This window comes from Elaeis guineensis, chromosome 5 (assembly GCF_000442705.2).
Source record: "Elaeis guineensis isolate ETL-2024a chromosome 5, EG11, whole genome shotgun sequence".
NCBI classification, from domain to species: Eukaryota; Viridiplantae; Streptophyta; class Magnoliopsida; order Arecales; family Arecaceae; genus Elaeis; species Elaeis guineensis.
In genome coordinates this window covers 107,758,666-107,827,194 of record NC_025997.2, presented here as the reverse complement: position 1 = coordinate 107,827,194, position 68,529 = coordinate 107,758,666, and the positions used below count along the sequence as shown (strand labels likewise).

At 35.2% G+C, this 68,529-nt stretch overlaps 1 protein-coding gene across 1 annotated transcript; it reads left to right on the top strand.

Moving 5' to 3' along the window:
- Positions 1-32,321: 32,321 nt before the first annotated feature.
- On the top strand, positions 32,322-51,910 carry LOC105045408 (eukaryotic translation initiation factor 3 subunit A). The gene is made up of 14 exons (XM_010923676.3): positions 32,322-32,519; positions 35,844-35,943; positions 36,345-36,826; positions 43,869-44,084; positions 44,175-44,543; positions 44,658-44,687; positions 45,923-46,150; positions 46,252-46,413; positions 47,769-47,990; positions 48,088-48,294; positions 48,937-49,143; positions 49,238-49,318; positions 50,798-50,999; positions 51,259-51,910. Exons 2-14 carry the CDS (start codon positions 35,898-35,900, stop codon positions 51,708-51,710), a joined length of 2,904 nt encoding a protein of 967 aa, XP_010921978.1. The 5' UTR covers positions 32,322-32,519; positions 35,844-35,897; the 3' UTR covers positions 51,711-51,910.
- Positions 51,911-68,529: the final 16,619 nt, after the last annotated feature.

Sequence of the window (68,529 nt, the reverse complement as noted above, 5' to 3'; positions counted from 1 at the left end):
ATTCTCCCAAAGAAATTTGTAAAGAAATCAAAATATAAGAAGATATTTTCAGTTTAAAAAAATAAAAAATTAAAACTCTTTTGAGCACGAAAAAGAGGCTGAATGATTGGCTCTTTTGAAGCTTGAACTCTTTTTTTTGAAGCTTGAGAGGATGTTGAAGATGATGTGAAAGATTGCTATTGAATGTCCTTTGATTTGATTCTCAAATTTCTCTCTTTTCTCTTTTTTTTTGGATGTTCAATAGAGCTCTCATAAATTTTACGATTTTTCTCTCTTGATCCACTAGCTTTCTTTTTCTTTTGATTCTTCATTTTTAATAGGCTTCCTTATGGCTGGAGTGAGAGTTTGGACCATTGGAGAGCTTGAACAAGCTGTTGGAGTGAAAAAATAGCCATTAGAGATGTTGCAAAAAACTAGTCGTTATGCTGTCCCCATGCATGGAGTCGACTCCTTTTTCCTTGGAGTCGACTCCTGTCGCTTACGAGTTGACTCAAATTTCTAACGAGTCAGCTTGACCATAGGGTTTGAAAAATAGTTCTCTATCTACTGAGACTGAGTCGGCTCGTCCAACATAGGAGTCGACTCGTCTCCATATTAGTTCTATTCTAATGTGCCAGAGTCGACTCCTTTCTCTCTAGGGGTGACTCCACTAAGTCTAAACTTAAATTTTTTTTCTTTTGAAGGTCTTGACTTAGTGAATTTTGTGGAAATCTTTTTCAAAGATTATTTCTTCAATTTTAACACCTGAAAAGATCTATATTTATTCTTGAAATAAATAGTTAGATTCATAATTACTCAAAGTTTGACGATCATCAAAATCAATCATGAGGTCAACAATCTCTCCCTTTTTATTGATAGCAAAATTTTGAGTATATGTGCAAAAATAAGAATAATGTATTTCAATTAATTTTGCCAATGTATATTATAAAGTAATAAGATTAAACACATGAATGCGTACTTTATAAATGTTCTCAATTAATCTTTTGGTTCATTGCACATAATCAGTCCATTGTACATATTTTATATGCTCAGATCAAAATAATATTTCAATTCAAATCAATGAGTATTAAGGTTTCATTTTAAGCATCAATTGATTGAATGTTAAGTATCAATTCATTGAGTTTCTTAAGTATTGATCCTTTAAGTATATACTCAACATCACTAATCTCCTCCTTTTTGACAACATCAAAAAGCTCAAGAAAAAGATCAAAAAATATCATCAAAATCAATTTAAATGTAAGAATGTATCAAATTCAAAATGCATCAAATTCAGAAAATGTATCAAAACTTATCTCTTTTTTAATTCAAAATATGTTCAAAATATTGCTTTCTTTTCATAAATTAGCTTGAATTCAAATACCAAAAAGCTCTCTCCTTTTTTGAATAAATTTGACTTTATAATCAGATTTTTAATTCCAAGTATCAATTGCTTTTGAGCTTCCAAAAGAAATGGAGCTTTCCAAAATATTTGAATTGTGAAATCAAGCAAAATATTTACTTCAATATTCATTCTTTCCTTTTCATAATAAAAATAAGTCAATTAAGTTCAGAAAAGATATGTGTCGAGAATGTATCGAGAAATCAATGATAATATCAAAGCAAATGAAAGTTGCTCTTTTAAATTCCTTTCTTGAGTAAAAATTGCTTCAATACAAATAATTCATAAAGATTTTGCAATGCACATCAAAAATTCAGTGTCATATTCGAATTTATAAATATGTCCCAAAATTGAATTTAAAAATTCATTTTTTGGAGTAGAAATATGCTTCAAATTCATTTTAACTCCAACTAATTGTCTAAAACAAGATAGAGTAATCAAATCATGCAAATCCTTAAAAGCACATGAAGGTTCAAATTAAGAAGATTATAAAGTGACTGATAAGAATTTAAGATCAAAATTTAATTTTTTTTAACATAAATTAATTTGAATTTTCAATCAAAGCTAAACAAACATCTCTTCTTTTCAAATTAAAGTGTCTTGTTTTCAAAACTCACCCTATCATTTTCAAATTCAAATCAAAATATTTTTGAGCTAGAGTATTTAGGGATTTGACATCAAGATAGGTCATCTTGAGATAGGTCATGTAAAATTCAAATCATCTTCTTCTTAAAAAATGTCACTCAAATAGGTCCAAAGAGGCATGAAATATTTAATTTTTGTTCTCAAATTACTTTAAGAATATGGCTATGTGAGTCAAGTTTTAAGACTAAATGATCAATTCTATTTACCCCAAAAGATTGAAACAGTAATTTACAAGGCAAAAGCAAGGATATCAAGCAAGAAAAGCATTTTGCAAAATTATTTACCAAATAGATCTAAATACAAATTAATTGCCAGATCCTACATGCAAAGTTCATCAACAAGTTTCTTTTAGAGATTCAAAGTGATTTTCAAAAAAAATGAGTCGATAGAGTAAATTGATTAAGACAAGTAAAGCATAGATAGTCATTAATAATTTCATAATGATTTCTCTTTTAGTATTCTAAGAACATTTTCTCCTCCTATTTTTCATAACAAATGCTAGAAAATGTGTTCTTATGTCTCTCTCCCTTTCTTTTTCAAATTGTGCATATTTAAGTTTAACATATTTCTCTTCCTTTATTTTACGAGTCAAGACATTCTCAATCAAAAAGCATACTTTCTTCTTAAATGTTTTCTCCCCCTTACTTTTGCAAACAAAGCAATTTTAAAATTAAGCATAATTTAGAAGGGTAAGCATCAATAGCAATCAATATTGCATTCATTCAAGTAGAGACTAAATTTTCAAAAATTCTCCTTTTCATTACTTTCTAAAGATGTTTACAATGATAATAAACATCTAAAAGTTCAAAAAGTATAGCATACACATATAACAAAAATAGAATGCTAGAGAAAACTAAGGCTCTACAATGCAAGTCCTAGCATCCTAAAGATAAGGTTAGAGGCTCTAGGAGGACAGTCCAGGCTTAGAAGGGGATTGTGATTTGACAGCTCCGGATGGCTGACCCGTTGTCAGCTCTCACCATGGAGATCATCTGCACTATCTTGTCTTTCTCCTATCTCAAATGAGTGATCAGTCGTTTGACCTCTGTACTGACAGTACTGATAACTCTAGAAGTGATCCTTTAGATCAATACAACCTCATCCAGTCAGAATGATGGTCTGTCTGAGCTCTCTAGACGATCAGCCTCTACCTGAGCTATCAATGCTAGCTACTGGCTCCTCCATCTGAATATCTACCATAGGAACTACTACTGGAGCCTCATCCTCATTTGAGTTCTCATCCTATGCCTCTCCTTGACGAACCCAATAAGCACCATCTCTCTGAAATCTCATGTGAAGAAGTGAGTGCTCGCTGTAGATGTCAATATGCATATGAACTCTGATGGTCTCTCCTTCAAGGTCTACCCCATGCTCTTGGAATAAAAGTGTCAGTGCCATCCCATAAAATAGTGAAGCTCTCAATCTGTCTGCAACATCCTCCATGTATTTGATCATCAAGGCTAATAGATTTAAAGGTATCTCTTTGATCATATGATACATGAAATAGATATCTCGATCGAACACAAAATCAAATCTACCAATCTTTGGGAAGAAAATCATATTGGTGATATGATGTAGGAGGCGCATCTCGGTACTTAATTGACTAGCACTCACCACCTCTAATTCATTTTCAATCACTCTTCCCAAAATGTGTCTAAGGCCAATCGATCTTCATTCCAATTTATTTGCTCTACTCCGCTCAGTTCTCATTTTCAAAGCTCTTGCAAGATGCACTGCATTCAACATAATTTGAATCCCCCTTAACTTCAGTTTCAATCACTCTATGTCCAGATTTTAAATTTGCATAGAATTCCCTAACTAGGTTGGGATAGGTTAGAACATTGAGAGAGCATAAAAATTCCCAACCCATATTCTTAATATTCTATCCAAAATCAAAGCCCTCTGCTTCTAAAAACTCAAAATCCATGTTTCTCCCTACACACACAACCCTAGATGAAGAAATGGACCATGAAGGCGTTACCCGTAGAGGAGAGGGAGCTGAAGGAGGTGGAGATGGTGCTGCAGTAGGCTGAGAAGGCTACCCTAGATCATTTCTTTGCTTGCTTCAGCATTCACGAACAGGAGGAGGAGATGGAGACGGGTTAGGGCTCGAGGGTATTGTGCGGGAATGCCTCCTCCTTTGGGCTACTAGCTTCATAGGAGCCATGGAGACCAAAACCATGGAAATCAGGGATGAATCGAGGGGAAATGACTCAGATTGCAGAGGAGAAAGGTCTTGGAGGGGTTTTTGGGTCAAACAAAATGAAAAGAAAGGATAAACAGAGCCATGGGTCCCCTGTTGAAAAACCCTTTCATGACATAGGGGTCGACTCATCTCAAATTCGAGTTGACTCCTCACAAAACAGTTCCAAATCAAAGAAATTTGATCAAATTTAATGAAAATAAATTTGCAATCAAGTTGAGGGTCAAGATTCACATTAAAAAAAATTAGAAGATCAAGAATTAATCAATTTGGGGTTTTATCATTAAACAACTCAAATCAAGGGTAATCAAAGAAATGGAATCTAGATATAGGCTCTATGTATTTTGGTCCAACTATGAAATTTCAAATCCTTAGGGCTAAACTTAATATGCAGTACAAATCAATACATCATACACATGATCTTTTATGATTAAAGTGTCTTATCTTCAAGTACTTAGATCATACAAAATTTAGGAGAATTTTAGTAGTTAGGCATCTAATGGAGAAATGTCAAAAATTAGTTTATTCATCATTTTTGGCAATCAAATAGATTCATATACAATTAAATTCATTTTTATTTAAGTTTTTTTTAAGTACATAACAACACATGAGGAGTTAAGTGAGCATGCCAAATCTTGAAGAGAGTATATGCTTATATCAACTACACATGATTCATAGAAGAAAGCATGTGAATTTTGAATTTAATGTAAAATCAATATGTCCAAATATTCAAATCATGGATCATAAACATTGCAAGTACTAATAAATCATCAAAATCAATTAATTAATCAGAATATATTCAGCAAATGATGATGGCATGATGAAAAAAAATTTAGATTTTATCAAACATTATCACCTATCCAACTTCATTCCCGAGGCATCTATTTATAAGATTTTTTTTTTATTCCATTGGATCCTTGTTACACCTGTAAAAATTATTTACTAATTTTTGGTACCCAAGTCATCTTAGATCCATGGGGTTAGAGCATATGATTCTTTTTGGAACCTAAATTTGTTTGATTAATATTTGGTCAATTCTTTTGGTATTGTATTTTAAAATTTTATGGCCAACTTTGTTACATTTAAAATAAATAATGTGATGATTTTCATATGAAGCTTTTGTAATCATATTTTTAATTAGTTGCTATTTTCTTAAAGAATTAGAAATGATTTTAGCTTTATTGAAAATAGCTTTTTTGTTATTTAATATTGATTGAAGATTTTAAAAACTAAAGATAAATTTTTTTGATATAGATTTTAAAATTTCAGTGTCTTTTCTAAGATTTATATTTTCATCCTTAAGAGATTTTTTAGATTTCAAAAAATAAATTCAATCAATATTTTATTCTTTTCTTCAGCCAAAAATATATTTGAACTTTTGAGTTCCTTATTTTTCGGCCTTAACTTTTTATATTCCTCCATTAAGTCATTAAAAGCTTCATATAATTCATCAAAAAAAAATTCAGAAGAGTTTTCAAAATATACCTCACTATCATTAGCCATGAGGCATAGATTTTCAATTTTCTATTCTTCATCAAAACTTGATATGTCACTATTTTCTCAAATCCCAACCATTACTCTTTTTGGGGTGTTTTTTGAGTAAGGGACTGGCTTGTAGTATCCCCTCTTGTTGCAATTATAGCATATGACACTCTTTTCTTTTTCTTCTTTATTTTTTTTTCTTCATACTTCTTTTCATAAGGAATTTCTTAAATTTTCTTGTAAGTAGTGCCATGTCCTCATCATCTTCACTCTCTTCTTCATCTTCTTCTTCCTCCGACTCATCGCTTTACTCATAATGTGTAGTGGATTTGAAGGTGATGGTCTTTATCTTCTTTGACTCTTCCTCTTTCTCTCTTTGAGCCATGTTCAACTCATGAGTCATGAGTGAATGTATGAACTCTTCTGAGAACAGTTTGGTGAGATTTTTTCGCTTCTTGTATGGCTGTCACTTTGACTTCCCATATCTTCAGCAAACTTCTCATGACCTTGCAAATAAGTTCATGGTTAGTGTATGTTTTGTCAAGATCATTTAAAGCATTAATTATATCCATAAATCTTGAGAACATATCAAAAATAGATTGATATGATTTTATTTTGAATATTTAATATTTGTGAACAAACAAACAAATTTTAGATTCTTTAACTTATCTTGTTTCCTCATGAGTTACTTCTAATTTATCCCAATTTTTTTTAGCGGATATGCAAGTTGATATTCTATTAAATTCATACACATCTAAGGAATAATAAAGTACATTGATAGCTTTTGCATTTAATTGAGCCATCTTTTTATCATTCTCATCTCAATCTTTTTCTAGCTTAGGAAGAGACTTTCCATTTACATTAATAGTGGGTGTGTGTGATCTTCTAGTTATGATTCTCCACATATCATAATCTAGAGTTTATATAAAAATTTTTATTTTTATTTTCAAAAAGAATAGTTTGTTCCATCAAAAAGTGGTGGCCTAGAAGTGGATTGTCCTTCAGCAAATAAAAGACCACTTGGGGTTCTCATGATCTTTGGCTCTTGATCGTTAGATCAATAACTAATATTAGAGCCCCTGCTCTGATACCACTTATTGTCTAGAGGTAGCAACCTAAGAGGGGAGGTGAATTAGGTTCTTATAAAATTTTAATCAAATTTGAAATCTTAACAAGTATGTGCAATTAATTGAGCTAACTTAAGTATTGATGAAGTGTATGCAATTTAGCAGCGGAAATAGGATATGAAGATTGCTATTTAAAAACTATAACTATATAAAATAAGTATTGAATATAAGAAAGATAAACAAAAAAAATATAATACAAACATATAGGATTTTATAGTGGTTCGGTGGAATCTGCACCTATATCCACTCTCCAAGTTCTTCTTGAAAATTTCACTATAATCCCTTTGATTACAGTGTGTTCATTTTTTTGGACTCATAAACAAATCCAGTTGATTTTTTGAGATCACCAACCAAAACCTACAATATCCAATTCCGAACTTGGATAGGCCTTTATCCCAAGTTTCTTTCCTCCAAAAAAACTTGTAAAAAAATCAAAATTCAAAAAGATACTTTTAGTTTAAAAGAAAATAAAAAATTGAAACTCTTTTGAGCACGAAAAAGAGGCTGAATGACTGGCTCTTTTGAAGCTTGAACTCCCTTGTTTGAAGCTTGAGAGGATGCTGGAGATGATGTGGAAGATTACTCTTGAACATCCTCTGATTTGATGCTCAAATTCCTCTTTTTTCTCTTTTTTTGGATGTTCAATGGAACTCTCATAAATTTTAAGATTTTTCTCTCTTGATCCATTAGCTTCCTCTTTCTTTTGATTCTCCATCTTTTAAGAGGCTTCACAATGGCTGGAGAGGGAGTTTGGACCATTGGAGGGCTTGAACTAGCCATTGGGATGAAAAAATAGCCATTGAAGATATTGCAGAAAACTAGCCATTATGTAGTCCCCACGCTTGGAGTCGACTCCTTTTCCCTTGGAGTAGACTCCTATCGCCTACGAGTTGATTCGAATTTTTGATGAGTTGGCTTACCACAGAATTTGAAAAATAATTCTCTGTCTACTGAGATCAAGTCGGCTCATCCAACATAGGAGTTGACTCACCTCCATGCAAATTCTGTTCCAACATACTAAAGTCGATTTCTGTCTCCCTGGGATCAATTCTGCCAAGTCTAAACTTGAATTTTTCTTCTTTTGAAGATCTTGACTTAGTAAATTTTATAGAGATCTTTTTTAAAGATTATTTCTTCAATTTTAATACCTGAAAAAGATCTATATTCATTTTTAAAATACATGATTAGATTTATAATTACTTAAAATTTGACGATCATCAAAATCAATCATGGGGTCAACAATCAAGGAGGAGTGAAATCCCTCCTCCTTCTCCTCTATTTAAAGGGACAATATCCCTTGTGAAACACCCACTGTCGGCCATCAGGTCATCATCAGAAATCACCTGTAAAGTTTCTTTTTTCCTTCTTTTCTTCTTCACAAAAGCTTGTCTTGGGGTTCGTCGAAAATCATAGACAAAAAGCCATCGAAAAGCTAGGTAAGAACCTGAAACTTTTAGATTGATATTTTTCCTAAATCTTCCAACCATCAAAGTTTGATTTCCGACTGGGAAGCACCAGATTTCTATTGGGACAAACCAATCTTATTTTCTCTATTTTTTGTTAAGTTTCTTTGAGTTAATGGTGCCGTTCATCGCTGTCGATCGCCGGTGGGATGCCACCTATGGTGTCACCATGGCCTCAGCTGTCGTCGGTTAGAGCCATGGTCAGTGGCAGGTTCACTGTCTGGAGAAGGAATAGGGGGACATGAGTCCCTTATTCCATTAAAGAGAGGAGAAGAGAGGGGCATGGGTCCCCTCTCCCATGAAGAATAAATAAAAAAAAGAAAGAAGAAAGAATGAATGAAGAAAAGAAGAAAAAAAGAAAAGAGAGAGATTATCTCGCTTCCCTCCTCTCTCTCTCCCCCTTCTCTCTTTCTAGACTTCCACTTTCTCTTTAAAAAGTCTAATTTTCTCTCTCTAAAAAATAGCACTCTCTCTTTTTAAAAATATCTCTTTTTGGATTATGTCTCTTCTGAGATTATTTTGAATTTAAAAAAAACCATCTAATAGGCCTTTGATAAATCCCAATGAAGAGATCTTGTCCGTTGACTGTCAGACAGTTTGTCAATCTTCATCTTGATCTGATCGAATATCATAAGATTTCATCATCAATTACATCATAGCATCCTATCTTGATCCTTGATTTATAATAGATCAATTTGATGCTCTAGATTAGACCGACTAGATGGATACTACCGCATAACCAATCTCATAAGCATTTAGGATTTTTATTTTCAAAATAATCATAATTAAACTTTAATAAAAGTATGATTTTAGATATTAGATTTTTAAAAGATAAATTTTTGAAGTTATATGGATTTATTGGAGAGCATGTGAGGCAAGTAATGATCTATTTTTTCTAGATTTTTTATTTATATAATATTATTTTAAATATCAAACAAATTGTTATGGATTTATATATGATTTATCAATCTCATGAAAATATATTTTGATTAGAAATTGATATGGAATTGTCGTAACTATTTACTGATCATATGTGCATATTTGGATTTAATTATAAAATATGTTACTCTGTGAAAAGAATTTTGATACGAATCATTTTTGGACTCTTAGCCTGGCTATGTTCTAAGTCCTGCCAATTGGGAGTTATGTATTGGCACTCTAAGCTTATGATTTTATTTTTTGTCTGACTATAGGATACAAATATGGTATTCTGATCTGACCATAGGATATAAGTATGATACTTCGGTCCAACCATAGGATATAAATGGGTATTCTGGCCCAATCATAAGATATGTGTGGTATTCTGACCCTATCATAGGATATAAGTATGGTATTCTAATCTAGCCACAGGATATAAGTGTGGTCATAGTGAAAGACTGATGAGTTAAGTAAAATTTATTTTAAATTAAATTTTTAGATTGATTAATTTTTAAAATTTGATATATAATTATGTATATGAATATTTGAAAGATATTGATATTACTGATTTCATATTTTGAAAATGAATTTGATTATATTTATGCATTGATCAATGATAAACTGTGTTTTGATATTTGCAACTCATATTATCATATAAATTATCTAGTCAAGATAATCATTGCTTACTAGACTGTCTAACTCATTACTCTTATTTTACTATTTTTACAAATTTAGAGATTTAGCTTGGCTCAGAGATTTGATATGGGAGAAAAAACTAGAGGTAGATATTGATATTTTGATTTAGATTAGGATTTCTTGCAATTTGACGTAAGATCATAAAATTTTATATTATAAAATATTTGATTAGTTATTTGAATAAAGTTGACTATAAATTATTTAAATTTTATTTTATTATTACTTTATGATATCATAATGAGATGTCTTACATGCTTATGAAGAGAGTTTTTCAAAAGTATACGGTGGTTGCTGCGACCTCCGGCTCACGATCGAAGGTATGATAATTAATATGATATCAGAATAATTAATATGGTATTAGAATATAAGTGGATAAATTATGACACATAAAATTAGACATGAGTGTAGGTGGATAGATATTAGGAACATTGGGATGATAACTTATATTGTTTGTGACATAACTTAGAAACTTAGATTTGATATAAGTGCATTGATAAATTTAAATCAGAATGTGTAGGAAAGTATAGTAGTCTAAATTATTTTTAAGCTAATTAAAGAAGAATTTGGATTGGAAGATCTCATGAAAAAGATTTGATTTTAAAATTAGAATGATGATTATGATTTAAAGTAAAAATAATCCTAGATTTTTTGAGACTCAAGAAAAGAAACTTTTGAGGATGAATTTTTTTTTTAGGAGGAGAGAATGTAATACCCCAACTCCAACCATGCGCATTTTAAAATAGATTTCAAAAAAAAAGAAAATAAAAAAATAGAGAAGACTCCCATAGGAGTCTTCTTTTCCGTCCAACTCTGAATTGGAGTTGGAATCCATCATTAAGGAGTCAAACTCCTCCCCCTTTCCCTCTATTTAAAGGGACAGTGTCCCTTGTGAAACATCCACCATTGGCCGTCAGGTCGTCATCGGAGATTGCCCATAAAGTCCCTCTTTCCCTTCGTTTCTTTTTCATGGAAGCTTGTCTTGGGGTCCGTCAGAAATCACAGCCAAAAGCCACTAGAAAGCTAGGTAAGAACCTGAAACTTTTAGATTAATCATTTTCCTAAATATTCTAACCATCAAAGCTTGATTTCTGACTGGGAAGCATCGGATTTCTATTGGGACAAACCAATCTTATTTCCTCTATGTTTTGTAGAGCTTCTTTGAGTTATCGATGCCGATCACTGGTGGGATGCCACCTGTGGTGTCGCCATAGCCCCAGCTATCATCGGCCAGAGCCACAATCGGTTGTGGGTTCGCTGTCTAGAGAAGAAATAGGGGGACATGAGTCCCTTGTCCATTAAACAGAGGAGAAGAGAGGGATGTGGATCCCATCTCCCATGAAGAAAAAAAAATAAAAAAAAAGAAGAGAGAAGAAAAGAAGAAAAAAAAGAAAAGAGAGAGATTCTCTCTCTTTCTCCCTTCTCTCTTTATAGACTTTCACTTTCTCTCTCTAAAAAGTCTAACTTTCTCTCTAATTTTTCTCTAAAAAAATAATATTTTCTCTCACTAAAAGTGTCTCTTTTTGGATTATGTCTATTCTAAGATTTTTTACATTTTAGAAAGATCATATAATAGGCCTTTAATAGATCCTCATGAGGAGATCTTACTTGTTGACTGTCGAACAGTTTGCCAGTCTCCACCTTGATCTGATAGAACATCATGAGATTTTATCATCAATTGCATCACAGCATCTTACCTTGATCCTTGATTTATAGTAGATCTATTTGATGCTCTTGATTAGACCGACTCGATATCGAGTGCTACCACGTAGCTAGTCTTATAAGGATTTAAGATTTTTATTTTAAAAATAATCATGATAAAATTTAATAAAAATATAATTTTGGATATTAGATTTTAAAAGATAAATTTTTGAAGTTTTGTGGATTTATTGGAGCACATGTGAGATAAGATCTACCTTCTCTAGATTTTTTATTTATATAATATTATTTTAAATATCAAACAAATTGTTGTGGATTTATATATGATTTATCAATCTCATGAAAATATGTTTTGATTGAAAATTGATATGGAATTGTCATAACTGTTTACTAATCATATGTGTATATTTCGATTTGATTATGAAATATGTGTTACTCTATGAAAAGAATTTTGATATGAATCGATTTTAGACTCTCAACTTAGCTATGTTCTGAATCCTACCAATTGGAGGTTATGCATTGGCACTCTGAACTCATGATTTTATTTTCGATCCGACCACAGGATATAAGTATGGTACTCCAACCTAACCACGGTATAAGTGTGGTATTCTGATCCGACCATAGGGTATAAGTATGGTATTCTAGCACCACCACAGGATATAAGTATGATATTCTGATCTAGCCACAGGATATAAATATGGTCATAGTGAAAGACTAATGAGTTAAATAAAATTTATTTTAAATCAAATTTTTGAATATAATTGGTTTTCGAAATTTAATATATAATTATGTATATAAATATTTGAAAGATATTAACATTACTGAGTTCATATTTTGAAAATGAATTTGATTATATTTACGTATTGATTAATAATAAACTGTGTTTTGATATTTGTAACTCATATTATCACATGAATTATCTAGTTAAGATAATCATTGCTTACTCGGTTGTCTAGCTCATTATTCTTATTTTACTATTTTTATAGATTTAGAGATTTAGCTTGACTTAATGATTTGATATGGGAGAACAAACTAGAGACAGATATTGATATTTTATTTTAGATTAAGATTTTTTGAAATTTGATATAAGATCATGAAATTTTATTTTGTAAAATATTTGATTTAATTATTTGAATAAAGTTGAACATAAATTATTTAAATTTTGTTCCACTATTACTTTATGATGTCGTGATGAGATGCCTTGCATGCTTATGGAGAGAATTCTTTATAAGTATACAGTAGTTACCATGACATCCAGCTCGCGATCTCAGATCGAAGGTGTGATAGTAACATATAATACTTTCATTAACTAATGAATCTATATCTATACCAATCTTCATCTTTGATAACTTCTTCATTTAAATTGGAAATACGAACATCAAAAAATTTTAGAGAGTATTATTGAATTGAGAATGTTCCTAACCAAATATGAATCATAATGATTGAAAAAATAAATGATAATATTTGAAATTAAATTACCTCCAGCATAATTTTTTATCTTTACTCTATTATTTTGAATCCATATCCCAAATAAAATTCAACGACATTCTTTTTGAATTGAAATCGGAATAAAAGTCCGGAGCACAAAAATATATAAAAGTCTTTATTATAGAATACAAACATACAACAACATAAATGCATCAAGGCCATAATAAAGTATTCAATAAAGATAAAAAGAAAATAAAGTACTTGCAATAATCTCTTTTCATAGGAACAAGATATGAAAAGTCATTTTACTTTAGTTTTTCTAATGTCAGTCCAACCCTAAATCGACCTCTAGTTAGACCAACAATATATCCAAATTGGATTCAAAAAAATAAACAAACTTCATATTTCAATCCAACCTTGGTCATTGATTTTTTGAGCCCAATTTGTGGGATAACACTAAACTAATTTAGCCCAATATGTCTTGATCAAATCCAAGTCCATAAGCAGATTATTTATTATTAAATCTTAAAATCAATTAGTAAATATAATCCATAATTTTAAATTTATTTTTCTATTATCAAATTTTTAAACCAAATATGTATGTATGTGTGTGTCTTGGATGTTGTTTGGACCATATATAATAAATTAAATATTTCTATATATTTCAGTATAAAATCCTAAATTTAATCATAAAAAATCATTTTTTTAATGAATTAGGATCATCTAATTAATACAATCTATTTTTTTTAATTTTGCAATATTTTTTCATAATAAATTAAGATATTTTACATATTTGTATATAAATTCTTAAAAAATTTATTTAAAAAATTATATTAAAATACAACACATTGACCTAAAAGTGCAATGGGTCAATCTAGCATCTGATGCTATAATGGGCTTAGTGATGGCAGTCAGATAATTTTTTTTGAATATTTATTTTATTTTAAATCCTAATAAGACTTGTTAAATAATATCCTATAAAATTTAGGATGAATTTGAAATTTAAAATTAAAATTTATTTCTTAGAAATCCATTTATCAAAGTGAATGAGAAGATTTGACCCGATAATATTCGGTTGTTCCAAGTGTTGGGGCAAATCAACCCCTGACTCTAACTCTACATCGATCGAATGAACATATTACTCTGACTCATAATTGATTGACCGACCGACAATCGACTATTATCGACTAACAACAAATGACTTGATCAACCTCCGACTGAAAATCATCGACGTATCCGAGTTACCGATCGATGCTCATTCAAACCTCTAAGACTATCGAATTATCAGTATCATCGATATATAGTCGGCTTATCTACTCAACATATCCAAACCGTTATGAATAGTTATCGACTACGTGTCACGGTCATTAGTGAGAATAAACGATTCACTAATTCTACAATTATGGTCCGATAATTTAGCATCATAAAAAGCAAGACCACATGCTCAACGGTTACATCAGAATCATTTATAAAAGGAGAGGTAAGTGAGCAGCATGAGTAAGATAATTCTGGGCTAAGACTCTGCTACATTTCACATTCTTATCTGCTGTTCACCAACTCCCTCTCTGACTTAAGCATTGGAGGGTCTCCATCGGATACAACTCTGGTCTATGAGAACTTTATCTTGCAGGTGCTCTTCATCGACGACAAGCGATAGAGAGTTGATCGCAACAGATTGACGTGCCAAGTAAGAGAAACGACCGTGAATGCCTTCTGTTTCTCCTTCTTCGAGCTCTTCAGGGGGTTCTACCCTCGAAGTTTCTCAGCAACGTCAGCTTGACGACTATGAATGCAAGTTTCAAAAAATTGATCGTCAGCTTGTCTGACTTCAAGTGAAAGATCAAAAGTCATCCAATGACTACAACTTCCACACTGCCCAACCTCTTTCTCGGTGCATCTTGAATGAATCAATTTTCTTTCAGTTCAAGATGCCACAGATGGAGTCATTCGATGGCTCCACCGACCCGATCAATCACTTGAAGAGCTATAAGGCTCTCATGATGATCCAGAAGGCAACCAATGCCCTCTTATGCATTGGCTTCCCAACAATCCTTCGAAAGACTGCTCGAGCCTGGTATTCCGGGCTTCAGTCGGAAAGTATTAATTCCTTCGAGCAGCTTGAGCATTCTTTTGTGGCCCACTTCAGCACTAGTCGAAGGTCGCCACGAACGTCCGATAGTCTCTTCTCAATCAAGCAAGGTGAGACAGAGATGCTAAGAAATTTTATAGCTCGCTTCAATACAGTCATGCTTGAGGTCAGGGACCTCAATGAAGATATAGCTATATCAGCCATGAAAAGATGTCTGAAGGGATCCAGATTTACTTACTCTCTCGACAAAACTCTCTCCTAGACCTATGCTGAACTTCTAAAGCATGTGTACAAGTATATTTGTGTGGATGAAGCTGCTTCTGACTGACGTCAAACAGATGAAAAAGGTCAGAAGAAGAAATAAAAGAAAAGTGAAGCTCCAATCGAATCAAGTAGGCTGATCACTGTCGTAGGTAGTCAAGAATAAAAACCAACCCAAACTATATAGATAGGATGAGTCGGGATCATTTTCATAGGGATTTAGGATGATTATCTTTTTTTTAAGAAAAAATAAAAAAAATTGATTGTAAAAGGATTAAAAAAATAGAATAGTAAAAATTAAATTAAAAGTATAAATTAATTTATGAAAGAAAATAAGTCAGAGAGATAATTTAAAAATTTCGAATCCATCCTGTAAATTAGATTTATTTATTTTTTTTATATTACAATATTAATTCTTGTGATTAGGATATTAGTATAGCTTATCTCTAAAAGGTATGGACTGTATCAGTAGATCATAGCTCGTCCTATTAGAGTATAAACTATCTAAATTTAATTACAAGATATAAGGTTTAATCTAATATACCATAATTTATCTCTCCTAGATACGTACCGTACCTAGGGATCACGATACATCAGTGAAGGGTATAGACTGTGTAGGCTAGATCAATATCTTAGAATAAAAAGATATAAAATAAAAGTATAATTTTATTGTATGAAAATTAAATACAAAAAAAAAAATAAAAATTTATTTACAGGCTTCATCATATTTCTGGATTGAAGAGATTTAGCCATGCATCAAGATCTTTAGCTCCATATTCATCCTTTCTCTTGGATCCCTAAACCTTTCTTATTTTTTTTCTTTAATTTTTCTTGCTTTTCCATTATTTTTTTCTCCTCTATACTCTTATTCCTGAATCTTCTATTTATAGGTAAATTTTTTATTTTTTTCTTGTAGCAAAAGGAGTCCTAAAATCCTTAAAATTTGTATAATACCCGTAGGAATTTTTCTGACCGTCGAATTGCACTTGGACCACCCAGATCTGATCAAAAATCAACGTTATACTCCTTATCAAGGTCGGGAACTCTGTTAGTCGTTCGATCGCATGCTTGATGGAATTTGGAGCATTGATCAGCGCAGTTGATTTCCTATTCAAAGTCGGGACGAACAACAGTTATTGGATTGAGCTATGGATTGAGTTTCGGCCGTCTAATCGTGGCCAAAAATTCTTCTTTTCAGCCGACAATGGATGTGGACCATCCGATCTCCCTTAGAATCATTTTAAGCCCTCAGATCATGCAAAAAACCTTCCGCGCACTTGTGAGCCGCACCAAACATCGCAAAACTGTTTCGATGGACCGCACCATTGCTTCTGTAGATCGAGCGGCCAGTCCACCATGCACCGAAGATAATAAATTTTATTTTTAAGGATATTTTTGCTTGATTTTCACTCTGATTTGTGCCTGAAAAATTTAAAAAAATATGCATTAAATTTTTCAATAATTCTTCATTCTTTTGGTTCTTAAATTGCTTGATTAACTCAACATCTATTTTTCATAAATATGCTCTAATTTTATATTTTTTTTAAATTATTTATTTTTATAAAAAAAATTAATTTATTTATGAAATTAAATTTTTAAGAAGATGTTAGTACCATAAATTATAAAAAATATTTTTAATAAATAAAAAAATATACGACTTATCACACCCTCCAACTTAAACTTTACTCATCCTCAAGTAAATAAAGAATTTTGAATTAAGTACTGTTTAACTTAAAATTTTAAATTTCATCAAATAATTTTATAAAGAGCCACTGATATTCAATAGAGCGTGAGTGAGGTATGTCATTAGAGTATTAATACTAATCAATGTGAGAGTTAAACTAAGAATAAATTAAATTTTTTTTGAATTTTTTCTAAATTATCCCTACTTTTATCTCCAAATCATTAATTTTTATATAGACAAGTATATTGTTACTTCCATCTTTTATTTATTGATTATTTTTTTTAACATTGTACCACTATTGAATATCTTAACCCCTTAAGCTTTCTATTTGATCCATGTAGTGAGTTTTCAACCAATGACTTCTGAACCAGATGACTTTAGGGCACTAGGTATAGAATACCTCTTGGACCTACTTGCTCGAATCAAATATGCTACGAGTTAAAACTAGCTTTACAACAAAGCTTCTTTGCCCTTTATATTTTTTGATGCGAAACTCAATGCTTGCTTAGGCAAAAAAGCCCAGTTACTCAGCATGAAGTACTTAGAAATTTTTTTTTCTTCTTTTTTTATATATAAAAAAATATATAGTTACCGTACACAAGTCTATAGGAAGTAAACTCTTCTTTGATGCTGGTAGAAAAAATTTAGAAATGCTCAAAGAAAACTAAGTTCTAAACTTAACTTTTTATTAAGTTTTCTTAATACTTGATCCCTCAATATCTCATAAATTCTCTGGTCTATACATCAATTTTCTTTTAAAAATACTTGATTTAACTCGATTTTTAAGTATAATCATTTGCTTAAATGCTAAATACTTAACTTACTTGAGGACTTAAAAAAATTTATATTATTCTCCCCCCAACTTAATCGATATTATCCTCAATAGAGTAGGAAAAATGAAAGGGTGCATAAAAAGAGAAAGAAAAGGAGAGATGTCATCTGATCCAGAAGTCTTTTCAAAATTGGTTCTCCCCCCCCCCAACTTAGCCAATATTATCTTCAAATCTCTATAAAAGATACAAAGCAAGACTCGATTAACCTAAACAAAATACAAAAGAAAGTAAAAGTAAAAGCTAAAACTGGGTTACCTCCCAAAAAGTGCTAAGTTTTAAGTCTTCCATTAGATCACATTTATTGACAGGTGCTTCCACATCGAGCGATCCATTATTCTTAAAAAAAATAAAGATCGGTTAAAATAAAGTAAAAAAAATTTGGGTTGCTTTCCAAAAAGTGTTAAGTTTCAAGTCTTTAGTCGGATCACATTTATTGACAGATGTTTTCACACAGAGCGATCCATTATTCTTAAAAAAATAAAGATCAATTAAAATAAAATAAAATAAAATTGAGCTACCTCTCAAAAAGTGCTAAGTTTACCGTCTTCAGTCAGACCATATTAATTCTACCTCACTTATTCTATATCAAATATTGGATTGACAAATTCAAGTGGATAAGATGAGTGAGGTGAATCAAGCAGGACATTAACATTCTGGACTTAAATTACTTCATTCAGAAAATTCATCCTTACAAGTGATTCGACAGATGGTTGCCATTATGGATGAACTCTCTGATCACTAGGTGAAGAAATTTCATAAACTATTTTAGATTCTTGATCTGACCAGAGATTACAGTTAAAATCTTCTTTTTTTAAGTCGATAGTCTCAAAGATCTCATTCTGAATCAGGTTTACATCAATGAATTGGTCCTTTTTGTTTTCAAGATTAAAAATATTAAGATCAATAGTCATGTTTCTAAATGAGAGCTTCATGAGTCCATTGCGGCAATTAATTAGGGCATTAGTGGTTGCTAAAAATGATCTTCCTAAGATTACTGGGATGTGACCTTTTGGATTAATCACTAGTTCAGTCTCGAGGATCACAAAATCCACAGGGTAAATGAAATTACTGATCTTGATTAACACATCCTCCATAACTCTTTTGGAGACCCTCACTGATCAATCTGCCAATTGCAATATAATTTCTGTAGGCTTTAATTCTCCTATCTTCAATTTTTCATAGACTGAATAAGATAAGATATTCATACTAGCTCCTAAGTCTAATAAGGCCCTATCAATGATGGTTTCCCCAATGACACAAGAGATTGTCAGAGACCCTAGATCTTTGTACTTAACAGACATGTAGCTCGGTAGATATGAGCTCACACTGACCGTCAAGAAGGTTTTTTTGGAAATATTGGTGGTCTTCTTCTTTGTGCATAGGTCTTTGAGGAATTTGGCGTATGTGAAAACTTGTTGGATCATATCTAGTAGAGGGATATTTACTTTCACTTATTTAAATATATCTAAGATTTGATCCATATGGGCTGAATGTCTGTTGGACCTGAGTCTATTTGAAAAAAGAGCTACAGGATCAGTGGATGATGTCTCGAATTGCTTAAATCCTGAGGTGGATTCGATAAGTGGTTTGGATGGTTTGTTAATCTCTGTTGACTCCTTAGATTTATCTGGCTCCTTAGACTCGATCTGATCGATCACTTGCTCATAAGATGGTTTAGATAATGGATCATCTTGGTCTTCAGCTGTACCGACATGGTTGTCTATTTATTTTTCAGACCTTAAGGTATAAATTATATTTAATTGATTGATCTGAGCTCCTAGTTGTGGTTCTTGATTGTTCTGGGTCCTAGGATTAGCCTCAGGTTGACTCGGTAGTTTACCTTTTTTTCTTACACTCACAGTCATGGCTAATTGACCTAACTACATCTCTAAACGGGCAATAGCCTGGGTGTTAGAAGTTAAAACCTGGCCCGTGGTCTGCATGAAGTTGTTTAGTATAGTGTTGGTGCTAGCAGCCGATTTTGCTAGGATATTTAGACTCTTTTTTAGCGAGTTAAGCCTTTGATCGTTACTAAAACCTGATGGGTTATTTGATGATTGAGTGAATCTGGAGTTGGGCTAAATGAAGGCAGGTCTATTTGAGTTTGACCCTTATGATCAAGAAAAATTGAGGTGGTTCCTCCATCCTGAATTGTATGTTGGTGCGTAGGGGTCATTTGTGAGTCTTTAATAGGCTGCATTCACATGTGCTACTTCATTCTCGATTGGACCCATCAAGAAAGGACATCCTTCCATTGTGTGGTCTATGGCATTACACCCATTGTAAGTGGATGTTGCAACTTGATTCACTTGGGTGTGTTCCTTGAGTTGTAGGGCCTCTATCCTATGAATCAAAGATATAAATTTAGCCTCTTTAGCTAGGGAAGGTTGAACTTGATATACACTCCCTCTTGAAGGTGCGAGTCTATCGGATTTCCTAATAATCTTCCATTGTAGGCTCTTTTCTACTAGGTCCACTAAAAATTACCAGACTTCTATAGGCTCTTTGTTCATGAATTAATCTTGACACGTTGATTTTAACATGATTTTAGAGTTTGGATCTAGTTCTTCATAAATGATTTGACACAGCCTCTAAGTTTCTATTGCATGGTGTGGGCATTAACTCAAAAAGTTCTTAAAACAATCAAAGCACTTCCAAAAAAACTCACCAGGTAATTGAAAAAATTGATTAATTTCATTCCTAAATTTGGTAATCTTATGGTGTGGAAAAAAATTTTTAGGACCACTTTAACAAAACCCTCTCATGATGTTATGGATTGGTTAGGAAGACTGTATAACCACTTTTTGGCACTATCTTTGAGGGCAAAGTTGATCAACCTAAGTTTTACAGCATCCTCAGTGAGTTGTTGAAGCCGCATCGTGGCGCATACTTCTTCAAATTTCTTCATAAAAATGTATGCATCCTCGATTCTAGTAAATTTGGAAAGCATATTTATGATCCGAGGTTTAATTTTAAAATTGACATCAGTTTGTGGCAATCAGATACATGAGGGCCGGGCTGATCCAACTGGATAGCAAAGGTCTTTCAGTATCCGAGGTTTATGTTCGAATTCACCCATGGTGGGCTTAAGGTCTACTGGACTCGATGTAAAGTTTAGATCTATTCTCACTAATCGATCAGATATCCTTATCCAATAAGAAATTTGAGAATTTTTAGTTATTTTTGTATTTTTTTTTCTTAAGAGAAGAGGAAAGAGAGATAGATAAGAAGAGAATTCTAAAGATGAGAACCTAAAGAGTCTTAAATCTAAAGATAATAGAGAAGAGTATTTTAATTAGGATTAATGGTTGTAGGTTAGTAATCAAGTTATGCAGTCAATCCTAGTTAAGGGTAACCCTAGATCTAGACAGCTCCTAACTGTCAAGGTTGCTTTTGAGTACTCTAGGTAAAAGACTAGCCACTCAACTGGCCAGGCAAATATAAGGTTAGTAGGAGTCCCTCTATTATTTTTCTTAGACACCAACTGAGTTGGCCAGATAAATGAATGGAATCAATTAAATAACCACCTTTCTTAGGACGTAGTCTCTGAACCACTTTTCTAGATACCAGTCAATCTAACTAACCCTAACCCGATACAACTCTTAGGATCCCTTGTCCTATTGAGCTTGAGAGTCCTTAGGGGCCAATGTCTAATTGATTTGAGGTTAAGGTTTAGGTGAATGCAATATGTAGGATGGTGGTTTGTGGACCAAAAAAAGATGATAAAATTTTCACCTTATTTTTTTTAGGGTTTGTGCCCTTAAGATGTTTTATGAAATTATGTAATGCAAGAAGAAAAGGTGGCCAGATTTGATAGTTAGTTAAGAGTAAATTGATTTGTTTCACTTTTTAAGTTTTGTGATTAAGTATCTAATTTCCTAAGTAGATTATGAGGTGTCAATGTAGAGATTTTTTTTTTGGAAAGAAAGTAAGTTTGACCAAAGAACTAAGCAAGTTAGAAATCAAATAAAAAGAAACTAAGAATAAGATAAAAAAAAATTTAAAAAAATAATCATGCCTAGATCTCCGACAACGACGTCCAAAATTTGATCACTGTCGTAGGCGGTCAAGAATAAAAACCAACTCAAACTATATAGATAGGATGAGTCGGGATCATTTCCACAGGAATTTAAGATGATTATCTTTTTTTTTAAGAATAAATAAAAAAAATTAATTATACAAGGATTAAAATGAAATAGAACAGTAAAAATTAAATTAAAAGTATAAATTAATTTATGAAAGAAAATAAGTTAGAGAGATAATTGAGGAACTTCGAATTCACCATACAAATTAAATTTTTTTTTGTTGTAATATTAATTCTTATGATTAGGATATTAGTATAGCTTATCTCTGAGGGGTACGAATTGTATCAGTAGATCACGACTCATCTTATTAGAGTATAAACTATTTAAATTCAATTATAAGATATAAGGTTTAATCCAACATACTACGATCTATCTCTCCTAGATACGTATCGTATCCAGAGATCACGGCAAGTCAGTGAAAGGTATAGACCGTGTAAACTAGATCAATACCTTAGAATAAAAAGATATGAAATAAAAGCATAATTTTATTATATTAAAATTAAATACAAGAAAGAAAATAAAACTATGTTTGCAGATTCCATCGTATTTCTGGATTGAAGGGATTTAGCCACCCATCAAGATCTTTAGCTCCATATTCATCCTTTCTCTTGGATCCCTAAACCTCCCTTATTTTTTTCTCTAATGTTTTCTTGCTTTTCCACTATTTTTTTTCTCTCTACTCTTATTCCCGAACCCCCAATTTATAGGTGAATTTTTCATCTTTTTCTGGTAGCAGAAGAAGTTCTAAAACCCTTAGAATTCGTATAATACCCATAGAAATTTTTTTGGCCATCGAATTGCACTTGGACCGCCCAAATCTAATCAAAAATCAACGTTATACACCTTATCAGGGTCGGGAACTTTGTCAGCCATTCGATCACGTGCTTGATGGAATCTGGAGCATTGATCAGCACAGTTGATTTTCTATTCAAAGTCAGGACGAACAACAGTCGTTGGATCGAGCTATGGATCGAGTTTCAATCATCTGATTGCATCCAAAAATTTTTCTTTTCAATCAGCAACGAATGTGGACCGTCCGATCTCTCTCAGAATCATTTTAAGCCATCAAATCATGCAAAAAACCTTCCCCCCGCTTGTGAGCAGTGCCAAACACCATGAAACTATTCCGGTGGACCGCGCCATTGCTTCTATGGATCGAGCGATCGGTCCACCATGCACCGAAGGCAATAAATTTTATTTTTAAGGATACTTTTGCTTGATTTTCGTATCAATTTGTGCCTGAAAAATTTTAAAAAATATGTATTAAATTTTTTAATAATTTTTTATTATTTTGATGCTTAAATTGCTCAATTAACTCAATATTTATTTTTCATAAATATGTTCTAATTTCATATTTTTTTAAAATTATTTATTTTTACAAGAAAATTTAATTTATTTATGAAATTAGGTCTTTAAGAAGATGTTAGTACCATAAATTATCAAAAATATTTTTAATAAATATAAAAATATATGACTTATAATAGGCCGACTGTCAATAAGCGAGCTTTACCTCGAAGACTGAGTTTGAAGTCGAACTATGGTAAGTATGACTCCTATACTACTCTTTCTACTTCTCGTGCGCAAATCCTGATAGAGATCGAAGGAGCAGAATACTTACGACACCCCCACCAATGAAAGCACCATCGAGAAGTCGAGACAGGAAGAAGTATTGTCGGTTCTATTGTGATCACGGTCATGATACCGAATAGTGCATCCAGCTCAGGGACGAGATAGAAGTCCTGATCCGATGAGACTACTTTGGAAAGTTTTGAAGGGATCAACTGACTCAACCTCCTGCTGATTGACAATCTCAACCACAAATTGAGGAGACTATCAACAATCGACTGATGTGGAGTGATCAACATGATCTTCGGATGACCAAATTGGGGGGCAACTTTCGAAAAAGAGTCGGCAAAGAAACAATGACTCGATAATGTAATTATTTTTTTGAAAGAAGATGTTCGGAGAATTCAAACTGTCCATGATGATGCTGTCATTGTCTCGACAACGATAGCTAATTATGATGTAAAAAAAAAATTTGTAGATAATGAAAGCTCGACGGATATTTTATTTTACTCGATTTTCTCTCGAATGTGACTACCGACTGATTGACTTAGAAGGATCTCGATATCATTGGTCGGTTTCACAGGAGATGTAGTCACTGTGGAGGGAGAAACCACTCTTCCTTTAATCACAGGAACTGAACCACAACAGAGCACTGTTCTCTTGACATTCACGGTTATCCGAGTTCCTTCGGCTTATAATGCCATACTCGAATGATCTGGTCTTAATTCTTCGAGAGCAGTGGTCTCGACATATCATTTACTGATTTGATTTTCGATAAAAAATAGAGTCAGAGAGATGCGTGAAAATCAACAACTTGTCTGATGCTGCTTCTTAATTTCTATACAAAATAATCAACCTGAAGACTCTTTATCCGTTGATAAATTAGACCAAAGAGAGAATGAAGAAAGAGGTGAACTAGCCGAACAACTAATTTCCATCCCATTAAAAGAAGAAGATCCTGAGAAGACGATCCAAATTAGATTGCAGCTATCTGATCCGAAGTGGCAGTAATTAATAAATCTACTGAGGGCAAATACTGACGTTTTTGCTTGATCGGCAACAGACATGTCAGGAATTCCTCTGGAAGTAATAACTCATTGACTCAATATTGACCCGAAGGTCAAACTGATGAGACAGAAGAAAATACCTTTTACTCCTGAAAGGCAGAAAGTCATTGATGAAGAGATCGACAAACTCTTTGCAGCTGATTTTATTAGAGAAGCTACTTATTTTGATTGGCTCGCCAATATAGTGGTGGTGAGAAAGATCAATGGAAAATAGAGAATCTGCATCGATTACCTAAATCTGAATGAAGCTTGTCTAAAGGATAGTTTTTTTTTACCAAAGATTGATCAACTAGTTGATGCAACTTCGGGACATCAACTCTCAAGTTTCATGAACGTCTTTGTAGGCTACAATCAGATTCGAGTGGCATGCGAAGATAAGGAGCATATGGCCTTCATAATCGATAAAGGCATTTGCTGCTATAAAGTAATACCCTTCGGTTTAAGAAATACTAAAGCCACATATCAACGGCTAGTCAATAAAATCTTCAAGACACAAATCGGATAAAATATGAAAGTGTATGTGGATGATATGCTGGTGAAGAGCCCTCAAACTACTGATCATGTTTGAAATCTAAAAGAAGCGTTCAGCATACTTCGACGACATCAGATGAAGCTGAACCTAACAAAGTGTATGTTCGGAGTAACTTCTGAAAAGTTTTTTGGATTTTTTGTATCCCAACAAGAAATTGAGGCCAATTCTAAGAAAATAAAGGCCATCATCAACATGAAACATCCAAGCTCAAAAAAAGAGATACGATAGCTCAATGAAAAGATCGCTGCACTCAGTCGATTCATATCAAGGTCGGTAGAAAGGTGCTTGCCTTTCTTCAAAATTTTAAGGCAAACAAAAGACTTCTCATGGTCAGATGGGTGCCGACAGTCCTTCGAGGATCTAAAAAAATATCTTGCTTTTCCATCATTATTTACAAAATCAAAGGTCGGAGAAATTTTGTATCTCTACTTGGCGACATCGATGGAGGCAGTTAGTTCGGTGCTTGTTTGAAAGGATGAAAATCAGATTCAATGACCAATCTACTATACTAGCAAGATGCTTCACAATCTTGAAGTGAGATATTCAAAAGCAGAGAAAATGATCTACACTCTAATTATATCATCGCAACAACTTCGCCCATACTTTCAAGCACACCTCATTGTTGTCTTGACAAATCAGCCATTGAAGGCAATCTTGTACCGACTTGATACAACGGGTCAAATGGTAAAGTGGATAATAAAGCTTGATAAATTTGATATACAATATCACCCACATCCATCAATGAAGGTGTAAGTTTTGGCCGACTTCATCATCGAATGTACAAAATCTGATAATAAATCTGAAGATGAAGCTGATGACAAAATAAAACAGGCTACGACTCCTGAACCCGACTCGATGTCGGTATGGGTGCTACATATTGATGGAGCATCTAATGTATAAGACAGCGGAGCTGGTCTCATTGTCATAAATTTTGAAGGAGTTATAACAGAATATGCCATTCGATTCAATTTCAAAACTTCGAATAACCAAGTTGAATATGAAGCACTCTTAGTCGGCTTAAATATTACTAAGGAGCTTGATGTCAACAGTCTGAAGATCTTCACCGACTCACAACTGATTGCTGGATAGGTTAAGGGCGAGTTTGAAGCTCGAGACCCTATTATGATGAAGTATCTTCAAAAGATGAAAGATCTAACTTTAATATTAAAGTATTTTGAAATCTTTCACATCCCAAGGATAGAAAATGCTCAAGCCGATGTATTTTCGTGACTCGCAACTTCTTCTTTCAATTCACTGGGTCGGATATTTGTCAAATATCTCGAACAGTCGAGTATCGATAAAGTCGATGAAGTACTACAAATTATTGATGAACCAAGCTAGATGGATCCGATCGTCCGGTACTTGACTGATCGTACTCTCCTTATGGATCTCTTAGAAGCCAAACGACTCAGATGGATGGTCTCTCAATATATTTTAATAAATGATCATCTATATAAAAGATCATTCTCTCTCTCCTTACTGAAGTGTTTGGGACCGACAGATGTCGATTATGCACTCAAAGAGGTTCATGAAGGAATTTGTGAAAATCACTTTGGGGGTAAAGCTCTAGTTTACAAGGTCCTACGACAAAGATATTATTAGCCCATCATGAAGAAAGATACAGCTGAACTTTTTCGAAGGTGTGAACTATGTCAGAAATATACAAATATACAACACCAACTGACAAGTCAATTAACATCAATTATCGCACCATGGCCTTTTGCACAATGAAAGATTGACATACTTGGTCCTTTCCCTCCGACATCTGGTCAGAGAAAGTTCATAGTGGTCACCATCGATTACTTCACCAAGTGGGTGGAAGCTGAACCTCTGGCATAAATCACTGAGAATAAGATGGAAGACTTCATTCAAAAATCAATCATATGCAGATTCAGTTTACTACACACATCATCACTGACAATGATCAGCAATTCGACAATCAAAACTTTAAAGAGTTTTGTGTGAAGTTTCACATTATGCAAAACTCACGTCAGTCAGCCATCCACAATCTAATAGAGAAGTGGAGGTAACCAACCAAACAATTCTGCATAGACTCAAAACTAGGATGAATAAAGCTAAAGATCTTTGGGTAGAAGAACTATATCCAATCTTATGGGCATACTGAACGACTCCTCGTATATCAACGAAAGAATTATCATTTAATTTAGCTTATCGAACAGAAGCGATGATCTCACTTGAGATCGAATTACCATCAGTAAAGATAGAACAATATTGTAAATTGAGTAACTTAGAATGTCGGAGAGCCAATTTAGATCTATTTTCAGAAGTCCAATAGTAAGCTCAAGTTTGGATGGCAGCCTATCGGCAAAGGATAGCCTGATATTATAATATATAAGTTAAACCGAATATCTTCCATCCTGGAGATCTGGTCCCAAGGAAAGCAGAAGTCTCAAGACCTCTCGACCAAGAAAAGTTATCTCCGAACTGAAAAGAATCTTACAGGATAATCGAAATACTTAGACCGAGTGCATATCGCCTAGAAACTCTTGAGGGATCAGCCATTCCTTGAATGTGGAATGCTGACAACCTAAAGATGTACTATCAATAAAACTGTTCGCATGTACAGTATTCAGAATGAAATATTGAATTTTAGAATCACACAAAGTGATGGATGGTCAATTTCTATTGACTATATTTTGATTTTTCATTATAAAAATCAACATATCAATTATACTTTGGCTTTCATTGTAAAAGCCATAATACCGACTATCTCGATATCGAACATATTTCGACTTTCCACTATAAAAGCTGATCAAAGTTGAAAGACTATTATACCGACTTAGACTTAACTAAGCAGAATGTTGTGCCAATACAATCCAAATCAAATTGAAATTATACCGATTCGGCTAGGTCGATCGAAGGATATTCGGCTTGCCATTGATTATCAAATAACCTGATGTACTAAATCTGACTAAGGTCAGATGAAGGATATTCGATTTATTATCGCTTATCCTAATACTTAAGTACGTCAATAGATGTTCGACTAACGAAGGAATCCTATAATTACTATCAGATGTTCGACTTGTTGGTCAATATTTGATAATTAAAAAATAATACTACGATATTACAGATATACAAAGAAAGAGTATACTTGAAAATTTTTTTCATTCATTCATTGAAAAGAAAATTACAAAATTGGACCGAAGTTCGATTACAAAATTTTGAGTACAAAAAGAAAATAAAAATTTGCACCGATCATCAGTCGTTATGTCCATCTCTTTACTCTGATGTAGCATCAGAAACTTGAACAACTTCTGGTGCTGTCGGTGCTCCATCTTCGGTCGGTGCGGCTTCTTCAGCAGCTCCATCTTCCAGGACAGGAGGGATGATGCTGCTCAAGTCAAGATCTGGATATAATTTTCGACCATATCTCGGCCATCCTCGTACCCAATATAATAAGAGGCGAATCCACCTTCGAGGATCTCTTTTTTGAACTCTTCAAAATTTTTGAAGTTCTCGATGGCATGGTTCAGAGCCTCTCTTGCCGACTCTGCTTCCGCTCTCGCCATCTCTGCGTCAGCTTTTGCAGAAGCTGATTCATTATCGGCCAGTGCCAACCTTTTCAGGGTGGCCCGATGTCTTCCACGTTCGGTTGCCGCCTAAAGTTGTTCAAGGGTAGCTGCCTTTTAGGCATTGGCGGCCGCCACTTTATCCATCCATGTCCGACAGAAGTTAGCAACCTTCCGGTAGCGACCTCTAAGTCGAACATATCGTGTGCCAAGTACAAGTAGAAGATAAGTCGGGTCAGATAAAAAAAAAAGGCTACAAAGAAAAACTTACCCCGAGCATCAATGGGTAGAAAGAGGAGAACATCTCGACGATGGTCCTATTCTTTCTTTTCTCCCGATCAGTCGGGAGAAGAGCAGCTTCGATGAGCCACTTGGCCGATGCTGGATTGGCCAAGGCCGACTCATCCTCAGAAACTATGATGTCCAAGTGAACAGTGTAACCCATCGATGATCCGTCGTCTGTCGAAGTCACCGATACCTTTTTTCGATCTCCTGTCGGTAGCCCCGCACTTGAAAATGTGGAGAAATTCGAGCTTGACTGCGCTCGAGAGGGTTCCATTGGAGGAACCACTGGTGCGGCCATCGATTGGTCCGGCTCGGCCGTGACTTCTGTATTGGCTCGAACCTCATTTGGTGGAACTGCCGATGGTGTTACGACAGCTCCGTCTTCTTCTGCCACCCCACCCTCCACAAACGACACTTCAGGGAGCACTGTCGGGGCTGACAGTGCCAAAACCAGCTCAGGAACCGATGCCGACGGTACGTCAGATTCCCTTACTGATGGAATAGGAGTCCGACCCTTCTTCAGTGGTCGAGAAGGTCCAACCTTGGATGTTGCCCTCTTTTTGACAGCATGTTGACGAATATCGGAGGCCGATACTCGCATCCTCGACTACGTAACTGCCATCAGAACAAGAAGTTAGTACAATTTAGAAATAAATAAAATAATAATGAAAGTGATTGACTAGGCTATACCTAAGGTGGTGACCGAACTAAGACCGGCATCGTAGAGAACTTGTTCAGTCATCAGCTCTCTCTGTAGTGGGACCATCGTCCTTCGATCGGTGAAAGTCTTTCCGATCGTCGATCTCCACCCGACTGCTTTCGTTGGGGCTGGTCCTCGGATCACCCCAGCGCGAAGGGAAGCCTCAGGGAAGAGAAAAAGCAACAAAAAAGAATTGATTCTTCCATTCGTGAATAGACAATGAAAGATCGGTGATGAAGGAAAGACCTTTTTTTGGGTTGAAAAGCCACCAACCCCTGGCTTTAGGATGGGATGGAGAATAAAAAAGGTACAAAAAAAGAGAAGGACAAGGCTCGATCGGTATTAATCAACACAACAAAGCAAAGCTAATTATAAGCTGGATCGAGTTCGGTGCTAGCTGAGCGAGGCAAAGACCATAATAGTCGAGCAAATTTTGGACGAACTTCGGAATAGAAAATCGAAAATCCACCCGAAAGTCTTCGACATAGAAGGCCACCTGACCTGGAGGAGAAGAATTCACCCGATCATCGACGTCAGATGCAAAGAGTTGATATTGCTCTGGGATATGATATTATTTCTGGAGCCGTTCAACATTGGGTTCAGATAGTGAAGAAGCCTCCACTTTCGGATCCGAGGTGGAGTCATCGGTCGGATTTTCTAATCGACTATCTCGAAAAGAAGAAGCCCTAGCCATGGAAAAAGAAGACTAAATAGACCAAAAAAGGAGATGGACCAAAGAAGGAAGGACGAAAACACTTAACCTGAAAGCTAAAAACAAAAAGGTGGAGAAAGAACCCTGAAATCTTCTGATGCTGGGCCACCTTCCAGCAGAGTTTCTGCAGTAGAGGATGAAGACAAAATGCAAAGTAAAAGTTTGGCCGAAAGTGACCCTATATATATAGGATCCCTCAACGGCCAAGATGTAAGCAATCAAATTGGAGTCTCATCAGATGATGACACATGGCAATATCTGGATTGACCATTGGTCAGACGGTTCGACGGATCTACTCTTAATCGTGCCATCTTACCGTCATTCACGTGAACAGCTCCGATCTAATAATATTTGGACATGTGGCCAAAATCTACTAGTCAGAATCGTATTATCCGACGTCGAATTATTTTTCTGAAACGACGTCTGATACAGATGTCCAATACCGAATTGTCCTATCGATATGACAGTCCAATAATGATTTTGCAGCCACCCAAATGACAAAACAGTCGAAGAACTTTCATATTTCAAAAAATCCATAAAGGACAATAACTGAGTCGGCGCTCAAGATAGTACGTGACGACTCCCTTCATCCAACGTGATAAATCATGTGATAATATACACATCGGACCACCTTGGACTTGAGAGTGGGGGGCAACTGTTGGGGCAAATCAACCCCCGACTCTGACTCTACATCGATCGAATGAACATATTACTCCGACTCATAATCGGTGGACCGACCGACAGTCGGCTATTATCGACCCACAATAAATAACTTGATCAACCTCCGACCAAAGACCATCAGCGTATCCGAATTATCGACTGATGCTCATTCAGACCTTTGAGACTACCGAATTATCAGTATCATCGACATATAATCTGCTTATCTGCTCAACATACCCAAACTATTATGAACGATTATCAACCACATGTCATGGCCATTAGTGGGAATAAACGACCCACTAATTTCATAATTATGGTCTGATAATTTAGTGCCACAAAAAGCATGACCACATGCTCCATATTTATATCAGAATCATCTATAAAAGGGAAGGTAAGTGAGCAGTACGGGTAAGGTGATTTTGGGCCAAGACTCTGCTACATTTCACATTCTTATCTGCTGTTCACCAACCTTCTCTCTGACTTAAGTATCGGAGTCTCCCCACCGGACACAACTCTGGTCTGTGAGAACTTTGTCTTGCAGATGCTCTTCACCGACGACAGGTGATAGAGAATTGGCCGCAACACCAAGCATCCTACCCAATTAAGACTCCAAAAATGGAAAAGAGCTATTTATCTCTTTTTCTTTTCATTTCATTTTCTTTTTCAGAGATATATGGGAAAGGAGAGCACTTAGGACTCGTTTGGTTGACAGAAGTGGAGGGAGAAAGGGGTATTTTCTAGAAATGTGGGAAAGGAGAGCACTTAGGACTCGTTTGGTTGATAGAAGTGGAGGGAGAAAGGGGTATTTTATTTTCTAGAAAATGCATAAGAGGTATTTTATTTGGTCGGAGTTTTAAGGGGAGAGAGACTGAATTTTGTTCTTTTCTTAGAAAAATAATTCTTTTCACGAACTAGTCCTTGGAGAAAGATCAGAGGGCTTTTTAGGTTCCAATTGGATTTACATAGGATTTTGTACGAGTTGCAGCGGTGTGAGTTGGTTCTTTGTGGTTTTGAGAGTTTACTCTTTGGTATAAACATGATATTTTGTAGGGTTTGGGGATTCTGATCGCAAGGATCTTCTTTGCCATGCTCACAATGGCATCCTGTCTGCCTCTCGTGCCTCCATCGTTGCCATGGACAGCCGTTCCATCTTTGCCATGCTCGCTATGGTCGAGGGCATTGGCGCCTTAACTGTGATCCGATCTTAACTCGACCTGAGTCACCGTCAGACCGGTTCGGTTCAGCAAAAGCAGAAACGAAACCGAAAGTTTAGCAGCGGTCCGCAGTAGGAAAACTGTTTGCTTGGTATCTATTTCTAATCGCCCTTGTCTCCCTTCTCTCCCCCCATCACGCCGCCGCCAGAGAAGGCAAATCCTAATCCCAAGCTCCGGCCGTGGGATCGAGACTCGAGACTTCGAAGAGGAGGAGAAGAAGACGCCAGATATCGGCGTCTCAAACTCATCGCTCCAGTCACACTCTTAAAACCCTAGCACCGAGGAGATCTCCTCCATACACCTAGGTGAATAGTCTCCTCCATAACGTTAAAATTCTCCTCTCTTTTGCTCTTTATCATGCTTTAGAGCAGGAATAGCTTCACTGAGGCGGAAATTAACGTTTTTTTTTTTTTCTTTTTTTGCTGAGATGCCGGGGTTTTGTTGATATTTTATTGGGTCTAACTGCAAGAAATTTTTTTTTTCTCTGATTTTTTTTATTGTTATGTGATTTTTTTTTAGGTCCCCGCGTGGATGTGATTTTTTTTAAATTGGTTTCCAGTGTTTTTTTTTTTTTTTTTTTAAATTTAACAGACATCATCTGATTTAGAATTTATGCAGTTGTCTGCTGTTTCTTGGATTTCTGTGCGTTAAGATTTGTATAAAAGAGACGCTTTCTGTGTTCAGCTGACAAGTACAGGTCTTATATTTGTGTGTCTATACTGTTGGAGGCATTTTTGCTTATACTTCTGCTCTTATTGTTTCCATGTGGTCTATCGTATGCTCTTATTGTTGTAAGCGAACAATCCCTATCCACCCCCGCCCCTCCTCAGCAACAAACAATAAATAAATAAATAACATACATACTGCATGCATATATATATATATATATATATATATATATATATATATATATATATATATATATACATAATGTATTGGAATGGATGGATGGATTTCTATATCTATATATACATATCTGACAAGTCTCAAGCCAAAACTGTTGCCACCCCTGTAAATGACATCATGGTTGTCACCCCTCCCCTATGGATAGTTTATATAGTTATTGTGGGAATGTTAATTATTGTGGGAACATAGTTGTCTGATGAAATGTGTGAATCATTCCTGCTGGATGGCTTGTTTTAAAGAACAAAGGATATGGTTAAGTGTGAAGGCAAGATGGTAAGTTTCATTAAGAGCTTGCCTGTTACTTATAAAAAAAGTCATTTAGGGCTTGCCCATTGCTTACCAAAAAAAAAGAAAGTGCTTTGTGGTGACGGGAGGTGATAATCTTAAGAATATATACCAGTTGAAAAGAAGTATTGTTAATGTGGGTTGAGCAATGGTAAATCTCTAAAGGAGAAAGATGGTGCCTTTTCTTCTAATGGAGGATTCCCAAAGCATCAGCAAATCATGATTTTCGAACTAGAGCATGTTCTATTCTACCAGTGAAAAGCAAAAGTTTGTAGAGCTTTCATGAGGCCAGAAGTATCCAGAGGATCTTCAAGTTATATATTTAGACAATTTCTCTTTAGAGAGAATCTTGAAAATTTAGATTTCCTGCAGAAGATAAGATTGGCATTGTTGGAGAAAAGAGAGGCATCTTCAGGTGAAGAACATGGAGAGTCTATGAGCTTACTTGCACTACAATAACAGGCACTTTAGTTGATTAATACCACTTTAAGGGGCATCTTCACAAAAGGTAGAAAAGAATTCTGAAGTTGGCTTAAAAAAAAAAAATCTGGCCAAACTGATGATTCTCAGAAAGAGATTGTGTTCTTTTTCTTTTGGAAAAGGGCAAAATAGATATTAAGTTCAGTAAGAGGTAAATCTAATTTGAACTTAAGAGGAGGGGTTGCCATGGCATGCAAAAAAGGCCTGGGTTCTGTTTATAGGGAATGAGAGATCGAGGAATCTCTGCAATACTCTTAAGAAAAAAAAAGACCAAAGTGGTGATTCATGGCTTATATGACGAGGAAACAGGAATCCTCTTATTTACAACTTGGTGCTGGGTTTCTTGCAATCAGAATTTGGCATCACACAGATATGGGCTCACATGTAGGATCCAGAAGGCTATTTTCAGAATTCTTAATAGCAGCGATGGGCTTATGCTAGCTGTGATTAAGAATTATACAGGCCAAGACTTAGCCTTAGTGCTTATGTTAGAGAAAGCAAGGGGCTAGTTGAAATTCTAGAGAGATGGTTATGTAATAGGAATGTGGAAAAGAGAGGGGTTCTTCACAGGTTTTTCCTACATTGCTTTAGCTGTAATATAAGGTACCCTTTTCTTATGATTTTTCTGGAGGGAGGTGTTCTTCAATGAAAGAGGTTATTTCCTCTGATGTTAAAAGAATTCAGCAGTTTCTATTTATGTTCTTGTTCTTATGGTTTATTGGTCTTTTGCATGACTGAAGCCATAAGGCATCATTCATTTGCATGGCTATGTTTCATAACAGCATAAATATCAAAGGTAGGTCATTAACTAAGAATGCAAACAAGTCAGTTTAAAGCAAGGTTTGTTATCTCAGTATCGGACCTCATACTGATAAAATCCTATTATAGTGTTGGTATGTAGTTTAGTACGGTATGGTATTGCCAGTATGAGGTGGTACAATGTACTGGTATGATACATCCCGTACTATCTAGTATGGGGCAGTATAGCAAACCATGGCTTAAAGGAAGAGTCAAATCCAAAAGAATATTGTGATCGGATATAACCTTGAACCTGAACCTAGTAGAGAGGTTTATCTTTTTCCAGATTCAAACCCAAACTGAACTAATATGCTGGTTTGGTTAGCTTGAGTATTTCTTTCACTTACAAACCATGAGAAAGCGAAATGACATTTGTTGATATAAAACTAAAAATATGGTATGTTGTTTTACTTTTATCCACACAAACACACATTACATCACATCTCATGTATGTTTATTTGGGAGTATATATGCAAAATTTATATATGCTGAATACTTTTGAGCAAACTACTTGGTTATTAAGTATGGACCTGACAACAGCCAGCTTGGGTCTGAATAACAAATTGGATGATGCATGCTAGGTCCAGAACCTATTCCAAAAGCCTCTTAAGTCTAAATTTTGGATGCCTTTAGCTTAACATCATATACCCATTTGAGTTGCCTTTTGGATTAAAAGAATTTCATTGATCTCAAACTTTCATTGTCTTGTTTACATCCCATTGAGATTTTTTGCTCTTCTCCCTCATACAGTGCGCGTTCACTGAGACTAGATATAGATTGTTTTACCTTGAACATGTTGGGTTTAATACTACATAATAAATCAGAAGACCGATTATGTATGGCTTTTTCTGGCAAGTGTGCATCATATGAGTTGTTTATAGTTAATTCTTGGACACAAAGTAATCTTTCCTGGTTGCATATTTGGCTACTGGTCTCCCCCATATGTAATCTAGTGCTTTCTGATACCTCATGTTGAAGAATTGATAGCATTTAGAATGGGTGCTTGTAAACATGTAATGTTTTAAAATGTGCATGCTTTGGTGTTGCCTTTGATATCAAGCAGATTTTCTTGAAAACTTTGATATTCTTTAGTGTATCCAGTGGTTTATGTTTGTTTTTTGTTTGCAAGTATTAATGTGCCATTGTATGTTGTGATGCAGGCTCCATTTGTTCTGCTTTTTGGAAGCAAGCATTAGTAAATCTTTTTGCTAATCATGGCTACCTTCGCTAAGCCAGAGAATGCTTTGAAGCGTGCTGAGGGTAGGTGATTTTTTATTCTCTCTCTTTTCTGCTGATGCTGTTAATCTGTTTCAATCTAACAATTGCCAGTTTCTTCAACTTATTCTTTGGGCATCTGTAAGGGGCATTGCTAAGAGTTTTATGGCATAAAGTTTTGTCCAATCAAGAAGATTTACAAGAACAGTGGTTTTCCAAGATTGGAAGTTTGTTCCTTTTTTTCCTTCATTTGGAGGCACTGTAGTTATGCTAATATGAATCCACTCTCCATTTTCTGTTGTTTGTTTTTTGTGGTCTGGTTGACTTTTTTGGTTGAGTCTTCATACTCAAGCGTTGTATTTGCAATAATTGTTCAATGACATGGAAAATTCATTTGCATGTTCTCTTTGTGAAAATTGCTCACTTCCTCTTGTGCATGAAACCAGAATTAATAAATGTTGGCCAAAAGCAAGCAGCTTTACAAGCTCTTCATGACCTCATCACTTCAAAAAGGTACAGGGCATGGCAGAAGACCCTGGAAAGAATCATGTTTAAATATGTAGAACTCTGTGTGGACATGAGAAGAGGCAGATTTGCAAAGGATGGGCTTATCCAATACCGTATTATATGCCAGCAAGTAAATGTCAGCTCTTTGGAGGAGGTGATAAAACATTTCATGCAGTTATCTACTGAGAGGGCTGAGCAAGCTAGGAGCCAAGCACAAGCCCTGGAAGATGCTTTGGATGTGGAGGATCTAGAAGCAGATAAGAGGCCTGAGGACTTGATGCTGAGTTATGTCAGTGGGGAGAAAGGAAAGGACAGATCTGACAGGGAGCTTGTGACTCCATGGTTCAAATTTTTGTGGGAAACATATAGAACAGTGCTTGAGATTCTGCGGAACAATTCTAAGTTGGAAGCTCTATATGCAGTAAGTCATCTTTCTTTAATAGTCAGCCCTGAAAGGTTAAGTTGCATAGAAAAATTTTCATTATTTGTCACCTTTTCATTTCAATCTTTGTTTTTTTTTTTTTGTGACATTTACTAGAAGGCAAAGGTTTTTATATCTACATTCTGTTCAATATCCTGTTAGAAGTGTTTCTGAAGTTTGAAATAAAACTTTCTTTAGTTCTAATTTTTTCCTTTATAGATTTTACTGCTCTTTCTGTCTGCGTGCGTGCACATGTGTATGCTCATTACCATGCATATTGCACTAGTATATGTGTTTTTGGATTACTCTTTTGAAAACCTATCCTCCATATCTGAACTGCCTACTTGTTTGGGCTTTGCATAAATTTAAGATATGTTTGCATGCGTTTGACTATTTTTCTCTTCTTCTGCCCACCCACATGTGTATGCTTACTGCTATGCATGCTGAACTTGCTCATTTCAAAATGTATTCTGTGTCAGAACTGCCTATTAGGATCTGCATAAATCTAAAACATTTTTGTCATGCATTTGACTATTTTTCTTACCAAGATCTTACATTCTGATTTTCAGTGGCTGCTGAAGTATGTGTGGTTAAGACCCTTGTCAGTTTTAAAAACATGATATAATCATGCACTAGCTAATACAAATTCCAAATTATTGCATTTTAAATTCTTATCTGTATCATATTTTTCAACATGCTCTGTGATTGATTTGTTGTTTATGTTGCCTTTTCTTTTCTTTTCTTTTCTTTTTTTTTTCCTTTTCCGATTCTTTATGTTGTTGGGCGTGATGTTTGACATACCCTGTTGAAAGGAACCTCTAAAAAAGAAAAGAGAAAAAATTGAAGAAAGATTTGTCCATCTTTGGATTGCCCATTATCTCCCTGGTAAATGATATGATGGGAATGAGAACTGAACTTTTTATTGTCAATGATGACTATCTGTAACTTTATTTATTGTGGTAAATTAATATTTGTGCATGAGAATGTTACTTGGGACCTTGATGCTCGTTGAAGATCCCAATATTTTTTTCCATGTTAAGCTTCAAATTCGTGCACCTGAAAATTTAATGTTAGGGTGGTTGGAATGATAGTGATACTTGGAATTATGTTGGAAGATGGATGAAAAGTATTCTCATGTACCATCCTTCATGCAAAGTTGCTAAGACGTCTCTGAGATGTGCTTTGTGAAATTCATCCTAATACCTTGGCTGGACTGGGGTTCCATTTCCATGTTAATTTGGAATTGGAGTTGTTATAATATTGTGAATGATCTAAAGATAGTGATGATGTCCTTCCATTGTTTGAGGTGTCATTGTATATGCATATGTGATCCATCCCCTCCCAACCACGCCCCCTCCCTCCCCCGCCTCCCCCCAAAAGGTCTGCATATAAGGTCTGGGTGGAATAAGATGTTTTGTAGTGTTCCAGCTCCCCTCCTACTTCCTCCTGCGCAACCCTTGCTCATTTTTCCTTTTTCTCCTCTCTTCTTTTCCTCCTCCCCATCCTTCTCCACCTTATCTGCCTCTTATGCTGCTCACCCTCCTCTGCCTTATCCTCCTCTACTTTGCTTTTGCAGCTTCTTTCTCCTTCTCTTCTGCCCAAGCGCATGCAAAGGCACCTGCATACTGACTAGGTGCTTTGTGGTACACCGACTAATATCATGGCCAATCTCTAGAACCTCTTTAGAACCCTTTCTTTTTCTTTTTCTAATTTTGCCATATGAGGTTGATATATGATAGGACATAACTCTCAAGCAAGGTTCGCAGTCTCGATGCTGAACACTGTACTGATACCATGCCGATACAGTGTTGGTGCATCTGGTACGGGGTTTGGTTTGGCATATTGAGACTCGGTACCCCCTCTCCAGTACCAAGTCTTGGTTCACTACTGATATGGCATGGCAAATCGTATGGGGTGATACGATTAGCTATGTCAAAGTAATTGGTAGGAGTTATAGGGGATTCATTCTGGTCCTATCTTTTGTGTTGCTTGTTTTGCCACTTGGCCTTGTTGTTATAGGTAGTTATCTTCAATAGGTTTTCTTTGTACGGTCATGCAATGGTGGTTTGCAACAGATACAAGAGAAACTTGAAAAATGTATGGAATAAGGAAATCTGAAAAAATACTGAGTATTTTATCATGTAAGTTAAAAGCTTGTGGGCCTTATTGGGACATGACCTACCATGCTTGGGAAGTCGGTCTTGGTAAATTCCTGGTAGCATATCAAGGCTTGGCTTGTGTCATTTTGTCAGATGTTACTTGTTTTGTTCACAACTGTTGGAAGTGCTCTGGAGTAGACTTTCCATGTGTGCTGGCATGATTTGATACCTGTGCATAATCAATCATCCTGAACAGACTTTAAAATATGAATATTTTAAGTTCAACATGATTGAAAACCTTTTATTCTGATGGGTTGACTAAGGCAATGTTGACACTACTTGGATGGTTGAAATCTTTGAACATGAAAATTTTTAAAATTTTTTAGCACCTCATTTCAATTGAAAAGAATTTTTTTCAAATGCTTTTAGTTCTGTTAATTTGGTCAAACAACAAGTTTATGCATGTGACGGCCATTTGTGGAATTGTGTCCAAACAATGTTTGTTTTTCATTTTCCCATAAAAAACCAATAAATGCTCAATGATGGTACTTCAGTTTTTGACATCCAATTGTTTTCTGGATAATCTGTCTATCAAACTCTTATTGCTGCGGCAAATGACACAAAAATTGTTAAAGTGATCTTGCAAAAGATGGGTTTTTGTTGTATTTCTGATGTTTGTGTTTTAATTCACCTGAATGCTAATTTTTCATGAAATCTTAAAGTGGACACAACTTTTATAATGGTAATTCTGATTTTATTATGATTTATTTGATAAAGATGTTAACTATGATTAAATGTTTTTTGGCACCTTTAATGTGTTCATTGGAGACGTCTTGATAGATGTTTTCATGTTATGTAATTAGATTTATAAAAATACATCAGAGGCAATATTTGTATATTGTGATTTGTTTAGAGTGTTAAATTTGTTCATTTTATGTTAACAATCCTTAATATGGTTGGGCAAATATGATTGAGGGAGTGGTTTTACACTGGATTAGTTTAATACCTGACATGTTCATTTGTTCTGATGAAGCATTTGGTTATCCAGATTAGAAGAAGATTGGTTTTGCAAGCAGATTTTCTAATCCTCAATGTATCTGTCAGTATGCTTACACATTCTTATATGCCAGTGTGTCTTGATAAAGTGTGCAAATATTTCTTTGAACCAATTGATAATCAAGTAATGAACATGGTACATTATATTGTCACTCAGAATGAGCATTATCTTGTAGACTTTTGAATGAATAAAGAGTCCAGAACAGGATCATCTCATTATTAAAAGATCTAGATCATGTGCTTGTCATTATATAAAGCAAGTGTTTTTGTTCTGTCTTCTAGACTGGAAATTTAACTAGGGCATTCTCATCATGATTAAGTCATTCTTCATTGCTTTGGTCTATTGTTGTTTCTTTGATGCAAGCTATCAAATTTTTAGATTTATTTTTTATTTTAAATGAATATTAATAAATATTTAAAAATGAGAAGATGAATTTTTGGAGTTTTTTCTTGAAAATTCTCCACATATGGTATTTAATTTTTTTCCCATTTTTAAAACACGTTGTTAGCTTTTAGTGCTGGAATCCTATTTTTGCTGTAGATTGGGTTAAGGGAGCGCCAGAGTCATGATGATCATGAGTTTGAGGGCTCTTGTTGTTTTTATGTTAAATGTTCTCTTTAGCCCAAGTTTTGTAAAATTGGAATATATAAAGAAAGCTATCGTTTCACCTTCATGCATTTCTTCTGTCCACCAACTCACATATTGTTTGTTAATAATGAACTGCATCAACTTGGACTGAATACAAGTTCATTTCATATTCCTATATGTAAATCTGTTCAAGCAACACATTCATAAAGATCCTATGGCTGCAATATGCTAATTTACAAGTGGAAGCATGAAACAACGGGGTTTTTGTATTAAATTTAATTTTGACTTCTAGGCTTTTCTGAGAAATACTTGAGATATGGACATTTTGTCTTTTATATTCTAGATTGATAGAACTTCTTGAATTTATTTTGTTCAAGAATTCATGATTTTGTAGGAATTGTTGTAAGGTAGAGGTTTGAAGTCTTATTCCTGTCACAGATAATGTTGACTTTTGATATGAGTTGTTACACTATCATGATTGTGGATTTTGTGTGATTTTACAATTTTTAGATATAGGTTTGAAGTCTTATTCCTGTCACAGATAATGTTGACTGTTGATATGAGTTGTTACACTATCATGATTGTGGATTTCATGCGATTTTACAATTTTTAGACATAGGTTTGAAGTCTTATTCCTGTCACAGATAATGTTGACTGTTGATGTGAGTTGTTACACTATCATGATTGTGGATTTTGTGCGATTTTACAATTTTTAGATATAGGAATCAACTAGATATGGCTTGAATTAGTTATTTCTTTTTATCTCTTCTATCCCCCCCACCCCCCCGCACCCCCCAAAAAAAAGACCACAAAAAAAGAAAAGAGGAAAAAAAATGCAGTTGTGCAGGAGCATATGCGAATGCAGTCCCTTGCCTGCATAATGTTCTTTATATGCGGTTGTAATGCATATGGAGTGAAAAGGCAGTCCATGTAGCATTCCGTGGTTGCATACATTTCCCTCTCACATTTTGTAATTTTATATATAACTTGCTTACCATTGCCTGTGATCCTTTATAGCCCATGTAAATAAAGTGGGTTCCAGCTGATGGTTAGGCTGGAGGAGGGTTTGCAGGCTGGGTGTAGGTAATAATAATGTTAGTATGTTAATTACTTCATAATTATTGCTATAAGCTTTAAGTACAATATAGTAAGCACTGTTTGTTAGCTGTTGTTATTATAAGTATTGCTGTTATTTGTCCAAAAAATTACTATCATTTTTATTGTTTTTATTGTGTTTCATCTGTTTTATTATTTTTAGATAGTAAAAAAATGCTGTCCGCATATATGCTTTGGCTTGACCTCTTGCATACTGCAACTCCTTTTCATCTTCCTTTTCATTTATTCTTTCTTCTTTGCTTCTTTGTCATGTGAGCCTTGGTGTGCAACTGGATAAATGATGTATTCTTATGCAGCACTTGGCTATTAATGCATAATTTTTTGTGGCTTACCATATTAAAAGGGCAGCAAAATCTTGGTGTTGTCGAGCAAAACTTTGGGCACTCCAATGTTCTTTGTTGGGCTTGTCCAAGAAATGCATCTTGCATACTGTGTTGTGCTATACAGCCTTGTCAGGATATCAAAGCTTCTCTTTGATGCCCTATGCTTATGCCCAGTGCATGGATAATTTGAGAGCATGATGTTTTCAATCTTGTTTGCTGCGTGGTGTACTAACGTATGTGCTGCTCCTCTATTCTAGCATAACTTATCGAGCCCTAAATATGTTATTTGTGTTGAGCAGCAAGAACAATGACCGCCATGTGCATGTTGCATGGGGGCTTAATTGGATAAGCAAATGCATTGATATGAAGGTTCGTTTTGTTGGTATTGGAGCCCGGACCAGTCGGTCGGTGGTATGATTCAATACACGCTCCTACTGTTCCATATTGTGTCCAAACTAACACATAGAGAGGGTGGAGGGAGAATGAGAGAGGAAGAGAGAGGGAGAGGGAGAGAGAGCTTCTGGAGGCCATCGGAGGGCAGTTGAGCTTGCTGCACCATTATTGACCTTGGGAGAAGCCGCAAGAGGGCAGAAGGAGGGAAGAAGAGGGAGGCGGAAAGGAGGCCTTTGGAGGCCCTCAGAGGGCCGGTGAGGCAGCTGTGTTGCTGTTGAAGGTTGGAGGAGAGGCGGAAACAAGGGCTTCAACCCTTGTTTCGTAGTGAAGAAACAATGACTTCACCTGATAAATCCAAAAAAATTATGAAACAGGGGTTGAAACTCTTGTTTCGATCAGGAGAGCAAAGCCCCTCTGGCCTCCACCAACCTCGGCGGTGGTGTAGTGGCCTCACCGGCATTTCGGTAGTCTCCTCTCCCTCTCCTTCTCTCCATCCCCTGGCTTCCATCGAGCTCGACAGCAGTGCAATGAGCTCAGCTGCCCTTCGACGGCGTTGTGAGGCCCTCTCTCCCTCTCTCTTTCCCTCTCCTTCCTTCTCCCCTCTTCCTTTTTTTCCTTTCTCCCTCTCCTCCTCGCTAGTTTCTCGTTTCGAACACCGGAACCGTCCCGATCGGCCGCTAGTATGGTTCGGCATGCCCTGAACCAGGCGGTTCAGCTTAGTTCGGCGAACCATGATTGATCTGCAGAACTTCTTTTAAAAACACCAAGTTTATGGGCTTTACCTCACATTTTCATTTTAGTGGAATGGCATCATAAGATTGCATGAAAAACTATATGAATGAATGATTTGTAGATTTTACCATCTCAGTTCATTGTATGATATGTGTTCTGAATCCTAATGCAATTCATTGTATCATACGTGTTCTCATATGCACACAAACCATTGTATGATAATTCGATTTGTCCAGACACGTGCACATGTTGTATTGTGTGCGTATGCTCCTTTATGACAAACCTAGAGCAATAATGATGCATCCAGACCTAACCTTGGATCTAGCTGATTAAAAGTGGAGAATGAAATTCCTGATGTTGCTCTACCTTCTGATGTTGTTATATTTATGCAGTCTATCATAATAAACAATTGAAAATGAATGCATAAATAATGAACGCTACTGACTATAATTTTTTGTTTAGATGTTATGGTTATATGATTATTTGTGTATCTTAAACTGTAGCTCTGTGGAATATGGAAACAATTTGCTTGTAGAATCTGGCGCGATTGTTCTTTTATGGTGAATTGCCAATAGATGATTTCAGATAAGCTGTTTATTGATGTATTTTTATCTACAAGCGACAAAACATCAAACTTTGCCATGACATGCATGACCTAAGAGTTATTAATAATATTTGTTTGGCAATGCTTCTCCCAGCTATCTTATGCCTGTTTATTCGCTTCTTTTATTTAGATGACAGCACACCGGGCTTTCCAATTCTGTAAACAGTATAAGAGGACCACTGAGTTTCGTAGGTTATGTGAGATTATAAGGAACCATCTTGCTAATCTAAACAAATACCGTGATCAGAGAGATAGGCCTGATCTCACTGCTCCTGAAAGCTTGCAGCTTTACTTGGATACACGAGTAGAGCAGCTCAAGATAGCAACTGATCTTGAACTGTGGCAGGTTTGTGATATAGCAACTTGCATTCTTGTCTGCACTTGCATTCAGTCACTTTGGTTTCTTATCATGGTCTTCTGTGATGTCTTGTTACAGGAAGCATTCCGTTCAGTAGAAGATATCCATGGTTTAATGAGCATGGTAAAGAAAAGTCCAAAGCCATCCTTGATGGTCATATATTATGCCAAATTAACAGAGATATTCTGGGTCTCAGAAAGTCATCTTTACCATGCATTTGCATGGCTTAGACTTTTCACTCTGCAAAAGAGCTACAATAAGAACTTATCACAAAAGGATTTGCAACTGATAGCATCATCTGTTCTATTAGCTGCACTTTCAGTGGCCCCATATGACCGTAACTATGGTGCATCTCATTTGGAGCTTGAAAACGAAAAGGAGCGCAATCTACAGATGGCAAGCCTTATCAACTTCGCTCTTGATCCTAAACGAGAGAGTAGAGAAATGGTATGTTTTTTTTTTTAACTAATTATCATTTTACTCCCAGGTTTTGCAAATGGTGTAGTTTGTGTATCCTAACTTTTTTCCTTTTTTCTTTTTTTTTTTTTTTAAATTTTGCAGCTTTCACGCTCATCACTCCTTGTGGAATTGGTATGACTTGAGACATCATGTAATAGTAATGTTTTAGATATTTTTTTGTTTATGTTTTTTCTTGTGTTTATAAGCAGGCTTGATAGTATAATAGTCAAACCTTTAATTTGAGGAGGAGCAACTAATCTTTTTGATTTGCATTTTAACTATATGATTGTCGCTTTGTTCTTATCTTATACTTTGTACAATATTTGACATCAATTTCATGCAAATCATAATGCAAGAACATCAAGGACAAAGCTATAAAATATCATCCACTTAAACATAATAATACCATTGCATCCATATAATGTGAAGATTCATAATCTAATGACAAATGTTATCCACCAAACACGAAGGTTCGCATTCTTGGTATCGGATAGGATACTGGTTGTACTAGTGTTGTATCGTACCATACCAAATACACCATTTTTTCTTGTTTTCAAGGCTTTAAGCTTTCTTTGTTTGGTTTTCAGTAGAAAATAGGGTTTTGTGAGTTCAATTTTTGATATTTAAATGTAATATACATTCCTTTTTATGTTACATGCCTAAAGAATGGTGTGACTATGTAATACATGTCAAACTAAATATAACATTGAAAATGTGAAATGCTACAAGCTTTATACCTTTTTAGCCATTTCTGTCCTTTTGCAAGATAAGTGGTTGATGTCTTCATCAACACTATTAGATTCATTAACCATGATTACCTGCTTGTAATTTTGGAGGTCAGATGTTGGAATTGATGAATTGGATCATGATGCCATTACTTTGATGCTTGGCTCTTTTGTTTTGTCATAAAATTCTTTGTGCTCAAAGTGGGTGGAATAAATATTGTTCGAAATGTGTTACCTTGGCTGTCTCCCCCAGCAATCATTATCCATCATATAACTCTTTTAACTCAAGGGAAGTAAATTTATGGTTTACTGGGGAAATAATCTCAGAATTTGCTTTGCTCATTGCTTATCAGTAAAAATGCCTCAATGCCTACAAACTATGCGTGGTCTTCTTGGATGCGGGGTTTTTTGTCCCTACAGCATCGAGGTACAAAGAGCATTGCTAAGGTAGAGGTGCATCAAAGCCTACTGAATTGGTGTTTAAGCAAAAGAAGTACAGGATTAAACTCGACTGTCTCATTAGTTTGATTCTCATGTGTTTCATAACTGAATATGATTTTTGGTAACTCATGTGTAAGATGTACTTTATTAGGCTGGCATTGTATATATCATTGTTAGCTTAATAAACATATTTTGCTGCAGGTCACTAAAGGTGTAATGACATGTGTGTCCCAAGAAGTGAAGGATCTCTACCATCTCTTAGAGCACGAATTCCTTCCTTTGGACCTTGCATCAAAAGTTCAGCCTTTGCTTACTAAAATTTCCAAACTTGGGGGCAAGCTCTCGTCAGCCTCTTCTGTTCCAGAAGTGCAACTAGCACAATATATCCCTGCTCTCGAAAAGCTTACCACATTGAGAGCACTACAGCAGGTTTTTTTGTTTTTCTGCTTCTATTAGTGCCTTTTCTATAATTATTGTTATGTCAGAATCCGTATACGTATTTATATGTATTCTGCCTTTATTTTGTTCAGGTTTCTCAGGTATATCAATCGATGAAAATTGAGATGCTATCGAAGATGATACCCTTTTTTGACTTCTCAGTTGTGGAGAAGATTTCAGTTGACGCAGTTAAATATAATTTTGTTGCTATGAAAGTTGATCACCTGAAGGATGCCATTCTATTTGGTAATGTGGTATGTGCACCTTTTTTCTTAAATTTTCCTCTCATGTGGTGGATGTGCCACTTTTACAAGTGGCCATTGCTTTTTCTCATAACGCAATTGAGTTATTTGGTTTTTATGCATACATGCATGCCTACTGTGTTCAGGCACATGCGTGGGCCTCATGTTTTTTCTCCTTGCATATTCTTGTTATGGTTTCTTTATCATGCACACACATTTTGGCTGCAAAAAAACACCAGATATATCAGTTGGTTCTAAATTTTTCCACTTAATTCTAATCTGTTCTAATTGTGTCTAATCCACTCTTTTTTGACTATCTTGATTTTCTTAAGGGCATGAGTATGATTTGATTTTATTTTGTTTTGAGTTGCAAGACCTTGCATGATCCTGACCCTATGTGAAATTGGTTCCTTACCCTATCCAATTTGCTGTCCGAGTTAGGTATTATTCATGTTGCTTTAGGTGTAGGCAACTTATTTATCAGCAGTCATGATTCTTAAATCTATTTATTTTTATGCCTATGAGCATGATTGCTTGACATCTTATGTATATCTTTTTCACAAACCCAATAGTCTTTAGGAGGTGGATGCTTAGATGGGATTGCTTCCTTTAAACTTAGTTTTCTACAGTATTTGCTGTATAGTTGCTTTCCAGGTTCTTGCACATATGGCAGGAACTTAGAGGCGGTAATGTGAAGTTATTAGATGTTTCTGTTTTCTATAGCTTTTATGCAGACACTTATGGATGTATCTTTGCTTGTTACAGTACAAAATAAATAAATATATGTTTCAGCTTTCTGTGATTCTTTTGTGCTTAATGGATCTTGATTGTGTTGTCAGCGAAAACAACAATCTAGGGCAATGGAATTAGTATGTTCTGCATGTGCTTTATTATGCACCTTATCGCATATGGCCTTACTGTTGATTCAAGCATGTTTTACATTTACTAGATGCTATTGTTTTGCAACTCTTCTCTTTTCTCTCCTCTCTCTCTCTCTGTTTCTTACTATGAAAAGCATTTGCAGTGACTGATGTTTTTGGTCTTATGCTGCGCCTTTGCTCTGTTCCTATGAGTTTTTGAGGTGCAATCTGTATTATATGATCCTTGATAATATTTCAGTTAGAATTTTCCAAACTTTCCTGGAACTGGGAAATGTTTGCAGTTTGCATTAAACATAAGCATGTTGCATTGTGCTTACATTATTTTTTAATGTCATATTTGTGCATGTGTATTCTCCATTGACTAGAAAATCCTTATGATGCTTGGAATAAACTTGGGCATATGTACATTCATAAACTAAAGTGCATTCACTGTTATTCATATGAATTGATTTGATGAACGTATGGCTTGCTTTTCCGTCTCTCCAGGATATTGAATCTGACAGGCTTTGTGATCACCTGACCATTCTTGCTGATTCTCTTAATAGAGCGAGGAGCCTGATTTATCCATCAGTGAAAAAGCAATCCAAACTGGGGGAAAACCTACATGGTTTAGCGGAAATAGTGGATAAGGAACACAAAAGGCTTCTTGCCCGGAAATCGATAATTGAGAAACGCAAGGAAGAACATGAGCGCCATATGCTGGAAATGGTATATATCAGTTGATTTCTCTCTTTACAAATAAATATCTATTCTTATGATTTCCAAATAACTAATATATTGCAATGGATGGTATTTGGCTTTTAAGGAAAGGGAGGAAGAATATAGAAGATTACAACTTCAGAAGCAAACTGAACAAGCAGAACAGCAGCGGCTTGCTACTGAGTACTCCCGAAGGGAGGAGCAGAGGATTCGCCGTGAAATAGAAGAGAGAGAAGCTCAAGAAGTTCAGGACTTACTTCAGGGAACAGGAAAACTTGCTAAAAGGAAGGGAAAGAAACCTTTGCTTGAAGGGGTATATGCTTTTCCTTTTTTTTTTTTTTTGGGTACTTCAGAAAAATATACAATACCAGGAGTCCTGCGACTTGTGGGCTATACTTATTAATTCACATAATTCTTTGTTGATCTGATTCATTGGCAACACTAATAAGCCATAACAATGAAGCTAGTTTTAGATCGTGCAAAACTTTGCATGCTAAAGGAGGCAAGATGTGGACTGGCTAATGTTTGTAACATCACCAGATGATCAATCTTTTTGTTTGCTGGTTTAAATTTCCTTCAAATGTAATTTTTACCCTTTCATTTGTTATTTTATATATTTTCCCACCATTGTTGATTATTTGGTAGTTAAAATGAAAACTTCTTTCTTTTGATCTTTACTGAGTGGCCGTTCTGGCTTCAAATGTTCTGGCTTCAAATCTTCTAGAACTCGAACGAAATCTCTGTTAGATATATTTATCTGGTCATTTTTTGTCCTCAGATGACTTATTCTTGGGTTCATCTGTCTACTATAGCTTATGTATACTTGCCTATTGTTTACTGGCCCTCTCCACTCTCTCTCTCACAGTGTGCATGTACATGTTTGCACGTGTGCCTGACAATGAACAAGTTTATTGGTTTTTCTCTGAAAGTTTGGGACGTTCTTATGATCCTGCAGGATAAGCTTGCAAAGAAAGACCTGCTTCAGCATATTGTGGATGAGCAAGTGAAAGGGCGTCAGGAGATGGAGAAGAAACTGCAGAAACTAGCAAAAACAATGGATTACATGGAACGGGCAAAGAGAGAAGAAGAGGCCCCACTGATTGAAGAGGCATACCAACAACACTTGGTGGAAGAGAAAATTCTTCATGAACACGAACAACTGGTTTGCTTTGCAATAACTTTCCTTGTGGTCTATGTTATAGGTTATGTTCACAGCTTGCTTGTTATTTATGAAAATATGTTGCTACTTTTTGCAGAAAGAGATAGAGCTGAGCAGGCAGCACCATGCGGGTGATCTCCAAGAGAAGAACAGGCTCTCGAGGATGTTAGATAACAAGGTTTGCTTATCCTAGTGATTCCAGAAAATCCCTTTATTAGTATTATCTTTGGACATGAAGTATCAATCTAGTAGTTCAAAAATCCACAAATTGGTTTAATAGCAGTTCCATGGAACATAATTTTGTAATTCAATAGTTGTTTAGATACTCTGATATCCACCTGGTTGATCCTATGGACCAATTCAATATCCTGCCCTTTTTCCAGTCTTGATATTATAAATTTTAATGGCAAAGGGAGATGTTTAAAGCCAATCCATAATAAGAAACAAAGCCTGATGTTCATTGGATATTTGATTGTTCCACCACAAGAGTGGGCTGTACCATCTCATCCTTGGGATACATGATATGCATGATACGTGTCAGGCATTCTCCTAGAGCTTTTGATGTTCCCGGCATCATGCAGATCCTTAGTCAGAATAGACAATCAACACTGTTCTACTGTCTGATGGTCTACTTAAGCAACGTACCTTCCCTGTTCCCTCCGTGAAATGGAGCATGCTGGTTGATCAATGGCTTGACATGGTGATTACATTTGACTGAATAACGAAGGAATTGCTCACAATGTTTGTTTATCTATAGGCATTTGTAGGATTGCCACGGGCCATCACCTCCAAAGCTTGTCTCAAGTGGGGCTTGTCTGTATAGGTTGACAGCCATTTATAAAAAGCTTGTTAAACTGTGGTAACAAAAACAAGTTCATTATGTGTGAAAACTAGGGCATCCTTGTTTGATGGGATGTACCACAACATAGTAGCTTGGAGTAAGTTCAGAAGTAGCCCTAACAGGAATGCTTGGTGAATGAGGATTCACCCTACCCATCGCTTGGGACCAAAGCTTGATGGTTATGGTTCTAATACTAGCATATCTTGAGGCATAGCAGTTCGAAAAATATTACAATAATTTACCATCATATTACTTTTTATATCCTGTTTCTAGATTAATATAATGCAGATCTGCTGTTTCTTTGCTGGTACCCCTATTTTGATAGCCAGATGTGATTTATCCTTTCTGCTGGATTTTTTTTTATCAATATATATTTAATATGTTGCTTATAGTGATTGAGCAACTAATATTCCTACCTTTGTTATCACATAACTGGGGATTTTATGCTTTGATGCCCACAAATGTATTGCATCACATAGTGGGTTCCCACTCGGAGATATCAATTGGAACCTGGCAAGTAGCAAAAGTATCAAGGTTTTGTGTTATTAGAAGAACTTGAAGATATGTTAGATACATTAGACAAGAAAGCCCTAATTTCCTCCGGTCGTGCCTTAGGACAAAGATTAAATTTTTTTCATAATTTATCATCAAGCAAATCTTGCTTGTCATGAAGAATGTAATTGCAAATAATTTTCCTGTTTGTCCAAGGAATCATTATTATGCAATGCTACATCGATGTGATGTTATAAATTTTCTTTCTTTTTATTTTTCCTCCTTTCCACTGTTTTGCAAATACTTTGCTGTCTTTGTTTGCAGGCTATCTTTCAGGATAGAATAGTTAGTCACCGTGAAGAAGAATATAACCGATTAAAGAAAGAGAGAGAGGATCGTATCAACCAGCTTGCAGCTATGAGGAAACGTGAAAGGGAGATTAAACGTAAGCTGCTTTTCTATATTAAGTCTGAGGAAGAGAGGCTGACCAAGCTGCGAGAAGAGGAGGAAGCTCGGAAACGTGAAGGTATTCTTTGTTGCTCAATCTACATCAGTCCTATGCTTGCTGTAGCTGAAAAACTGAATGTCATATCAGATTCATGAACATCATTTAAGAACATTTGATAAGATAGTACCTAAAAAATGACACTGGTAAAACAATATTTTAATGTTCTAGAATTTGTCAACAATCTCGTATGGTCCAAAGCCTAAATGGGGATGAAAACATTTTTATTTGGATCTTTGTTAGATTGGTCCTAAATTCTATTAATCCTTTAATCTTGCAGAAGAGGAGAGGCGGAAGAAGGAAGAGGCAGAGCGGAAAGCGAAGCTAGATGCAATTGCAGAAAGGCAGAGGCAGAGGGAGAGGGAATTGGAAGAACGAGAAAAGTTGAGAAGAGATGCCCTACTAGGAAAGACTGCCGAGCCGCCATCTCAGCCAACTGATCCTGTTTCTGGGCCACGTCCTTCTGAACCTGTTGCTGTTGCTGCTGCTGCTGCCGCCGCCGCCGCTGCTGCATCAGGTGCTGGGAAATATGTGCCAAAATTCCGACGTGAGAGGGCCGAGGGCCTACAAGCAGCCTCCCCTGAGCCTGACCGATGGGGCAGGCAGGATGATCGGCCACCCCCGTTCAGTGATAGGTGGCGGAGTGACGATCGTCGGCCCTCATATGGTGGAGGCGGCTCTAGATTGCCGTCCTCATCATCTTCCTGGTCTTCATCGAGGTCCCGCAGCTGATGCACTCAAGCTTAGCTGCATGCAAGGAGTGAAACTAGATGATGTTTTCTTTATCTATAAAAAGTTTTTTGGTAGGGATCGAGGTTGTGCATCTTATTATAATTTATGAGCGTGGATCAGCTAGGAAGGCAAATTGAATGGGAGGGTATCTATATTGCCGTTAATTCGTACAATCATGTTTTAAGGAATTTGTTTATTGATACCTTATGCTGCACCCTACTGAACCTTTTTGTGGCCTTTTGAATCAACTCTGGTTAGCCAATGGCCTTTGTTTAATACAAGTGTTAGTCGGCATCGACTTTGTGAGTGTTTAGCTGATGGAAGCTGTTGATGACCCCCTTTCCCATGAAACCTTTACAGTCAAAGCATCAATCTAGCATAGGCAAGCAACGGTAGTTCACGGTAGCCAAGAAGCAGTGTCCTTTCATTTTTTGACCCCCCCAACCCTCAAAAAACCTAACAATAAAGACAAAGGAATGAAACGTTTGCTTTGTAAGGGTACCCGTGAGATATGGCCCGGGGAGCAGAGCTCGTGCGCTAGATTTCGCCAGGTTGAGTGTGTTAGTTTGCTTATTCCATATCCATCTTTTTATTTTTCGTCTAGGTATCGCATGTCCATCTTTGTCTTGCACACACGAATATGCATTCAGATATTAATCAGATGGTAAAGTTGTACCCATATTTATTCAAATAAAAAATAGATACAACTCAAATATCAAGAAATGGATACAAATGCATATAAATTAGATATTATTTGCGGGGTAGGATATTACCCTGAGCTATGTTTCGTTAACTCAAAGTATGCGAGGCTCTTAACTTTTTCATCATTACCTAAACAGAAGTTTGCACCAGAAACCACAAAAACAGTCATATTTATATAGTTACACGATGTTTGCAGTTGATTTTAATAAATTTTCTCATAAGGTTGCTATTTAGGATGTGGTCAACATGCATTATATAGCCCAAATCTGTTTTTGTCTCTGAGAAATTCTTTGTGCATCACAGGCGGCGTAAAAAAATCTAACGTGGAGCGCATCATTTTATGTAATTGATCAACGCAATTATCGTTTGTCAACGTATATTTAATGACTGTAATTTTATTTTTTTATTTAAAAAATTTTTATGACGAAAATATTCCTGCTCTTTGAAAAAAATTATAACATCCTGTAGCATATTATGACCTCCTACATGTATAATGTAATAATATGGCCCAGTAAATTATGACATCTTGTAGCATATTATGATATCTTGCATCAAATTATAACTTTCTACATGCAGAATGTCATAATATGGCCCAGGATGTCATAATATAGAAAAGATATTTTTGTCCGATCACTTTTCAATATGCATTTAATGTCTGCAATTCCGCTTTTTCGTTTGAAAATTTCAAATGATGCAAATGCCCCGGCTCTTTAAAAAAAATTATGACATCCTACGGCATATTATAAAATCTTGCGTCAAAATTATAACTTTCTGCACGCAGGATGTTATAATATGGATATAAGATGTTATAATTTTTTTTAAAGAGCAAGAGTATTTTCATCATTCAAAATTTTTAAATAAAAAAATAAAATTATGAATATTAATATAATATATTAAATGTGTATTGAAAAATGATGGCTACATGGATCAATTATATAAAATAGTACACTCCACGTCAGATTTTTTATATCGCTCATGTTGCACAAAGAATTTCGCTTTTGTCTCTTTACCAACTCTAAAATTCCATTACCAAACTTCGGACTGAAAGTGGGCCAAGTCCTCCCGTGACCTGTCCTACTTTAGACCTCATTAGACTCAGCCAAATTTGTAATTGAAGATGGCTCAAAAAATGGACTCGATTTGATAATTAGATTAGTAGCGTGCTGTATGTTTTACGGCCAGAACAGACTTTTATGTGAAGAAAAATTACAAATGCACCCCTTTAAGTTTTGACTATTTATACTTAGACTCTTAAATTTAAAACGTGTCAATTGCTATCAAAACTCCAAATTCGTTTTAGTGTGGCCCAACTTTCTATTTCTATTACAAAATGTTACCACGGGTCATTTGATAACTAAAGTTTAATAAAATAATAGAACTGCTCTTCCTACTAACTTAGCAGAGGACTCCTATTTCAGTATGAATTAAAAGAGAGTACTTTGAGATTTTTTCAAGTAGATGAATGATAGAAAATGGTATTCTTTGAGATTTATGCCAATGGATTGATGATAAAAGATAGAGTATTTTGATATCTATGCAGGTAGATGGATGACTGAAGATGAAGTGCTTTAAAATCTGTGTAGAAGGATGAATGATAGAGGATGGATTGCTTTGAAATTTGTGCATGCAGATGGATGATAGAGGATAAAGCATTTTGTGATTTGTATAAGTGATGAATGACCAAGGATGAAATGCTTTGAGATCTATGCAAATGGATGATTGATAGAGAATATAATGCTTTGGGATTTTTGTAGATGGGTGGATGATAAGATGGAGTGCTTTTATGGATAATAGAGAATGGAATATGTCATATCTACATTAGTGAAAAATGATAGAGGATGGAGCGTTTTGAAATTCATATAGGTGGATGAATGATAGATGGAGCGCTTTGATAACTATCCAAATGGATGGATGATAGTAGATGAAGCATTTTGAGATCTGTGCAAGTGGATGGATGATAAAAAATGGAGCATCTTGAGATCTATATAGAAGGATAGATGATAGAGGAGTGCTTTAAGATTTATGCAAGTGGATGAATGATGAAGTGTTTGAGATATATTTAGATCATTAGATGAGAGAGAATGAAGTACTTGGAGATTTGTGCAGATGGGTGGATGATAGAGGATGAAGCATTTGAATATTGCAAGTTGATGAATAACAAAGGATAGAATGCTTTAAGACCTGTGCAGACGGATGGATGACAAAAAATGGAGCGCCTTGAGATCTATATAGAAGGATAGATGAAAGAGGAGTGCTTTAAGATCTATGCAAGTAGATGAATGATGAAGTGTTTGAGATCTATTTAGATCATTGGATGAGAGATAATGAAGTATTTGGAGATCTGTGCAGGTGGGTGGATGATAGAGGACGAAGCATTTGAATATCTATGCAAGTAGATGAATAACAAAGGATAGAATGCTTTAAGATCTGTGCAAATAGATAGATGATAGAGGATGAAGTACTTTGAAATCGATGCAGATGGATGAATAATAAATGAAGCGAATGAATAATAAACATCATTTAATTTTTTAAATTCAAAAATAATTTATAAATTCAAAAATTTAGAAAATTAATTTGAGCTCAGATCGATGTAGAACCCTATCATAGATGCTATATATGTTTTCCTAAGCCCATAGACATGCATCCATAGTAGCTTAGATACTCCTAAACAAACTTCTAATTTTATGGTTATGTTTTGAATTTTATTTTTTAATCCCTAATCTGAAAATTATTTTTAATTTAAAAATTATAGATTTAAAAAAAATTAAAGATTTTTTAGTCTCAATGTGTAGATTATCCATAGATATATGACCTTTTATGAAATCATACTAGAATTGAAAATTTTGGCATGACCTCCCTTTTTTTTTTTTTTTTTTGTTGATTTTCAGCTTAAAAAAATGAAAATCAAAGAAATTGAGAGAGGGAGCTTGGGATTACCTTAAAGTCCTAGAACTTCCCTGTTCAAATGAAACAGCAATATTTTCTTTCGTAGCTACCCCAGTGGTGAAAAAACAAAACTATTTACCTGGTGGGAAATGAGGAAGTTTTACACTGATAATAACAAGTTGGATGATGGTTTCTTTTCCCACTACTTGTCCTTGTTTGGATGACCTGTGGAGCAGGCAATCTTGTGGATGGGTCATCTGTATATCCACTTCCTTCGGTTGACCTTAATAACCTAGAGTAACTTTTCTTTAAAGATGAAGAACTAGCTACGAATTTTGTTCTTCCACCTAATAGGACATCAAGTCCTAATGATTTTCTTAACTTCTTCCATCAAAAGTGCTTGACCTAATGGGGTTTTATAGTGAACCTAATAGAGGCAATGTGGATCTTTATAGACTTAACCATGTCTTTATTTCATTAATCCAAGAAGACAACTTGTTCTCATGTTAAGGATGATTGACCTTTTGCTCTGCTTAATGGTGTTGTTGAAATTATTTATAAAGTCCTCACAAACTTGCTGAAGCCCTTGAGCTAGTTGAAGATTCCCAATTTGCCTTCATTGAAGGTAGATTTCCCCTTGAGAGATTTGTGGGTACAGTGAAATTATTTTCTATTACAAAAGATATATATATATATATATATATATATATATATATAAAGGCATTCTTCTCATATTGGATTCAGGAAAGCTTGTGGCAAAGTGGGCTGATCATTTCTTATTGAATGGTTGGAGACTTGGCACGGAGGGCATACTAATTCTTGGTACGACGCCATGCTACGCGTTCCAACACTGTACCAGTGTGGTATTAGTGTGAGGTCCGGTATCGACGTGGTAAATCATGATTAGAAGCTACAGATTTCAACGCAAAGTGGAGGAGATAGGTGGAGCTATATGTTTTCCTGAATCTCATATAAAGATTTTGTGCTGCTTAATAGTTTAGAGGGTAAGGAATTTCTTTTGTAGTAGGGTCTTAGGTAGAGAGATCCCCCATTTGCATATCTGTTTGTTCTTCTCATTCACATTCTAAATAAAGCTGAAGGCAAGCAATCTCTTTTTTTTCTCCCCCCCCCTCAAAAAAAAAAAAAAAAGCTTACACTACACCTGCAAAACTCTCTTGCAGTGAGAAGCTGAGGGTGATCAAGTCCATCTATGTAGATGAGTTTATGTCTGAACTTAAAATTGACTTTCAAAAAAGTTCTCTGGTTTTCTTGGAATTTCTTCCGGAATGGTCAATCGCATGCAACAAAAGATGCCAATCATCCAAGGGTTCCTCGACACCACCTCAGAATAGATTAGGTGCTTATACTTGAAAAGTTTGGGAAGAGATTAATTGCCTATATACTGAAAAGAAGTTTTCCCTCTACTTAATGTAGACTTACTTTGGCATGGAATGGAGCATTTTAGAGAGACATGCTCTAGGAACTAGAGAGAGAAAACCACCATCCTCGTCCATCCCACAGCAGCCTCTTCCTTCTACCGCATCCCACAGCCGCCACACCCTTCTTCTGCACACTCCTACCACTGGTGCGAATGCGATCCCACTAGGCCCCGGTCATCCAAAGTTCGCAGCTCTCAACAACAAGAAGGCGAGAGCTTCGACGAAAGTACGAGTGCGGAGCAAAAGAGTTGCAAACTCTCGACATCCTTACGCGCGGAGAGCATCACGACAGTTGTTTTCTTCCTCAAACCAAAACTCTTTGCAAGATGGCTTGGGACCATCTTACCAGCATCTCAGGGCAGGGCTCACATTCCAGGATGGTATGGTTCGGAAAAAAAAAAAAAAAAAAAAAAAAAGACAATATTTTGAATGATATTTTTTAAATAATATAAAAAAAATTATTTATTTAAATAATATAAATTTTAATTTATTTATGAAAGTAATAGAAAAGGAAAAAAATGTCATTTTGAATGACGTTTTCTCCGAGCCACGTCACTCACATTTTTCACGTAGACGTCGTCCAAAAAAAAAAAAATAGAAAATATCATTTTTAAGTGACGTTTTTAAAAACACCATTTTGAATGGCGTTTTTAAAAACGCCATTCAAAATGGTATTTTCTATTTTTTTTTTAAAAAAAAAAATAGAAAAGAATAGAAAAAAATAATTTTTTAAAATTTTAATTTATAAATAAATAAAAATTTTAATTTTGAATGAAATTTAAAATATAAAAATTTAAATTTTTAATTCAAAAAAAAGATAATTTTAGATGATTTTTTTTTCAAATTAATTTTTTTAAAAAATATCTAATCAAAAATCTTAAAAATTTAAAAAATTAAAAATAAAATAGAAAAAGAAAAAAAGAGAAAGAAATGCGAAAGAAATAAAAATTAAAAATTTAAAAAAATAAAAATTTTAAATTTAATTCAAAAAAATCATTTCAAATTTTTTCCAAAAATGTTTAAAAAAATAAAAAATTTAAAAAATAAAAAGTATCATTAAAAAACCAAAATTTAAAAAAATCAAAAAAATAAAAATTATAATTTAAAATTTAAAAGAAATAAAAATTTTAAAATTAATTAAAATAAAAAATATCATTTCAAATCACTTTCTCAATTTTAAATTAATTTATTTAAAAAATAATCCAAACAAATAAAAAAATAGCCTAAAAAAATTTCATAAAAATAGGAAAAAATGAAAAAAAATAGAAAAATTATATAATTATAAGTTTGAATTAAAAAAATTAAATTTTTAATTTGAATTAAATTTTGAAAAAAAATAAATACCGTAAAAAAGTGAAAAAAAAGGAAAAAATATGAAAAAAAATTTATAAATTAAAATTTAAAAAAATAAGAATTTTAACTTTAATTGAAATAGAAAATATCATTTGAAATTACGTTGTCCATTTCAAATTATTTTTTAAAAAAATTATCTGAAGAAAAGAAAAAAAATGTTGTAAAAAAATAAAAAATACCATTAAAAAAAGAAAAAAAGAAAAAAATAGAATTGAAAAAAAATAGGAATTGTAATTCTAATTGAAAAACAAAATTTTAAATTTTAAATTTTAAGAAATAAAAATTCTAATTATAATTGAAATAAAAAATATTATTTTAAATAACTAAAAAAAGAAAAAGAATGGGAAAAAATAAAATATATAATTTTGAATTTAGAAATAAATATAAATTTTAATTTTAAATAAAATTTAAAATAAAAAATGATAATTTTTAATTAAAATAAAAAAGATAATTTTAAATTATTTTTTTCTTTTCAAATTAATTTTTTTTAAAAAATATCTAAAAAAAATCTTAAAAATTTAAAAAATTAAAAATATCATAGAAAAAAAAATAATAAAAATTATAAATTTAAATTTAAAAAAATAAAAATTTTAATTAAAAATTGTTGCTCCTTGAATTGATTTTGATGATTACAAAGCATTTGAGGGGATTACTAATGATTTTGATTTGAAAAAAGATTTATTGTATTTCAGAGATAAAATCATAATTTTATCAGACCTCATTAAAGGAGCTGCATTTGTACTTTTATGTGATTAACTCCTATACTCTATTTTTGAGTTGTTTATTTTGTTTTGGAAGGAATCCAAAACGTGGAAAGGTTGATCTGAATCTTGAATCGGATTGTATTGGGTTGGCTTGTATCCGAAAAATAAGTGTTTTAGCTTGGGATAGCTAGAGTCAAAGGTTTCGACGTTGTATTCGGGTTGAATACAGTCTAGTAGATTTAAATTTTCAAGTAGGAGCTTGGGGAGTGGATGTAGGTGTAAGGTTAGCACCGAACCACTATAAATCTTCTTGTTTGTGTTGTGCTTACTTGCTCTCTTTTTAAATTTCTTTATCCTCTTGCATTATTGCATCCAACTTCTACACCTTGCATAAATTATACTCTCCATACTTATCTTGCTCATTGTTAAATAATCTTCATAGTTGTAAGTTAAGTTTAATTTTTTTAAAAAAAATTCAATTTACTCCTCCTCTTGGGTTGCATTGCTGGGCAACAAAAATTATAAATTAAAAATTAAAAAAAATAAGAATTTTAACTTTATTTCAAATAAAAAATATCATTTCAAATTATTTTGTCTCTTTCAAATTATTTTTTGAAAAAAATATCTGAAGAAAAGAAAAAAATTGATGTAAAAAAATAAAAAATACCATAAAAAAAGAAAAAAAGGAAAAAAATAGAATTGAAAAAAAATAAAAATTATAATTCTAATTCAAAAATAAAATTTATAATTTTGAATTTTAAGAAATAAAAATTTTAATTATAATTCAAATAAAAAACATCATTTTAAATAACTAAATTAATTTAAATTTAATTTTTTAAAAAATATTCTGAATAAAAGAAGAAAATACCTAAAAAAATGCCAAAAAGATAAAAAAGAAAAAAAATGAGAAGAAATATAAATTTTAAATTTTAAATTAAAAAAATAAAAATTTTAATTTTAATTCAAATAAAAAAAATAATTTCAAATTATTTTCTCCTTTTAAATTTTTTTTAAAAAAAAATATTTCAAAGAAAATCTTAAAAAATTAAAGAAATAAAATATACCATAAAAAAAAAAGATGAGAAAGAAATGGTAAAAAAATATAAGGTATAATTTTGAATTAAAAAAATTAATTTTAATTCAAATAAAAAATATCATTTCCACTTACTTTTTCCATTTAAAATTAAATTTTTAAAAAAAATATCAAAAAAAATAATAAATTAAAAAAATAAAAAGTACCGTAAAGAAGCCATAAATATAAAAAATAGAAAAAAAAATATAATTATAATTTTAAATTTGGAAGAAATAATGGTCAGAATAAGAATATTTACTAATACAATCTCATAAAGATTTTTCTTAATTTATATGATTATATATATGCTTTCACCCTAACTTTCAAGCTTGATACTATATGTGCGGTTGCTATCATGTTTTGAATTTTCTATCAAAATCAAAAATATCTTTGCTAAAATATATAAATTAAAATTAATTATTAATTAGAAATCATAATTATACGTATTACTTCTTGCATATATATAGATTAATAGGTGGAGCTCCCCTCTCCCTACTTTTTCCTTTTTAAAGAAAACATAATTTAGATTCAGCTAGTATTACATATATGGAGGTTTTTATACAGTTTAGATATTCAAGCTGCAAAAAATATGAAACAAGGAGATTCACTGATCTAGATGAGCCATCAAACTCCATATCAATCATTTTGGTCATTATTGACTCGATGTGAAATCCTATGACTATGGCAATGAATATTCAATGTGGATCGCTTTGGACATTATGAATTTTCAATAGAATGTGGATTACTTTTACTACTTTGAGAACTTAATTTGAATCATGTTAGCTACTATGAGCAGGAGTTAATAGGATTGAAGAACAAAATCCATCATATCAGGAAGTTGAGTCGCATGTCTAACTTTAGAAAGTTATAACTTGATTACACAATTTTTAATTTTTAATGTCAAACATACAAAAAATAGTACAATAAAAATGTAAAAAATACTAAGTACAAATATAACAAAGACTAAGTCCCACAAGGACGTCGCGGTGCCTGTGGTCGTTTGGACCTTCTCAGGAAGGTCCTCGCCGGCTGCTCCTGCTATAATGGCTCCTCTCCTATATCAGTGTAGGAGATCTGCTGATCATGCTGCTCAGAAATAACTGATGCTGTTGGATCATCTACGGATTGAAAGACCCGTTCAACCCTCTCATCTGGATACACGGATGGACTTGAAAAGAAAGTATCATACTCATATGGCCAACTGGTACCCGGTGATGTCATCTGGGGGATGTAGGAAGAAGAAGGCGCTGCCATCTGTGGATCAAAAGGTGGTGGCATCTGTGCAGCATCTAATGATGACATCTGCGGAATATACGGTGATGGCATATGTGAAACATATGATGACGGCGTATATCTCATATTTGACGTCGGGGCTGCTCCATACCAAGGCACACAGCTATATGCATCAACACCAATCGCCACCAATATTTCGAAACTTGTTCTCTCTATCTTCCGCAGTATCCGAGTCCGTTCATCCTCATCAGTTGTAGATAAAGCACGACGAGCGTCCAACACAAGATCCGACATAGAATCAGTCCACAAAATAAAAATAAAACAGTCAGTATAGTATAAAATATAAAACAAAAATATAACACAAATAACATAAAGTAATTTTTGTAATCTTATCAAAAGACGCACAGTAAAACTCTCGCCCTCGTATCCAAGAACTGCATACCGAGACTGTCCAATGACTCGCACCGTAATGCTAAAAAATCAAGCCATGTAGTCATCGGTATATGAACGACCTCTCAAAATAGGATCACCATGAACAATGTGATCTCGACATGCATCTCAAATATCGATGTACTCTGCATGTCTGATACGTCAGTCAATATGAGCTCTCCTTCGTCGATCAATACGATGAAGTCCTTGGTTGGTATCAAACTGCTATGGGATGCCCTGAATCTGACCAAACTGCTACAGGACATGATCGAAAAGATGCCACTCTACCACATCAAAATAAATAAGTGGCACCCTAGCAGTCCATATATCGTGTCTAACTGTACACATCTGCGGCAGTATAGTCATATCTCATCTGTATATGGCTCCCACAAAAACTGATAGAGTTAAAATAAAAAAAATTAGTAAGCTAAAATTTTAATAGATTATGAATACTGTAAAATGATATTTATAAAAAATTTAAAATTTATCCATCTATATGTATCAACTAATGTATCCAACTAGCACCTATAAACCCATGCCACTCTCATCGATACGTGATGAACGTTGAATGCAACGTTCCATCTGTTTCACAATGTACTTATGTTAAATAAATTTTATCAAATTTAAAATAGTAAATTTAAAATAAAAAAATAATATTTTGATACCTATATTTCAATGGTCCGTCTAGTCTGAATGGAACATCAAGATCCTACTGCTCTGATGGCATCTCGAGCAACTATCGTCGTAATGGACTGATAGTTGGCATACGCTCCCATACCCAAATCTGCAAATTTCAAAAAAATCATACATGATATACCCAATATAAAATATAATTGAATATTAAAAATAAAAATTTTTAATTCACATATATGAATAATACAAGATAACCACCAATCTCGCTCTGATCAGCATAAGAACTCCGATACATAGCTCTGTATAGGCAAGCTAGTACTGCACTGCCCCAACTGAGTCGACGAGCGAAGTCTAAATCCTCTAATAATGGCAAAAATATCAACTTCATCTTATTCGATGAAGTATTGGGTAATAGGACACCACCTAACAATCGCAACACCTGACCCCTAACATACTGCTGCACCATCTCCTTTAGTGCATCATCCGCAATATGAAAATATCGATAACGATCATCCAAACACTCAATCTTGAGTCATAAATGATTGAAAAAATATGCGTCGGGCTCAAACCCTAGCAATCGCAAGCACAAAGCCTGCCACTCCGGAATGGTAAGCGTGGGATCAACTCCGATAATTGGATCGCCATCAATTGGTAGTCCAGTAAGGATGCTGACATCCTGTAAAGTGATGGTCGCCTCACCAAATGGAAGATGAAATGTGTGTGTCTCTGGACGCCATCTCTCAAGCAAAGCAGTAATAAGACCAATGTCCATCTGTATATGATCAATCTGATATACTCCATAAAATCCCAGATATCGTAAATAATCTAACACTCTATGTGGAATATTCTTTGTCCTCCAAAAATCAGCATCGGATCTCGTAAACGAAGGTGTCTGGGCTCCTGCAATAAAATATAATAATTAGATAACGTATATAACTTTTAAAATAAAAATTTAAATAGTAAATAGGATTGGAATGCTTATGCCGCCATCTAAAATAGTCTGCGATCGATGGTGCTCCTGCAATATAAGAATACTGTTGTCTCGAGGATCGGGATACCGCGGATCGTAAGCCATAATACGTTAATGAATCTAAAATAACGATATTATCACAGATGTATTAAAAAATAAGACACAATATATTTTTAAAAAAATATATTTTAAACACAATATTATCACACGATATAATTTAAATACAAATACAAAATTCAATTCATCTCAGGATATTAAACACGTAAATTCAAATACAATCTCACAGAAATACATAAAACAATAATGAAAATAAGTCTTTAGAGCTTTTAATTTCTTTCACTGCTTGAAGTTGAAATATGTTGAAGTATCCTAGGACAGCGACGGCGGTCATGACCCTGTTCCCTACAAATGCCACAGTGGTTCTTACTTCTTATTTGCCTATCATCCATCTCATTTCGTAGTCTTGTTAACTTTGGTCTACCTTTCTGCTTGGGTTTCAAACGATGATGATCAGAAATATATTTGAACATACGTGTATGCATCTAATAATCTTCATGTGGTAATGGATTAAAGTCACCACTCCAAGCATTTATATATGCTGTAATTGTATATGCATCATCCACAAAATCACTAAAATATACAGTAATTTCTTGACATAGCTAAAACATGTGAATATGGATATTTGTACATGCTCCACTTTTCACAAGAATATTTTCTTTCAGCTAAAGTAACAGTATAAAAATTTTCTCCATCTCGTAACCCTGCGCTTGGTCTCCTCGTAAGCACTTCATATATACCTCTTTGAAGGTTGAAGTTGTTACTTGGTGCTGGTTAGCTTTAACTTGATCTTCAGCAATCTTAATTGCAATATGAGGAGTAAAAAGATTATTTAGATTCTCCTCTACATATCTCAAGGCTTGAGCATGCCTCGTATTGAAGTATTTCATAAAATGATAAAATGTCATTTGAACACAAGTTGTAATTGGCACATTTCTAGCTCCTCGTAAAATACTATTAAAAACCTCCGATAAATTTGTAGTTAAGACACCATAGCGTAGGCCATCATCATGTGCCAACGTCCACTTCTCCTTTTCTATCTCGGACAACCAGCTCCAAGCCTCTTCATTCACTGTTCTGATCCTACCCATGATAAAGTTGAACTTGCAAACTTGATGAGCGCTTCCTGCTTGCAATACTGCTCATTTCAGCTGTACATTTTTAAAATGAGTATTAAAATTATTGCAGATATGTCTTAAACAGTATCGGTGATAGGCATGTGGTGGACTCCATCCAAATAGACTCATCTGTGATGGCATTTAATATACCTGGATGCCTGTCAGAAATTAAGCATATTCCATTTCTATCTTTAACGATATGTGTTTTGAGCTGGAAAAGAAACCAACTCCAACTTGCAATCGTCTCTTCATCCACAATTACATATGCTAATGGAAATATTCCATTCTCTGCATCAATTCCTGTTGCAATTAACATCTTACCTTTAAACTTTCCATACAAGTGCGTGCCATCCATGCTGATTACAAGATGGCAGTGCGTAAAACTCTGGATAGATAGTTTGAAAGCTCAGAAAATATAATTTAAAACTCGGACATTGGAATTCACAGTTTGAAAAAAATTCTATGAAACAACTGTACCAGGATTTGCATGTTAAAGTACAGCCATATAATAGGGTAATTTAGCATAAGACGGCTCCCATTCTCTATAAATATCAACCAATACTTTCTGCTTTCCACACCATGCTTTCCTGCATGACACTGTATATTGAAATTGATCATTAACGGCTGCCACAATAGCTTCAACTTTAACACCGGTATCTTTCTCAATAATATATCGGACTAATGTGCTAATCATCCTTCCACTGACATGTTTGTGGTCTCGACTCAATCATGTAAATAAATAAGTGTGAGGAGCCTCATATTTTGTGATTTGAAAATATCTATGTTTTTCCAACAATGCAGCACGAAGCCTCCATTTATAATTTTGAACATTATCTGATGATGTGCATCGTACGGATCATAATTTTGAATGCGACTGAACTACATTGTATGTCCAATATTTCATAATGTGATAAAGATCAACAGCTCTCCTTATATAATCTTTACTCTCAAACATTAGACCTTTAGAAAATTCAATCATCGAGGAGTCCCAAAATTGATTGTTAGAATTCAATCTTCGACTAGCACTAACACAACCACCATTATCTAAATTTATATCATTAAAATATTATGGAGGTTCGTGCAAACGAGGTTGAGGTTCTTCCACATTAATATTAGCCTGAACATCTTTTTCATCATTGTCATCTTCATCATCATCATCATTACTACTACTGTCCTCATCCATCCAACAGTCTTCATCTTTACTTTCATCTGACTCAAAGCCAAGACTATCATAATTTATTCCACTGACTACCCAGTCATCGTTTCCTATATGAGTGTCGTCTCCCGCACTTACCACTACTTCTAGCAAAGGAGAAGTCACCATAGCAGAAGACACAGGAGAAGTCACCATAGGACTCGGAATAATTGGACAACTAGGATCGGCAGTAGTGGAATATTGTTCTGCAAAAATGATCTCAATACTATCGGTTTGTACCATAGGAGTTACGAAAGGTGAGGAAGGCCTAACATTATTGTCCGCTTGAGTTAAAAATGTCCGCTTGAGTTAAAAGCCGACTATGGTATCCAAAACTTGGTACATCTTCCTTTTCAATATATAATTCTAAAAATCGATATTCTGAATATTTTAAAGAAAAAGTCAGCATTTATTCGACATCTTCATCGTCATCAATTAGAACCAAGATATATTTGCTCTGCATTAACTGTCCCGACAGATTAGGAGATTTCTATTTCAATTTTATTTTATATTTTTTTTTGTCTACAGAAATACTGCTGTATAAATGATCCAATAATTTTTGACGTGATAATGATGAAGATACTCTAATCATCTGATTTGTAGGATGACTGTACTGTACACCAGTTTCATCATTCTGTATCATGCCATCATAATACAATAGTACACGAACTCGAATACTGGCCATTTTCTCAGAGAAACCTACGATAAAATCAAAATCAAAATATTTAATATTATTAATTATTTTATCGTTTCAAAGGATTTACATGATACATGCATCATATCATCAACAAATAGGTACAGATAGATCCTATCCCATCTGAGAATTGCATTAATTCTATAGATTAATTACATTAATCAAACGATACGCAAAAAGGACCGAAAGAAATTTCGGCAGTATTTCCCCTTAGTTCTCCCCATACGACTCAAAATGTGTGAGGAGAACTAAAGAAAAATACTGTCTGAAATTTTTTTCGAACCCTCCGCATATCATTCGAATAATATAATTATCTATAGAATTAAATGCAATTCTCAAACTGTCCAAACTGGACAATAAATTGACCAATGTATATATTTTACGGTATCCATACAAAAATATATATTTAAATATATATTTTATATGGATATCGGAGAATATTCTACATTGGTCAATTGATGGGTCTACATTTTCATGAAATACAATATATTTTAAAATTTTTAAAATATGATCGAATTGAATTTTAAAATACATCTGAATCTAATGAGATAAAAATAAAAATAAAAATAAAAAATAATAAGATAAAAAAAATAAAAAGATTGAAATAGACGGCCCGTCGTGGGGCCGTCGCGGAACCACCGCCGGGAGCCATCGCGGAGCGACCGTCGGAGCCCGATGGGGCCCGCCGCCATCGCGGCCCATCGCGTGGGACCTGCCGTATCCCACCGTCGGGCCTGCCGCCGGAGAAGGGGAGGGTCGGGGCCAGCCACAGGGGCCGCCGTCGCGCCCCGGTGGGGCCCGCCACCCCGACCCCCCACCCCCCCGACGAGGCCCGCCGCCCGACCCCTGCGGGGCCTGTCGCTGGAGAAGGGGAGGGTCGGGACCCACCACAAGGGCCGCCGCTGGGCCCCGGTGGGGCCCGCAGCCCCACCCCCCTACGGAGCCCACCGTCCGACCCCCGCGGGGCTCGCCGCCAGAGAAGGGGAGGGTCGGGGCCCGCCACAAGGGCCGCCGTCGGGCCTCGGTGGGGCCTGCAGCCCCACCCCCCGATGGGGCCTACCGCGGGGCCCGCACGGGCCGTCGCCGGCAGTCTGTCGCCGGCGGCCAAGGAAAAAGAGGGGCAGAGAGAGGAAGAGAGAGAGAGAGGAAGAGGGAGAGGAGGGGCCGGCCAAGGGAAGGGGACCGTCGGGGCCCACTGTGCCGGGCCGCCATTGGGCCGCCACCGGCCGTCTGTCACCGGTGGCCAAGGAAAAAGAGGGAGAGAGAGGAAGAGGGAGAGGAGGGGCCGGCCAAGGGAAGGGGCCCGCCGTGGGGGGCCACCGTCGGGACGCCGCCGGCCGACTGTCGCTGGCGGCCAAGGAAAAAGAGGGAGAGAGAGAGAGGAAGAGGGAGAGGAGGGGCCGGCCAAGGGAAGGGGATCGCCGGGGCCTGCCGTCGAGGACCGTCGGGGCCTGCCGCCGACCGTCAGTCGGCCGGCGGCCAAGGAAAAGGGAGAGAGAGAGGAAGAGAGAGAGGAAGAGAGGAAGAGGGAGAGGAGGGGGCCGCCATCGGGGCCCGGGGCCCGCCGCCGGGACGAGTGGTCGGCCGTCGGGGCGTGCGGCCCGCCGCCAGCCCTCTGACGCTGACGGCCAAGGAAAAAGAGGGAAACAGAGAGAGGAAGAGAGAGAGAGAGAGGAAGAGGAAAAGGAGGGGTCGGCCAAGAGAAGGGGACCGCTGGGGCCACCGCGGGGGCCCACCGTCGGGGCACGTGGGCCACCGCCGGCCGTCTGTCGCCGATGGCCAAGGAAAAAGAGGGAGAGAGAGAGGAAGAGAGAGAGAGAGGAAGAGGGAGAGGAGGGGGCCGGGGCCTGCCGTCGGGGCGTGCGGCCCGCCACTGGCCCTCTGACGTCGGCGGCCAACGAAAAAGAGGGAGAGAGAGAGAGGAAGAGGGAGAGAGAGGAGGCAGCTCACCGCCGTCGGGAGCTCGCCGCCGTGCCGCCGGAGAGACGCCGGAGAAGGGAGAAGAGGGAGAAGAGGGAGAAGGGAGAAGGGAGAAGGAGAGAAGAAGGGGGGAAAGGAGAAAACGCCATTCCCTTTGGCATTTTCTCTTCTTTTTTTTTCTCTTTTTCTTTTTTTTGATTTTTAAAATTTTTTTCTTAAATTTTTTAATTATTTTTTAATAATTTTTTAATAAATAAAATTAATTAAAAATGAGGATAATAATTTGAATGATAATTTTTAATTTAAATTAAAGTTATTTTTTTTTTTATTTTAAAATTATAATTTTTATTTTATTACCATTTTTTTTCTTTTATTCACTTCTTTTATGATATTTTTTTTTGAAATTCAATTTAA

What these genes read in the sequence shown, in the direction of transcription:
- LOC105045408 (XM_010923676.3), top strand. Translation starts at nt 35,898, where the DNA reads ATGGCTACCTTCGCTAAGCCAGAGAATGCTTTGAAGCGTGCTGAGG. An exon ending in AGTTGGAAGCTCTATATGCA is followed by an intron (nt 36,827 to 43,868) that starts GTAAGTCATCTT and finishes TCTTTTATTTAG; the next exon opens with ATGACAGCACACCGGGCTTT. An exon ending in AGAAACCTTTGCTTGAAGGG is followed by an intron (nt 48,295 to 48,936) that starts GTATATGCTTTT and finishes ATGATCCTGCAG; the next exon opens with GATAAGCTTGCAAAGAAAGA.